Raw genomic sequence first — 72,089 nt, forward strand, 5'->3', positions numbered from 1 at the left:
CTCTGTGTGATGTTTTCCTGCCTCTTTCCTGCTATTTTCCCCAGGACGACTATGTGAGAGGAAAACAATCAACCAAGTAAACAAACGTAATTCATATTTAGCTTCAACGAAAATAAGCCACAGAAATGGATGAGAGATTATAAATCTGGTGATAGTCCGTCAGCACTTCCAACCTGACTTGATATTGGATAAATATTCACCCACAGGATAGACAGGGAAAATCACACTAAATTGACCATCAGAGACTCTCTACAAGTTTACACCTGTACTGTGAAGTCCAAAGACAACACACAGAGGGGAAGAGAATTTGGAGAGGATCACCGTGCGATTGAGGGAGGGACTAAACGTGTGCATAATATTCCTTCCTCTGTAGGACTCGCTGCGAGCAGGTACAGCATCTCTGCAGTCCACCGCTCAGCTGTCACACTCAGCTGCCCGCGCGTCCACTCCACAGGAAACTTCTCACACCGCAGTCGGTAAGTGCAAAGTTTTATATTACCGCAATTAACTGCACATGAGCTGATAGCTTACATCGGTGCTCGGAGCTCCTTTTCACGCATTAGGGTGAAAGTGTGTGGGGCTTTAAAGTTTCTGTTTCTCCCGATAGGAATTCTCTTGCACCGTGTCTTCTTAATTAAGATGCGCTCTTTAATCTCGGTTTATTATTGTGACGTCGCAGTAGCACTCAAAACGCAAAGTAAGTTGCATGAACATTTTTGTATGTTTTTAAAAACAACTTTTCGCCATTTTCCTCTTATTTCCTACACTTTGTGGGCTTTAACTGCATTCAAAAATCGCTCACAACATACACTGTATCTATTTATATAGCCTATACAAAAATGGAGATTGGGTTAATATGAATGCTTAACTCTTATTTAGCATTGGTTGTTATGTTTTTTTACATGCCAATTCAATGAAATGTAAGTAAAGCCTAAAGGTGGTGCATGCATTTGAATGACATAACTGATTTGCACATTATTCACTTTTTGTATGGGTACTTTTTTTTCTGAAACAAGCGCATCTGAGTCTTTTTGAGCTGATGAACATCTGCAAGCATTGAGCAGTGGCACATCTTGCCTCAGTCTGTCAGCAGCTGCCTCAAACTAAATATGCCAAATTGCTTAACATATGAATGTGAGGAGGATGGGACCTGCCACTGCCCATGTACACCATTCCTCCTCTAATGTAAGCCCTCAGCTCAGTTTCCAGTCTCTTTTGTTGATGCTGCTTCAAGTCAACAATGTTAAGTGATAAGCAAAGTGTGTGGGAGGGGAGGAAGGAGAGGAAGAGGAAGGAGAAGAGGAGGAGAGAGAGGAGGAGGAAGAGGTGAGGCAGATCAGGGGAGAAGAGAGTGATAGAGAAGAGATGGATTAAGTTAACAAGCCTCTGGAATGATGGATTTGTTTAAATGGAAATACCTTCTTTTCCCCATAAAAATGTGCAGTATTTGATTCTAAATAAATACATACAGTATGATACTCCTTAACCATTTAAACTAAATTAGATAAAGATTGGATGGGATGACTTGTTTTAAGAAAAAGCCCATAACCTTCCGAACTTTGGAACTGATGTTACAGACTTGAATCCCAGCTCAAATGTCTCACTCTTTCCTTTATTTCTTTTTTTGCCCCTCATTCCTCTCTCACACACCTCCATATACACACACACACACACACACACACACACACACACACACACACACACACACACACACACACACACACACACACACACACACACACACACACATAGTATATACCACACACACACACACACATAGTATATACCACACACAGACAAATCTTGCACACCAAGTGTAAACAGCTTGTGATAGATAGGAGGACTCCACACGGCCCCGTCTGTTTGCGTGTTGATCCCTTCAGCAGACCCTGCTTCTCCTGTCCGCAGCGTCCACCATGAGTTACTACATGGATCCAGTTTCTTCCTACCCGGCCCTTCACCCCTGTGACCGTCTGGGCGCAATGGTAAGACCCCCCCCTCATAAATTACCTCTGTGTTAAGGCTTCCTCAGCTACCTACCACGCAGCCGGCCGGGAGTGTGTGAGGGAATGAGCATTTGTGTGTGTTAGCTGGAATGTGTGCAGCAGCAGATGAGCACCGTTTGCAACTCTGGATTCCATCACCTCACAGGAACACAGTCTATCTGAGAATTGTTCCTGTTGAGTGGAGTCCAGCAGAGTTGCGCTAATAGTGCCTGTATGTGTACAGTACATGCTGTTCTTTATAATTTTTTCAAAAGTTAGGAAACAGAGCTGTTGAACAACACGAGGCTGTGAAATCACCCTTATGAACTCCTCTGTGTTGCACAACCACCCTGCGGCAAGATGCACTTCTTCTTTAGCAAGTAATATTGTAAATATTGAGACCTGTAGGCCTCCAACCTTGCCACTAACAAATCAAATTGGAGTCAGACCATCCCCAATGAATAACACTTTTCTCAGCCACCCGCACAGCGCTTTGCAGCAGTCTGTTTGCAAGAACACCAAGGCTGTTAACGCTTTCCAAATGAGAGAGCTGAAGACAGAGTCAGAGACGATGCTAGCCGGGAACATTGGGATTCCTGTCAGATGAGCATTTGAAGGGTGAAGGCCAAGGAGCGTCAAAATAAATGCCTCCATTTGTATGCAGAGCGCCGGCACATTAGGATAAGAGACTGAGGTTATATGCAAATGGCAACCCCACCCTGGCCTGATAGAGAGAAGGATACAGCTCCCCGGATCCTAATTGGCTCAGGTGGTGGGGCTTGCCTTTGAAATTGAGACTATGTATACCAGGGCAGACTTGGCTAAAAGGTGAACCAGGATCACCTCGGTAGCTCTATTTTGTTGAATTTACATGAATTATCAGCAAACAGCAGCAGGGCATGGTGTGTTTTATTTCTTATGTTTACACTTTAGTGATTTACTGTGTCTGATATGTTTCAAAAAGATTGTATGCAGAGAGCGGTAAAGGGAAAATAGGGCTTTCAAGCAGCCAGTTAAAATACTAGAAGCTGCTTGACTGTAAAGGATATATTTGAAATCATATAACACAGATTTAGGCTATAGAACATGTAAAATAAGCAGAACAGCTTCACGGCCCTACGGCAGTGTATACCAGACGCTAAGGAAGTAGTACATTAAGATTTCAGGCATTTATGAATCAGCATTGTTTTGCGTCATTACCGACCGCTGTTGCGTAAACGGTCAAGCAATCATAAAATGTGAAACGGGTACTTAAACAAATTTATGTTTTTTAAGTAATGACTCATAATGTCACACCAAACATATTGCAACGGGTTTACTAATATATACTAGATGATAAATAGGAAGGGATTTTCAGTCACAGCAGTAGCCTATTGGTTTTGTTATTTATTACACCTGTGTTTTTCGTTTTAACATGAAAGAGCATTAAATCACATCTGTCCAGTGACCGTGGACAGTGCAATTCCTTCTAAGAACCACTAGAGGTGCAGAGAAACCAAACACATGTTTCAAATAATTAATTATCCTAAATTAAATGTCATAATAGTTCCCATTCACATTCATAAACATGTTGTTTCTACTTTATTTTTATTTTTTTTAATGATTTATTTTCCCATATTGAAAAACTGTTCATACTTTTCTTCTTTATTTACTGTGTTTTCAGTTCTCAAATATCGTGTCTGTTTTATACGCTCCCATACTAATCATAGTATTTGTATGTAAAATTGCTTAAAGCCTAAGCTGAGTTAAGGACCATGCTGGTGTCTGTGCTTTGCCTTTTTCCCATACTACTGGTAGAAACAAATAAACAAATAACATTAAAAAAAGCGAGCCAATAAAATAAATACATAACAATGAGTGACAGATGAATAAAGGCGAGATATATGTCTTCAAAAATGTCAATGTTTATTTGTGGACTGGAACATATCAAAAAATAATGTTTATAGAATGTGTTAAGTATTATTTATACTTTGACGTATGTCAGAATGATCTCTGCATTTAAAGTTACTTGCACTTGCACTGATCAAAAAGTATTATTGTGTTGATGTTATCTTCACTCTTATCTGTATCAGTCTCTCTGTCAAATCCATAAATCTTCCATCTGGCTCCCTACACGCCTATCTAACTTTCCCCCCCTTGCTGACTGCACTGATAGGAGAAGGCTGCGTCCCACGCAAACATCTGAAGAGAACCTCATAAAACTGCCGCCCCCCCCCCCCCCCCCCCCCCCCCCCCCCCCCCCAACCCGATCATCTGCTCATGTTTGCCATCCATAAAGCTGGCCGACTACTGATAAATGCCACAGTGCTTAAACTGGGTCGCATATCTGATCGTCAGTCACTCTGTCAGACAGACTGTCAGTTCTACTTATGATGTATAGAATATGACAGTCAAACACCATCTTATTGTAGGCTATATTTGGCAAGGTGAACCATATATTTGACTGTCTTTTTTGCAAATAACAAATATACAATTATAACATTTTTTGTCTTTGAAACTCTTGTAATATGAATAAAAAAGCTGATGGTGAATGTGAAGAATATAACAAAGACTTTATATAAACCCTTAAAACATGGTTTAAAAAAGCTAGTTGACTCTTGTGAGAAAAATGTTAGTCCCCTGTTCTCATCAAACAGAAAGGTCCAACAATATCTATTGAGTTTTTTGTTTCTTGTCAAATAAGGGCTTTGATATGCTAAAAATGGCCAAGTGGCTATCTTCTACCCCACTATCTCTTGTATACACATAGAAGTTCATATCCCTTCTTGCTCCTGTGTCAAGTGCTGACTTTAGACTTCCCTTTTGGTGCAACCTCTTACGTGAACAGTTCTATGATAAGCATGATAAATCAACACGGCAAAAGATAAACTGAATGTGTCAAATTTAGCAGCGAGGGTTATCTGTACAGGAAAACAATGTTTTCAAAATCCAAGGTTACGCTGACGGTCAAAGCCACTGGGTAGTTTGATCAGTTGTTTTTAGCTTAATCTTTTTCTATACATCCCGCTGCCTTTTTTTCATTGGTTAAGAGATAAAAACTAAACATTTCTTTCGTAAAAACACAATGATTTTTTTTCAGCGCAGTAAAACACTGGTATGTTTCACAAGCCCATGCACTGTCAAGTATGATTGATGTGCTTGGAATTTAGATTCAACTTTATTTAACTTTATTTGAGCTTTTCATGCTATAGTTTATTTTATAGCTTGGATTCCATCCAAAGCTCAAATGTTTGATTTAAGTTGAACTGGATCCTTGTCATAACTAAAGTAAGAGTTAGGAAGACACCATCAGTTACTGTCAAAAGCACTTACTGAGCTCATATAACATATTCTGTAACTATACATGTACCCTGTGTTTGTTTTTATTGAGCTAAGAGATGTGCTTACTATAACTCTCATTCATTCATGGTATAAGAGTTTAAGCATTCAAACAAAAATAACAATATAACTTATTATGACTTTCATATGAGCTGTGGAGAATTGCCCTTCAGCTGCATGTTGATTTAAACAAACAAGCAGTATTATACATCTATTTTTGTTTATTAAAGGGGACCTATTATGCAAAATCCACTTTTTCATGTCTTTCATACATCAAAATGTGTCCAAAATTCTGAACATTTCAGGAAAAAAGATTTGCACACTTTTTGTCCTGATCCATTTATATAAAAACCTGTCTGAAAACGAGCTGATCAGATTTTGGCAACTTTATGATGTCATAACGATTTGTTGGCTTGTGTAACCATTAGCCAATAACCAACCAAGGTAACCCCCCCCCCCCCACACCTTATCACCTGAATCTCCTCCTAGAGCACCATTGTGTTCTTTTTAACCAAATATCTCTCAGAAGGGCGTGGGGAGTGACTCCTTATTTTCATCTAAAGTAACAGACAGAGAATCAGCACTTTTGAAACAGGGCTGAAACAGAGGGGTTTATGGGATGCTACAATGATCTGTTTGGTATTTCGAGCCAAACACTTCAGAGACATGTTTTGTATATATCTGAGACCTATAATATATTGATGAAAAATAGTATAATAGGAGACCTTTAAGGCTTATGCATACTTGGTGTTGTTTGTTGCAGAGGCACAGTGGTGGGATGGCAGTGGGCCTTCAGATCCACCCTCCAGGTGTGGTTCATCCCCAGCACCAGTACCACCCATCACAGCCCCTTTACATCCAGGATATCCCCCTGCAGGAGGTGCCCAACGGACACGATATGGGTCCTACAGGTAAGAGATGCACACCGACAGCCTGACCTCCACTATGGTAACATCTAACATTTAACATCTTTAAAAAATAACCTTTACTTTTACTCATAGTACACATTTGAATATATAATGATCAACAGTTAATTGTGAGTAAACATAATAAAATAACCTTTAAATGAACATTAACACATAGTCTCTTCTCAAACGACTTCATGTGGCTGCTATGTTGACACCCACATATCAACTTCAGCATTTAGTTTTAGAAGAGACACACACACAGTCTCAACTTGGCCTGCTGTTCTGCGTCTGCTGCGGGGGGGGGGATGTTGGTGATGCTGACCCTGAGGGCAATGCCTTTACCAGATACCCCCTCTCCCTTGTTTTCTCTCTGCCCCCCCCCTATCTTTTCTACCGAGGACAACTACATGCCGCGCATATTTCTTATTCAATCCTTTATTTTTTCTTTCATTTTTTTCATATGTGTTTTATTTTAAACTGGAACATTCCTTCTAGTGCATTGCCTGTGTTTGACTTTGGCCCCTTCTTGTCCTCAAAAGTGATTGATGCTAGCGGTCTGGGACGCACGCCACGGGAGTGGGGTGGGGGTGCTGGGGGGCACAAGCTTTCTTCCGTCACCTCCCTGAGCTGGACGCAGGGGGCAAGACAGGGGGCCAAAGGGCGGCCATCTTTTTCCCAAGCTTCTGGTTTGGTCTCTGGAGAGATGGAGGGGGCCTGAGTGTGCATGTGTGTGTGTGAGAGGGAGAGGGAGTCAGGATTTGATGAGATTTGCTGATGTTTGTTGCCAGAGACACACTCCTTTGGAGCCCTCTCTTCATTGCTCCCAGCGCTAAACCGTTGACATAAACATTGCTGAGTGGAAAAAAATGACCGAGCGCTGACCTTTTTTTTCTTCTTTCTCATCCTTTTCCTAAATCCTACACTATGCAGACAACAGGTCTAAGATCGTTTTAGCCACCTGGAGATGTTGTTAGAGTCATTTAATGTAGCTCTTGTTGGTAGTGTCACGAAGGTCTGTTCAGTTTTTTGTGTGGTATATGCCGTTATGAGTCTGAGCTAACGTTAAAAGCAGCCACATAACCTCTGACACAGTCCTCACACCCTGCAGCCGTTGCTTTGACTCATATCTCTCAAACTGAAACACGGCTTCAACTCAAATGTTCTGCACTTGCAATTTTTGCACAGCCATTCAATGTGTATATTATTAGAATATGGGGCTCCAACTATTTTAGCTTTTCTCCTGCTGTGAAAGTCATTGGGCCCGTCTGAAATGTCTACTTAGAAGTTACAAGTGTAAACCATTTATTAATTAACCAAAGAGGTTGTGCCGGTTTTTAATTATGAGTATTTGCTCATTAAGAGTGAGCAACTGCTTCATTTAAAAAAAAAAAAACTGGAAACATCTTAGCCAATCAACCTAAGATTTGCTATAATATATTAAAATGTATAACAAAATATCATTAATTTCAAACTTATCACATCGTATTCATTAAACCTGCTTACCTGATTTCTCTGGCCTGATTTGGGGCAGCATAACAGCACAAGATTGGCATATTGTCACCTGATGAATCTGCAAACTGTTGTTGACACATTTAGTAGTTATTTTTCAAATGGAGTCATTTGTGTGGCCACCTGATGAATGCAAGTCCAATATTTTCTCGATTTTGGTCTTTTTGAATGAAACCAGACTGAAATAAATATATTTTACTAGAACAAAAGTTCATTACATAAGTTCAGTAAAATGTATGAAAGATATTATAAACATAAAACCCATTATTTGTTGTATATAGCACCATACAGTATGTACATATTTAGTTGACATGTCTAACTTTCTCACACACTAAATCAACTGTCATCGGTATACGAGTTGATATATGTTATTTAACTTCTAAACTGGGTAGGTTACATAGGATTTTACAGCTCCAGTCACTTCTTGGAGAATGGATTGGGTGTTGTTAAAATGAAATGTGTTAGTGTGAGAAAGAAAGAGTACAGAGCAGATGTGAGGCGGGGATGTTGGATGTTAAAGGACCATCGCATGTTTGGCCCTGAGCCCAATGTCACACAGACTGCTTCCTGACAACAGCCATGCCACGGTGATGTTTACACTATCCCCGCTTACTCTTCACTATCCAACACTCACACTGTTGTAAACTCCCATTGTGGAAATCCATGTGTATATGTGTGGGAAAAAACGGTATTGGGGTGTATTTCTGTGCAATCTCATTGAAAACCAGGCGCAGGTAACACACATTCATACACACTCCACAAACATCCTGCAGTGATGCACACTCCACATATTCATTCATTAAATTCACACCCTGCACTCTGGTGTGTATTGTGTTACAGCATCCTCCCATTCAGAGTTAAGCAGGCACACACACACACAGAGAGAGACACACACATACACTCCCAGGCACTCATGAGTTCACTGTACATTTAAACATGCCCTCCCATTCAGTACACGCAGACACAGCTGTGATCTGGCACTCAGGGACCATTGGCCTGTGTTTTATTTGATGTGATTTGACAGCTGGACAGTTGGAAGAGGAGGGGAACGGGGTGGAAAGCAGCGAGGAGTGGGCGGAATACAGTTTGAGGAGAGAAGACGGATAAGTCACAGGACTGGGGTTGGTGGGAGGAGAGGAGGGGAGGGGAGGGAGGGAGGATCTGGGATGTGGAGCCTTGAGGGGTGGGAGACGGGGGGCTTCGCCTCTGATGAGGGGCACGTCCTCACGGGCGCAGGCCCATTTTTTATTTCTAAAAGTAAACAGGCAGCCTGCGGGGGTCTGGGGGGTTATGGGAAAGGAGGAAATAGTGATGCTAATCAGGCCGGCGCACACTTCCCCCTCCAACAATAAAACAAAACAAGAGGGAAACACGGAAAAGCGACAGACAACTATGGAGGAATGGGCTTCAACGCTGCCATGGTCCTAGATTTGAACTGCATAGTGTGATGACAGTTCTGTAGCAAGGGGTGTTAGTCAATAAACAGAGGAAAGAAGCAATCTGTTACTACTACCTCGTGCATTTGTTCATGTTGAAGTCATTTTAAACAGCTGAACTTTGAGTTTCCACATTAGACTTCTGAGAAGTGGTAGCTGTGAAATCGGCATTTACAGTTGAGTCACTCTGGCATTTCTACCCCAAAATGTTAATACTCCTGACCTTAAGACATATTTAAGTGTTTTCCTTTGCTAAAAGTTGTACCCTGCTTCAAGAAAGACGGCTCACTTTCATGCTGCCATGTTTAACGATCTAATACGATGCTCTGCTCCAAAGCATCATCCAAAATTTCCGACAGTTAAACTTCCCTTTCCCAGAGTTCAAGGAGTTTTATTTCGAGCAAGTGATAATGTGTGGTAAGTTCCTCTTGATAGCTTGGTGACTAATTACAAACCACTTCAGTTTGAGAACAAATCGTTCTAAAACACATGCAATCACTGACGGGTGATGATGCAACAGATGCCAGCTCATCAGGAAAGGTGGCGCTTTAATGAATCCTAAGAGAGGCCTCCCATTGTTTTAATGTTTATATCATGAGTATAGCAGTAGTCACAGACTGTTAGCTGTAATGAGTGTACACCGGTGATGGTAAGAGTGAATACCTCTGACTGTGTGTGAAGTGCGTTCATAGTTGAATTCATGAACATAGTTGAGTCCATCCTATTGTATGTAAAGGTCAATATCTCCCTAAAAGCACTCAAAATAATGGACATTTATTCACCAAAACACAACAAACTGCAGCTGTATAATCACATCTGTATCATTAATATTTTTCAGAGTGTACTGTTCTAATTATTATGATGTACAACCATTATATTCAATGACAAATTAATCTAAACTGCAGACAGATGTGTTTTCCCCTCAGTCTTAGTATTAGCTTTATCTGAGAGCGTGGTGGTAACAGAGAGGAGGGAGGGCAAGATGAGAGGAGGGAGGTCTGGGAGGCAGAGAGACTCGGAGGGGGGTGGGGATAATTGAATTATCTGCACAATGGAGTGATGGGGGGCACGTGGTGCCGCTAATGGAGGAAGAGATGTCCTTTTTAGCGGAGCTAATTGTTCAGAAAAGAGCTGAGCCTTTGTTCAGGGAGGCCCTGCTACTTTCCCAGTGCACTTACATGCACACAATTTAAAGAGCGTGCACACAAAGACACTTGCACTCACTGACACACACACACACGCACGCACGCACATACACACACACACACACGCACGCACGCATGCACGCACGCACGCACACACATACACACACACACATACACACACACACACGCTCTCAGAAGAGACTTTGGAATGTGAGGCAAAAGAGAAAGATGAACATGAGCACAGTACACACATGCATGAGCACACACATACTTAGTGATACTCCTGTCCCAGCTTACTCTCTGATCTCAGCAGGAGTGCATCCAGCCTGTGGCACCTTCAGGCTGCTTCCACCACAGATAGAGCTGACACTGAGCTACTAGACAGGGGCCACATTGGACCCCACTGTTTTACTGTTTTACTGTCTGCTCTCTCTGTCTCACTTTCAGTGTGTGTGCGTGTGTGAGCGTGTCAATCAGCCATCTGAGCGTCTACTAGTGTCTGTAAATGAGTGACTGAGAGATTACATGCTGAATTCACACATACCAAACCCACCATATCCACTTTCTGAGATGTTTTATAGTTTATGTCAGCTAGGTCATCATTTCAGATTTTAGGTTTGTAAATGAGAATGAAAGCATCAGGCTGAAATGGAAATACTCTTGTGACTTGCTGCGAGGGCACAGGCATCAAAGACCGATATCACTTGACAGCTGTATGGATTGCTCTAAATCGAATAACCTTTCAGTTAACTCTGTGAAAAGTAGCAGGTGCAACGGTTACATCTAGGGATTATAGACAGGCAGACAACACAGATGTGCCAGCGAGACACAGACAGCGAGCAGGAGAGAGAAAGCTGCTTTAGAAAAGGGTGCTATGTTGCAACACAAAATGAGTGAAGCCAGCTAACTGTCAAAACCATGGCAACAGCATTTGCCAGGTGAAGAAAAGACACATTGAAACCAAAAAGTGTTTGATCTGGGACATGTCTCAAGTGTACTTACAATGACTGCTACTGGTTGTATTATCAGTGTGAGATAATTAATAATCCCTTTGTGTAAATAGTATATTATTTATATTTTGTATTAAAAAAAAATTATGTGCAAAACTTTTACACAAATTCCAACACTTTTTATTGAGGTGATAAACTATTGATAACACATTTCTTTCCTCACAACAGTGTTGTGTTAATGAAAATGTGTTTGTATTCAAGGTCATTGTACACCAAGCTGTCTAGAAATGGTCATTGCTCTGAGAGACATTTAAGACACTGTTTTGATATACAAAAACACAAATATATTAAGAACCTTTCCTGCAACAGGAATTTTATCAACTTCGTTTATCCTCATACACCCCATTTACAATTGAAATGTTACTTCAATAGCTTAGTTTTGGTATGCATTCTGAGAATAATCAGTACAAAAAATGCTTTTCGTGTAATACTCAAATAGTCTGATGTAAAGTAGTGAAGACAGACAGAAGAAAACCCATACTCAAATGGGCTGCAGTGACGCCAGCCCAGATATTAGTCAGCAACGCCATTAAACCCCTAATGGCTGCCCCTAGGCACAAAAGGACCTGGGCTGTCCTTTTAAGAACAGATACGAGGGAGTTCATTAACAGAAAACAAAGAGGTCCAGTCAGAGAGGGTGAGAGACTGACTGAGATGAAGTGAGAGGTACTGTTCCTCCCTCCATTCTTATCCTCCATCACCCCTTCTACTTTGCCCCTGGTGAGGCAGCCCCTCTCACCACAGAACCCACCAGCACTCTTCCCAGACGAGGCTCCTATCAGGCCAATGAAACCTGATCCAGGGCTGCTAATGGAGCTGGCCAAGTACCACCGGTTGAAAAATCCATGTGTGATCAATATTCCTGGCTCCCCAGCCTCCATACATACATGCATACAGTTCATACAGATGTATCACATTGGCGTGCATCATAGGTTGTGCCATTTGACTTACTCTAACAGGATTGCTTATGATGTAGTTGGATTTACAGGAAAAGGGGGCTGAAGCTGTAGAGAAAACCATTTACATTTTCTTATTAATGAACAACAGACTATCACTGCAGTTATCATGCTGCTTTCAGAGGAATGTACGTGATTTTAACTATTATAATTTGTTATTATGGTTATCTGTTGCCAACGGAGGTGTTCCCTATTGGCAGTGGTTTGCTCAGAGTGGAGCCTTATTGTGGCTAAAGCACCCAGTATTTCTACTGTCTTTGTTCTTTTCCAGTGGCAGAACAAATTCATGATTCAATTTCCAGTAAGGCATGGTCATTGTCCCTGATTATTGAAGATAAGAAAGAACAAAAGTAAAAAGAAAAGCAAAGCAGACTGAGAATTAGGACAGACAGTTTGCCCTGTTCAAACTCCATTTGTATTGATTGCTTTAGTGACAGACCCACTTTGATTGATTTTAATAACAGTATGACTAACCTATTTTTAACCTGCCTAATTTTCATTTAACAATACTTGTGACATAACAATTGTAAAGATGTACTTTACTTAACTGATGCAGCTGCGTAAAGAAAAAATACATGTTTTTTATTGATCAGTACAAGGTGAACAGGAAATACTCCGAGGTGTTTATGAGGGTGAGTTACAAGTTATGAGGAAGCCTGGACCGGCAGAATCTAGGACACAGACAGGCCGGACTTTCCTTTTATCTCCTTTTTGTTAAAGGTTGTCCACGCATAAAAATCAGCTAAACTGTTTGGATGTAGCTATTTTAGGATCTAAAAACATCTCCAAATACATATTCCTTTAAACTCACCCTCATATATCACAATACTTTAAAAACACATTCATTTAGGCTATAATATTGCATTGTAGGCTACTCCATTCGCTTTTTTGATTGTACTATTCCAGTATCAGAATCACAATCAGGCATATTGCCAAGTAGGTTCACATACAAGGACATTTATTAAGTGTAAAATGGAACATACATAAATATAGTGAGAGGAATTAGGTTGGAAAAAAGGAGCAAACAAATAACTTTATAAAATAAACAGATAGATAAGTAAAGAAAAAAAAAAAGATATATATATATATATTTATATACATACAAAATATACAAACAAGTACAATAAGGAAAGAAAACGTGAAAAAAATCAAATGTGCAGTCTATCAGAACGTTAGGTGGATAATTAATTTAGGAATCTATGGTGTTATAATAATATTATATGTGTTAAAACTTGATTGTTTTCTTGTCATGTGAGGTGGTATGATGGAGTTTTTTTAATAAACCGTTTGCTGTTGTATTTGGGAAGAAATGTGGTTAAGCAATACTTCAGTTAGTTCCCATGATTCTGAGGAGACCTCACATCTCCAGGGTGTTTTCTCATCCCTGTAAAACGCGAGTAATTTGCGGGAACATGTAGACTCTTAACTGCGTGTGATGACGTGAAGGGGTCTTGGTACAAGAAGGTTCACAGACACACGGGGGAGGTGGTAATAATGTGTGTGTGCGCGTGTGCGTGTTTGAGGGAGGGGTGTGGGGGGCTTTGTAATTGAATTGTGAATCAACTGGCAAGTCAGCCCCAAACACCGCCCCCTTCAGCTGTCGTCGCTCTCTGGCTCTCAGCAATGCAACGCCCATAGAGATAGAGAGGAAGAAGTGAGTGAGTGTGTAAGAAAGAACGAGGAAAAGAGGGAGTGTGTGTACAAGTACCGGAGAGAGGGAAAGAGAAGTTAGGACTTAAAGAAACTGAATCGTTGTTTTTTTTTGTGTGAGAGAAAAGGTAAAACAACCAGCCAGTAGAATTGACCGGGGCGCCAAAGGAAGAGAAGATTTTTCCTTATATTGTGTTTTTTGGAGCTGTTAGAATAAAAAAGGGACGCGGCGTTATTAAATCACACTGAACTGATGGTCATGACGGCAGCTGTCGATATGAAACCGACGTTAACAATCATAAAGACTGAAAAAATGGACGGTGAGTACTACAACTCTTCTGTGAGAGCTTGACAGTTAACACGAGACTAACATTACTCCTGGATGTTTCCTTGTAACGTAGCCGGCTGCTGGAAGATTACGTTGATGTTGATAATTCTCGCTAATAGATGCGCTCAGAGGGACACAACGTCCTGGACGTATTTCATTGTGAAGACGATGTTGGTTGCTCAATATCGGACAATACGCAACACTTGAGAAATTGCAATCACGCCGGAGGCTCTACAGTCATGCACAAGGCTATACAACAAGCTTGTGTGTTTCTTATTGAATGAATCAGACTCTGACCGGCGTGCCTTTATAATTAAATCTGATGATGTGTGTGAAACGAGGGCTTTAATTTAGTACATGTGTGGACACATCACAAAAGTAGACTTAATGTTGTCTTGTAGGCTAAATGAATTGTCACACATTATAGTTCCAACAATGTTTAATTTAATTCTAAAACATTACTTATCCAATGTTTTTGCTTTCATGTAGCTGATACTTTCTAACACTCTTAATGTTTTAATTACGATTGGCTTATAAATGTTTTTTTTTTAATAAATTATATTGTATTCAGAACCTGTGTTGCTCAAATTGACGCTTTGTAGTTTTGATGTACTCTCTTCCTGCTTTGATCTCACTGGGGATTTGTCTCCATCTCCCTTTCTCCCATCTTAACACCTACAGTATCTCTGACACTATATTCAGTGCCATACTTGGAGAGCCAGGGCATTTTGCCCAGCCGGCATGGGAGACAGGCCGTCACTGCCCTCCCCACCATCCCCACTATCTCCTCTCCCTCCCTCCCTCCTTCTCCACCTCCTCCTCCTCCTCCTGCTCTGTGGTGGTTGAAACTGACTTTCCAGAGGGAAGGAGAGGCAGGCTGAGGTGATGAATCTGCAGGGCTGAGGCTTGCCTTTCTGACCCTGCTGCCTGGAAGACTTGGCTTGCTCCAGGGATAGTCCAGGGCACATACAGGGAAGCCCACAACTGTGAGCAGTGTTTGGGTTCAATCCATTGTGTGGTTTCACTTCTCTTTTCTTTTTTGCGAGTGATGTTACACATGGTGGCATGTTTGTGTGATTTGCATTTAGCAGCTTTTTTTACATTAACGAATCCCCTGTGTTTTTGCAGCTCAGGTGGCCTTAAGCCTTTCAGTAGGGCAGTAATCAGCATTGGTGCATCATGGAAATTTGACACTAATTGCTTGTGTTGACCCACTAAGGGGGCTGTGACTCACCACATTAACCATGATCTCTTTTCTGGCAATACCTGCAGAGAGTAGTCTTGCACATACACTTCTCACAAACTCACATAAAAAGTGCTGACAGCCGCAGTTAAGTTGCCAAAAGCGTAGTGCTATCTTGCAAAACCATTTCGCAATGCTCGCTCCATACTCTTACTTGGGTCAGGCTGAGGCTGCCAAGGAGCAGATCACAACTTCACACAAACACTTCTTCTCCCCACCTCTCTCTCACACACAGACACACGCTGTTCTGTTCACTCCTTGGTATTTCCATGCTCACTAGATAAGTGTTCTACCAATGTCCAAAGCTGTTCCTGATCTTAATAAGACAAAACAGGGATGTTCAGTGTTGCAGGGGACCATGACACGCTCTTTGCCTAAAACTTGCTGAGAGCGATAAGTGCTCCACAGAAGGCCAGAATGCATTTGTTGGATTTGTGATATTAGCATTGGACATGGCAGTTTGGCTTTTTACAAGAGCAGAGCTATGGCATTGTGGGAACTTCAAATGCTGTCTTTTTTCTCTCTAAACACCTGCAACCACATACTGTACATACACGCATACCCCACTAACAGGCTTAAGTATCTTAACCCACCTTACTATTTTGTTTGTTTTCTTTTGCGACGGAAGTGAAGTCAGTGTCAGCTTACCCAAGGCCTGTCCTCTCTTCATGCAGCGGAGGTAATTCCTTTTAAAGCGCTCACACTGTGCCAGGGTCATAGGTGCCCCCTAACAAGCCATCTTAAGTTCCACAAAGCTTTTATTCCTCTGTTCAGTTATAGCAGTCAATTCCTGACACAGCACACTTACTTCAATGTAACCCAGACCATGGTAGCTTTCTTTTTTTATTATTGAAAGCATCATGTAGCCATAACAAAACTGTCAGCTCTACAGAGACAAGGTTTACAGATAGGAGAGGGTATTACTTAACAGGGAAGGTGTTGGATTGTGAACAACGACTGACAGGAAAGTACAAGTGCTCTTGTATTGCTGAAGTTCTTATGAGTGTTAAAGTATACTCAAGTAACATTGTTCTGGCTTTAACCGAGAATAGATTTATTATTCAAGAGAGTTGTCAATCATTTACAATACAAGGAGTTGTCCGCTTTAAACTTGAGTGAGTCGTCCCTCTTTTACTTTCTTTCTCTGTTCGTCAGGCCTGAAGGTCGAGGTTCAGTGACTGACAGGAATGTTTGTGAGCATGCCCCGCTGGGTGGCATGCATGGAGGCATAGCAGGAGCTTGAGTGGGAGTCTCACTTTTATCTGATCAAAACGCTGATGTTTGTTATGGCATGCCTGATGCTTCTTCTGAGAGCCCTTATAAGGCATCTTGTTCCACGCCCGCCACATATGCACACAAGCACATACATGCCACACGAAAAACCCTCAGAAAAGGTTCACTGATTTTCTTTTCCAAGGTGCCTCCTATGTTTGGTATGGTTGTGGAGAGTGGTACGTAGCTTGTGCCAGAACAGAGGTTGTTACATAAGATCAGGTTTTTGCTTTGGTGTGTTTGTGTCAGCACTCCTTCAGTAGCGCTGTGTAATATATGCCAATGTTTGAGTGTGCGTGGCTGCCTGGCAGCTGTGCAAACACTGTTTGGGTGATCCAGGTTCCTCTTGATGTGGTCTGTCAATGAATCGGGCCAAACAGAGCAAAACCGGTCGGTTTCTCATCTAATGTGCACCATGTCAAAATGAGGACGATATGATTTGCCGGATCAAAACTCAATTAGTCAGCCCAATGTTCAGTACATCACCCAAATGACACTGGGTAGTGTTTGACCAGGCCATGAATATGCCTAGAGGGCAACTGATACCAGCTTCCTCAATGGGCCTCCCTGTGCTGGTCAGACTTGTCAACAGACTGGGTGAATAGAAGTAAAGGAGCTATCTGTGAGTTTCCACAATGACCCTGTCTTTTTTTCATCCCCATGTTGTTCAGTAAGCCACTGCGTTACATCAAATGGGTTATCCCTCCATTCAGTCGGTGTTTCATTCATTGGTCTGTCATACAGCCCGTCATTTTCCGTGTTGCCCATATAAACATAAAACCATTATACCGCGTGTGTCCTATCTCGATGCTTCCCTAGTGACTACACGCCTTAATATTTGCTTATAAAGCTTAGTCATAAAGCAAGGCGTGTTAGTACCAGATACAGCAGTCTGCTAAATAGTAAGCATATGGTGTGAGTGAGAGAGGGGGTTGGGTGTTTGAGGGATGGAGAAAGAAAGGCCTTCCAAGGTGTGGCCGATTTGATGGTAGTGAATAGTATAGTTAAAAAATAACAAGAGATCAAAACAATTTGTCGCTTAACAGCTTCTCTTTTTAGTCCCATTTCACAAAAAGCCAACAACAAAAACGTAGGAAAATATGTTCCTTGGCTGGGGAAATAAAGCATTAACAAGCTTTGTTGGTACCAGACAAGTCTTTTTCAATCATTCACCCACCCACTCACACAATTCCTTCTCAAGTGTTCCTCCCCCTCCTTTCCCTTTCTTCCTCTGTTCACAAAGTCTCTCTGTTGGCCACATGGGTTCCTCTAACTTCACCTTGATGTGGTGTATAGTGTAGTGAGTTCCTGGTGTCCAATCCCCAGTCATTCCTTGCTTGTAATCCCTGAGTCATCCACTAGACGCCTGCTGCACCACACGCCATTGGCCATCCGACTGTGTGTCTGCTTGGCCCGCTAACTAGCTATGATTCCTTATTTAGTACATGTGTTTCTTATACTGGTGTGGAAATCAGGCTAGTTTTGTTTAGTTAATGTTCAAGATTTTCTTCGTTTTCTACACACCACCTGTTTTTGGAGTCAGAACGTTGCTTTTGTAATCAAAAGTGTAAGCTTTGTAAGCATAAATGGGGGCATAGCAACTTACTTTATGTGTACCTCCAGCATCAGACTTGTATTGGTTGATTGGCCTACCAAATGAAGATGAAAAAGGATGCGTTTGTGTGGGTTGCTGGCTCTGCTGTGTAGGTGCGACACTGTGGCGCTCATGATGCGCTGGGCCTCAGTGACGCAGTCAAATGGGAGGTACATGTGTTCTGGCAGCCATGGAGGAGGTCGAGGAATGGGACTTGTGTACGATTTGAGACTGCCTCTGGAGTTTAGCTATGAGCGTAAAAAAAGCTGGATTCCATTGTCTGCCTAGCCTGACCTCCCTAGCCTAGTATCTGCATGTTTTACTTATTGAAATTAGTTGCCTTTACTCACTACTACGCTGTAGGCCTGAAAAGCCGAAACATTATAAGAACTTGACTTCGACATTATTTTTAGTTTCACTAAGGCCATTGTCTAAGCGGAAATGAAAATTCTGACTATTCACAATCACAAATGCATATTAGATATGCTCTGTTTGCTTCCTAAAACATGTGTTTGTTTTATGCATAGTTACAGTGTAACTGTGACACATTTTGAGTTTGAGTCATTGAGCAGGAACTTTACAAGATATGGTCAATGCTTTCATCATGACCAGTCACATTTCAGATGAAGCAGCACGGTATCCCTTGAAGTCCAGTCATTCTTTGATAGAATGAGTCACAGTCTGCCTGTGCATGCTTATGTTTATGAGTGTGTGTGTGGTGGTGTGTGTGGTGTGTGTTTGTGTTTGTTTGTGTGTGTGTGTGTGTGTGTGTGTGTGTGTGTGTGTGTGTCTGTGAAAGGCAGGAAAAGAGAAACAGAGATAGAAAGAGAGAGAGAGAGAGTTAGATGGATGACAAGGTGATCATGAGTTTCCACATCTGCAAAGAAATGCGCATGTTATTGCAAAACACTAAGTTGTAACTTTCCAGTTGTCAAATCGCAGTTTACATCTTTTCTCGGCAGCATAGTCAGCCAAAGCTTGGATGTTTCAAAGCGTCATAAATAAAAAAACACCCATATTTTTAAATAAGATAAGGTAAATGAGATATGGCCATACGCTTGATGTGTAATGCTCCTATTAGCCACGGAGCCTACACTAGGCTTAAAATAGAAGGACAATTTATCATCCTGAGCTGAAACCATTTTGCCACTTAGACCACAAGTCATTTTTGGTCGCATTAGAGGAAAACAAGAAAGCTGTGAGAAGCACATTAGCGATTGTAAAACAGAGGTGGAATGTAAGGCACGCAACATGAAAACACTTTGGTCTGGGGGGAATTTATTTATCAAGAATCCATCTGTCGCCCATAACTTGCCTTCAAACAAGTAACAAGCTCTTATATATGTGTGATGTATAATTAGAGCCAGCCACTGCAAGTCTTATATGCATATGTGTTGCCTGAAAGAATGGTTGAGTGGGGCGAACCATTCATCAATGTGTGAGAATGTGTGCCAGCATGTCGTCCCATATAATTTACACTTATATCAGGAACCTGGTTGTGGAATGTATCAGTTTGGACAAAAAAGGGACAGGCACCATGTTTTGTGGAAAAAATGCAACACAGAGTAAACTGTTTGTCAGATATGCTGTGTGTTTGGTTTAACGCCTAAACAGTTCCCCCAGAGCATCCCCTGTCTGTTTACACAGCGACGGAGCCTGGGAAGGCAGCTAGCATGGATACAGCTAGGCTAACACCACCTGCACTCTCCAGTATAACGCTCCTCTGTCAGATCCCCTTTCTCACTGCTATACCAAAAACCGATTGATAAAAAAGACAGTCAAATGATTTCTGATTAAGGTGCTTTCATTCTAAATATTGAACATATGAGGAGGTCATTGAAAACCATCAAGTTGTGTGAATTTGTCAGGTCTCAGTGTATGCCAGCTTTTAGCTTTTTCCCAATTGAGTTTGTCTTCTATAAGTAATAGAGAACTTGAAGGTTGTGCAATAAGCTGTTGAGAGAAGTACGGTACTGTTGCTCAATCAAATACTTGAGGCATTCCTTAAACATGCCTTTTGACACCATTAAAGATTACAGAAAAACAAAGCTTGTAGGCAAGAAGGAGCCTTAATCCTACTGAAAGCGCCTCTGAATGACTCGTTCTTCTGGAAAAAGGCTTTCCATCAAGCTTTTAGCAAAACATATTTAGCGTCTGTTGCCGATGGCGCTTACCATCTCAAACGTAGAGGTAATGTCATATCAAGCGCTGAGACTTTGGCATAAACAGTAGAGGTAATGCACTTTCAAATCATAAGCTAATATGATTTCAGAGATGGACAGAGTGGAAGAGAGAAAGACAGCAAAGCAGCTTCAGGGTATTAGTCTGGATTATTGTCTGCTTCAGTAGCCGGTATGTCTGTGGTGTTGATGATCCCGGACAACTCTAGTTTCATGGTCAAAGACAGATGTCAGCAGTAGTGGCCTCGCTGCGTACAGCTGTTTATCACCACCACAGGCTTGAGCCTTAAGAGTGCAGCCAGAAGCCAGCGGTGACCTAAGAATACAACTAGTGTTTCAGCAGGGTTTTCTGTCATAGTGGGTTGGTCCTGGGTTGTCTGTAGGATCCGTTCTGGTCAACATTGTCCTGTGCTTGAGCAGACTTGGGTTTAGGCTTGGATTGGTTTCTCAACGTTGGCTTGAGCCAGGCCTATATATCTATTCCTGGACCTTGGCATTGAGATGGAAATCAAAACAGCGGAGCGGCTGGCTGAACAAGTGGTCCTCTCAAAGTCAGACTGCCACCCCGTCCTCCTCCTCTTGCTCCACTGCAACCCTCAGCCACCACTTTATCACCCTGTAGCGCTGAATGGGACCCTTCATGTTGGTCGGGTTTATGACCCCGGGTTTTCAGATCAGGGGTCCAGATACAAATCTCCATCAAAGGCTCTCTCAGATACCAGTGCCACCTCTGGCCTGCTGTGGTCAGACTGGTCTGCCTTAAAGAGTCGTTTATGAACCCTTGGCAAGTATCCAAGACCTCCTCTCATTTTCCCTGCAGTGTGCTGAAATATACCTGCATGCATGTAGGGATATGACCCTCAACTGAACCCACAACTCACCTCACTTCCCACAGGAAGTGGCAACTTAGCCACAGGAAATGGACTTTTTTGCAGATTTAAATAAACCCCACCATTCACTACAGATGGGCATAGAAATAGAGGCATGAATTACCACATGCTTTGACACCATTATAAATAAATGACTATTTGACCTTAACATTCTCCATGACCCTAACATCTCTGAATGGCCTTTCAGATGTCCTCCTCATTGTAATGTGTTTCAATTTCTCTCACAGCCGACTCTCTTTCCTCACGCCAACACACTCCCACTCTTTGGATAAACTCTATAGGGCTATTTATAGCTCAATCGCATGACAGAAACCATATTGTCCCTTATTTGTTGGGTCTGGTAGCCTGCTCTGCTTGTATCGTTGCATCATTCTGAGTGGAGGCAGTAGTCCAGGCTTTATGAATGAACTGAGTCTCCGCCAGAGGCTGGGAGATGGCATTGATCCCACTGTGATGTCACTCCAGAAACAAGGAGAAGAGAGAGAGCATTATGAGACCTCCCATTCATTCTCCTGCCTCTCTCTCTCCCCACTGTGCCCACCCCCGGTTCTCTTGTCCTGTGATGGGCTCATATTACAGGCCGGTGAGTCATCCCTCCTTGCTCATTCACCCCTCACCCACCCGGGATGCTCCCTTGCTATCTTCCCCAGCCCGGCCCTACCCTGCCCTGCCCAGCCATGTCTGTTCCAGCCCCATAGACTTTGGCCCCAGTCGCAAAAATTCCCAATTTCACGCCCACGCTCTTGCGCACAGGCGAAGAAGGCTGCTAATTTGGTTTGTGTATGTGTGTATCAATGTGTGTCAGTTGAACAGCATATAGAGCCATACAGAACCTACGCTGGGCTTGAGTTAGGGCTTGGTCACAGAGGCACAGTATGTCATGGAGAATCCCTTGGAGAAGTATGGTTGTCGCACTGAGCAGCCTGAACATTACTGATATCATGGGAATATGGGAGTGGCTAATCAATATGTTTAACTGTGAATTCCAGACTCAACATCAGTCTCATTATATCAGCAATTATTAGAATAGATGTACTTATTATTATTCCCTCTATATCATTCAGAGAAATTGGTTTAATTTCATACTTTTCACTCAAGATGCTCTTTTTACTTTCGCTGTTAGTGAACCGCCATAATGTTCCCTGTGATTTACACCCACTCCTACATTTCGTGAGCTAAGTGGATGGGACTCATTTTGCGGACAGACCCACACCGTCTAATGTGGAAAGTGATGACTTGTGGATGCTCTAAGTCTCAGTACATACTGACCATTCTGCATCTAATGGGACTCACAGGCATTGAAATCCTATCAGGACTTCATCATTTACTAGAGATCGTCTAGATCCAAGCTCGCCTCTCTCGCTAATGGATGCACACTGTACATTAGCTCTGCCGCAGATAACTTTCATATGGATCACTCGCCATGGAGGCTGCTCTATTATCCTTGCACTTTTAGGTCTTTTGTTTGCCTCTCAGCCTTGTTGTGTACTCTGTATCTTGTTTTAGGGATAGACAACACAACAACAAAGCAATGCACATACATATAATGTACTATTCAAATGATTTAGTTGAAGGAGGAATGCGTCTTTAAGAGACTGTTGTAGTATCACCTAACTGTACAACCTAACAAAACATTTGTTGTGTTTTGAATATGTTCAAGATTTTAAACAAAAATCCCATATTATTAAAAATAATAACTAAAGAAATCACACAAATTGCAGTTCACATTTTGCTCTATAATCATGGTTCACATATTTCCCTTTGGAGGGTCTAATGGTAGTCCTCGTGCACGGTGGTGTTGAGTGTCTTCTATGGAGGATTTAGTGTTAAAGTGGACTCAAGTTTGTGTGGCCAAGCCCACTGGGGCTAGGGTGATAAAAGTGAGGAAGAGGGAGGGGGAAATCGGTTCGAAAGTGCAAACAAACTCCTCTGGATCCAGCTTAAATAAACTGCCACATTTCAGCCCTGCCTTCACATCAAAGCGCAGACTGTCTGAGCCCCAGTCCCATCTCAGTTTGCAGCCGTTAGCAGTGCCCTCCTTTTTACACTTCCAACACTACTTAAAAGAAAAATGAGCTCAGCAGAGGCCTAGACAACCTTCCTATGAGGGGCAACTTGTACACAAAGACTAGCTCTGGTCTTATTTTCATTGTGAAACTGCACGATTTATTTGGATGTGCAAACTGACAATAGTTTACAATGTGAGATTGTTGTTCTCAGCTTTTAGGCTTTGCTTTTACTTCTGACTTGAATGAATAACGTTCTGTGTTCATCAGTGTAACAGACAGCAGTATATTAAAACAAGCCCTAATTCAATTACATGAAATAGCAAAGAGCTCTTGTCTGTCTTCTGTCTCTGACCTCTTATGAGGCTTTGTTCTTTGGGGAGAGAAAATAGACAGAAAAAAGAAACTAGGAGTCTTTATTTTGCAAACAGCCAGACAGACATTGGTTACATGGGCGAAGCAGCTGCTGTGCATTCCAGACGAGGTCGAGACGTCAACGAGTGCTGAAAACAAGCATGAACTGTATGTTGCCCCAGTGTTCGACTGGCAGATAAAACCACCAGCCAGTGGCGATGCCAGAACATCTGGGTTCGAAGAGAGTAGTTGCACAACTCCTCCTCATCATGATTTTGCCTTCAGGCTAAGCCTTTTTGATCTGGTTTGTAATGATTTTAATTGATGCACAATGGAGACGGACAGAAAGGGATGAGCTAAGGAGAAAGACATGCTGCACAAATCAAAGCTTGCTGAACCCCTTCATTTTGCATGCACCTTAACCCTGCCGAAGATTTGCTTCACACGCTTTACTTTCACAAGTTGATTAGACAAGATAATTATATTATGTTCTGCAGACTTGATCACGATATATGTCTTTCTTTGTTGTGTAAATGAGGGTGGGTGCTTTGATAAAGACATGTCAGTTAATTAGAAATCTATAAGGCCTTTATTGTCTATTTACAAGTCACTCGTGGAGTCTTGGCCAGATTATTCTATTCTTGTGTTGGTGGCCCGGGGGTCTTTCCCCTTCTCCCCTTATCATCTCCCCTGCTTTGCCCCCTCATCCCACACTTCTGCAGCCTAGTCAATCTAATTAGATGAGTGCGAGTCATCAGGCACTGTTTAAAGCCATCAAAGGCAGCTCTGTTCCACAAAGGGTGCCCACTGGCTGTGATCAGAGAACAGTAACCCTAGTGTGTGTGACCAAGACCCTTGAGACAGCCCACCCCCAAACTCTATAAGCCACCCGCCAGCAGCCACGGTGACATCATCACCTCATCCCTCGACCTTTGAACTCTCAGAATGTTTGACCCCATGCTTGGTCGGGTGACAGTAGGCCCACTGTGTCAGGGCAACATGGTAGGAGGGCTAGCAGGGGTCAGGGTGTCACTTATGGGCACCACGCACTGCTCCCCCACCCAGAATGTGCGGCTGGGAGAGAGGTTAATGTTTGTAGTACTTGTAAATAAACGTGTGTGTTTATACTAATGCAGCATGCCAGGTGAGTGGGATTTGCCTCAGGAATCTGCCTGAAAAAGCAGAAACTGTAGACAAGAGTCAAAAAGAAAAGTGGTAGAAAGACTTCCTGTGAACTATCCAAAATGACCATGCACTTAAGTGTTTTTGTACTATTTAGCCTGCAAAACATGCACAAGTCTAACATTAAGAAAACAAATTGACACATGCAGTTTTACCTCCGTTTGTAGACAGCTCTTGTTTAAAATAGATTGGATCAGATATGTAGACAGTTTCTGTCTAGACGAAATGTAATTGTTGAGCCTTGCTGTTCATCACGGTCCGATACAACTGTGTCTATTTTGTGTTTGTGTGTGTGTGTGTGAACATGTAACTGAACTACATTCACAAGTCACTCTTTCCCGCCCTCTTCTCTGATTCAATTGTATTTTTCATTCAGGAAACCTATTGGCATGAAATACAATACAGGATGCATTCTCATATCTTGGGTTGTCAAGAATAATTAAAGCATATGTTAACATATTAGTAATTGCAATCTCAAATAAAGGAGATATAAAACTCGAAATAATATCATAATCAATTTTCTTTGTAAATTGCAGATCCGGAGTGTGGAGATGTTCCCCTTCTCACTCCAGGAAGTAAAGAGATGATGTCCCAGGCTCTGAAGGCCACCTTCAGCGGCTTTACAAAGGAACAGCAGCGGCTTGGTATTCCCAAAGGTAAGACTGTCAGCTTTTTTTATAATTGCCTCATAACATTTTCAAAGAATCTCAACATGTCACATGTCAGGCAATAAAGCCCGCTTTAGATAATTCTGTGAAGGCATCTCTTAGAAGGACTGAACATAAGGAGACACCCAGTTATTCTAGAAATGGCCGTACATTACATATATTTCAGTACAGGCAGACTGTCTGACTGCAGCTTCCAGAGAATCTTGAGACGGACATTACAATAATGACTTAGTTTCTTAAATGGAAGTCAACCACAGAGCCTCTTCAAGCTGTTTGGAAGCGGCAGGACTCTCAGCATGTAATCGTACTATATGTGCAAACTTTGGTTTTAGCTTGTCATTACCACTTCTGTTTACATCCACCCCTGCCTCCCTGTTTGTTTTTGATTGACTTGTCATGGTTAGATACATTGACCACAGAGGCGGTGTGAAAGTTGGTTGCATAATCTTTGATGGCATCAAGAATAAAACAGAATGGTCTGTAGTTCAGAGAGACTATGTGGTTTGCGCCATACTCTGTATGGACATGAGGATTAGGATTCAATGAATTGCACATGTACTTAAGGGCCTTTTCTAACTGTGTTATTATGTGTGCTCGTCTTCAGATCCCAGACAGTGGACAGACAACCATGTGGCTGAGTGGCTAACATGGACAGTGAACGAGTTCAGTCTGAAGAATGTCGACTTTGAAAAGTTCTGCATGAACGGAGCCAGCCTGTGTGCGATGGGGAAGGATCGCTTCCTAGACTTAGCGCCTGACTTTGTGGGTGACATCCTTTGGGAACATTTAGAAATGCTTCAGAAAGGTAATGCCACATTTATTTGTCTGATGCTAGGTCATAATGCTGTTCTTTTTTAATTGTCCACGCCACTTTTATTAGATAGTTTTAAGACAGCAACTTTATAAATTACATACAGTATGTGAGGAAACATATCCCAACGCAGGGTGATATCACTTCTCTCACCAATTTAGAGTAGGACAGTGTTGACATTTGCTATAGTAACAGGAGCCAAACGGGAAGACACAATTTAGCTCAGGTCATTAATGTTTGATAATGCTGGATGCAGTTACACAATACATGAAATCAATGGTGAGGTCACTGACGCTCTTTCTCTATCTATTTTTCATGAAGAGGATGCAAAGCATTATCCCATCAATGGACTGACCTCCAACTTCCAGGAATCCCGTTATACCTCAGACTACTTTGTCAGTAAGTACTAAAATCACTCTGCGTAATAGCACAAGACGTGAGCCTCCTTGAATAGAAAAAGAGGTGTGGTTTTGCGTAGTGAATAAAAGAGTTTGGGGATTTAGTGTTAGGAAGAAATTAACTTTTGGATTTAGATCCAAGTAAAAAGCCTGTTTAGGTGTTTGTTGATGACATATTATAGGAAGCAATATGGCATGAATGTAAGTTCTGCTAAAGATGGGTGCATGACAAATCAATAATCTTTCCTCAAATGGACAAGGCTCATCTTGTGCACTCAGGGCTGTTTCTGCGATGGGCTTTTCGAACACTAAGCAATTGGGCAGCAGTTGAGCACAATATAGATAATGACTCCACTCTATGATTGATCTTCCTCCTCTGCTCTGCTCCTTGCTCCCATCTCTGCTTTCTATCCACACTCATTTCCCTTTGTGTCTCCAGGCTACGGAATTGAACATGCCCAATGTGTCCCTCCTTCTGAATACTCAGAGCCCGGCTTCATCACAGAGTCCTACCAGACACTTCATCCCATCAGCTCGGAGGAATTGCTGACGCTCAAGTACGAGAGTGAATATCCTGCTGTCATCCTACGGGACACGCCCCTCAACCCGCTGCAGGGGGACTACTTCACTGTCAAACAGGAGGTGGTATCCCATGACAACATGTGTGTGGGACGACTCAGCCGAGGTGAGGGGTCACAAACCAGACACGTAGTATAGTTGAGATTTAAGCAGTGAAAATGTGCTGCATTTCAGCGTTTTCAACAGATGTGTATGTGATAAATATGTCCAACAAAAGTGCAGGTACATATTTTTGTGTGGGTTTGTGAGTGTGTGTGATTGTGCTGAGGCCACCAGAATCTTGTCATGCCACATCAGCTTGCAAGTATTAGAAGAGAAGAAAAGCAGGCCCTCTGTTTGGTTTGTGGTTCAAGCAAACCCGCCTCACACAATCTAGACTTGGTTGGGAGAAAAAAAGAAAACTCTATTGTTTCTGTCAGTGTGATACACGAACCAAAGCCACAACGTGTTCTCTTCTTGCCGCCCGTCCTTTATGTAAAACAGTTCAAGTGGTGTAACCTTCAAGAAATGTTTTCTTCTTTTCTTGTTTCTGTTGGCCTCCTTTCCTCGACTTCTGAGTAAGGAGGTAGAGGTGTCATCCTCAGCAAGCAAGCGTGGGGTTTTCTCATGCAACTGTTTGCTTTTTTCAATGCGCATGCTTGTTTTCTCTCCCAGTGATAGTTTACAGAAGAATTAGCAGCATGGTTTACATTTAAAGCCATAAACCTAGGATTTTTCTTTCTCACAAATCCCCAGCTGTATAAATGAATAGCATCAGATTTGTACACCATGCATGCAAGCCTCCTGCTAGTGCTCTAAGCATGTGCCTGCAAGGTATGTGGTCTGATCCTTACGCATCACACATTCAAAGCTTTTGAGCGTTGAATGGTGCTCTCCAAACGTGGGAAAGTATTTCGTAGCACAACTGATGTCCACATGTGGCTTCAATTTCAGCAGTAGAACATTTCACCATCAATCGAGTTGACTTGCATTATCTGTCATTTGGTAATAGCTCACCGTTCAAAGGCTCCTCTTATCTTTCCCAAGGCCAAAAATAGCAAGGCAATTTGTGTGATTGTCTTCAATTTAAAATCAAACCCAAATGGTGGTTGTAAAAGTGAAATGAGGTGTGAAATGGACAGAGATGTTGAACTGTACAGAATAATATACAAGTTACTTCTAAGGTGTTGACTTGAAAAGTAGAGTAGGAAAGCCATACATAATACAAATTCAGGTTTAATAAAATGTTATTATCATCTTTATAACACCTTTATTTCTCTCTCCCAGGTAAACTCGGAGGCCAGGACTCCTTTGAGAGCATCGAGAGCTTTGAGAGCTGCGACCGGTTGACCCAGTCATGGAGCAGCCAGTCCTCGTTCAGCAGCCTGCAGCGGGTACCTTCGTACGACAGCTTCGACTCAGAAGACTACCCCACTGCCCTGCATAGCCACAAGCCCAAGGGCACTTTCAAAGACTATGTGAGGGAGCGCTCGGACCTCAGCAAGGATAAACCCGTCATCCCCGCGGCAGCACTGGCAGGATACACAGGTAAGATGTCCAGAGGTCATAACCTTTAGATTTTTAGAAAGCCCTACCTTGAAAAGTGCTGCAGTTTTTCACAGAACCTTTTCACAGCAGAAATTTAATTTTTAATTCACAGGGTAACCGATAACATTAATCACAGAATCGGCTCCATTAAGTTGTGCTGCTACATTGCCCAGCATGCACAATCACAGGGCTGGCCCAAGTACACATAAAACAAAAGTAAAATGTATAATATGTATTTTCACATGATGGTATTCAAATTAACTTTATTCGGTTAGTTCAGATAATATTGCTGCTAATTTATGATAGTATCTGAATGCCATCTGAATTTCAAGTCCTACTCTCGTTACTCTAGCTTTAGAAGATCCTATTGTTGACATTCACATTTTAATGTTTTATTTATTGTACATAACCATGAAGATAAACAACATGTTATTTGCGTGAAATGTTCTCAGAAGTTGCAGAATGTTGTTACTTCCATCGATGATACGAGGAGGCTCTAAAAGATGTTGTGCAGCTGTAACACACTTTTTTTTGTTGCTCTGCAAAAGCCCCAGATGTGGGGGTGCCTAAATGCACCACTTTTAGACCAAAAGAGAAAAAAAACAACAACACCTTTTTAGCCTGGCAACCCGAGTCATGCACATTACAGGAAGCAAAATAGATTTTGCTACTACCTTCTTCTTCTTCTTCTTCTTTTTGTTCTCTCTCTCTCACTCTGTCTCACACTCTTTTGTTCTGTCTTCACTTCTCATCTACCTCCTTGTTATCTGCAGCCCGCATCTCAACCTATTTTTCCGAGGTCGTCCTGGCAACGCTGGTGAAACATAAAAATGATGCCTGCCCCTGCACATAGCACCAGAGTAACATTATCTCTTCATCACAAGAGGCATTTTCATACTCGTACATGCTCTAAGAGCAGGCATATATATGTTCTCCAACTTCAGTCAGATGTGAAGATAACTGCACACTGTTCAAGCAAATGCACTATTTTAGCATCTGTCAGGGTTTTTGGTCTCAAAAGGTGCAAAGAAAAAAAACACTGTTACTATATATTTGTAATGTAAAAAAAAAAGACTTTCCAAATCATATGGTGCACAAGAAAATGCATTTTGAACCTTTTAGGAGGGTCAAGTGAACCTTATTATGACATACACTGCTGTTTAAAAAATACATTTTGAGGATCATATCTTAGAGTCAAAGTGTTTGGGACTTTTTCAGACGGTTGAGTTTAAATTATAGTCACACGGCTGTCAGATTGCCAGCATTCAAAAAGGGGAAATCCGAGCACATTTTTCAACGACACTAACAATGCATACATCAGGTCTCAACTGACTGTCCTAAAGTTGGTATGCACAAGTTTCATCTGTATGGCTATTAGTTCAAAAGCTTCTTATAGAACAGTGAGTCATTCATTCATAATGATGTGGGAAAGATGTCGTAATGCACATATAATCAAATAATAAAGCTTTAGACACTGTCTAAAAGCCCCTCTAGTGACCATTAGGCTGAGTTGCTGCATGCACCCTATATGAACCAAGGAACTAAATATACATTTAGTTAAATCAGCTGAAACCGGATAAGCTTTTTGGAAGTTTCTTTTGTATTCAACAACCTATGACATCTGGCTTTATGAAATAAGCTTTGACAGAAATCTGTAATAGATCAGAATGTAAACCCTAGCATGTGGAAATATCTTCTTTCAAAACCTTTTTCAAATGTTCACCACAGCTTTCTCACTCCATTTACCGTTTTGGTTTTGACGTCTTACATGTATCAGTTGTTACGACAGGATAAATGTCTCCGAAGAGCACATGTGTGAAAGACTGGTGAGTGTTTCCAGCCTAATGCATAGTAGTGTACTCGGCTGAGGAGAAGGTGCTTCCTCTAAGCTTTTATACGAAGAAAAAATGGAAAGATGAAAAAAATCATTTGAATATACCCCAATTTTTCTGAAAGGGAAAAATGTGGAGCAGCCTGCAGTTCAAGCTGTTATTAAGAGCACTGAAGGGAGAGTGTAGTCCTTCAAAGATGGAAGAAGTATTTGTGTGTGTGTTAGTGTCTTTGTGTGTGTGTTTGCCCATGTGCAAATGTGTGGGTTGATGAAAAAGTATAATGATGAGCAAGAGAGAAACCTCAAATATATATTTTTTTTAAGATTCCAAATGGATGTTTATGACAGATTGCTGTGTTCGGCTTCCTGTCCCAGTCACAGGGTGACAGGTGACACTTTACAGGGAGTCCGATAAGCTTGAGCGAGATAAGTGAAGCTCTAGTTTTCATCTCAGTGGTTTCCTGTGACAATTTGCAATTTACACCTTTCTCTAAAGTCACATTGCACACGGTAAACTCTGAATCTGTTACATGATACTCGCCTTTTCAACCTGTCGGTTTAGTGAAGTGGAAAATATCGTAACTGTTATTATGTCTCATATTAAACAAGGATCAAGCATAAAAATACATTAATCTAAAAAAAGAAGAGATGGTTTATGCCAGATCAGCTATGTTCTATCTGCTGTCCCTGGGCATGTACACATATACCATTCAACATACACTTACTAACATGGCTGAGTCTCTATCCCATTAACACATATGAAGAAACATCAACGTACCTATCTATCAAACCTAAATACCAGCACATAATCATGACAACTATAATATTACAATTCATTTCAACTAAAAAGTCAAGTTAAAGTTCTCAAGAATAATTAAGTGTATTACATTTTTAAGTTAAGATTAAACATTGTTTTAGTTAAGATAAAACATTGAAATACATACAGGTTCTGCCTTTTTTAATTTGGAATCCATGATTTGTTTTTCTTTGAATTTTTACCTTTTTTCATTTTTCTACATTCAGTAAAAATGTGGCCTTAGTTGCAGCCCACTCCCCACCCAGCGTTCTTGCCGTAGCCATATACTCCAGACTCATTTAGCAAACCATGGGTCAGATACTTAACTCTGCTGTGAATTCAAGCCCCCACCCCACCTTCCCTTTTGCCACACTGTGAGGCCCATTGTGCATGGAGACTTGTAAAATATTTTTGGAAACTTTCTTTTTTTGTCAAAGGGTCGTCTAGTACATTCTGGCGTGAGAGCTCATAGGGCTGGTAAACGGGCACTGTATCACCCTTATGAGGGCTCGCTATTTTACAGTAGCAGACTTTTGGAATGTGAGTGAAAGCCCTCTGTCTGAAAGAGACCCAGTGTTTCACAGCCGCTCATTTTCCAAAGTCTCGGTGGCTGTTGTCATGCACCTTCTTCCAATCCTTGCAGGAGCTCACAAGCACAATTTCAAGTTTTCAACCCACACGTCTGTTTCCCTGAAAGCTCTTGTTTGTGTTACATAAAGGTACATTTGTTTTTTTTAGGCACTCGAGAGAGGTGACTTTTGCGTAGCTTCAGTTTTGCTGAGGCCGTGTGCTGCATAGGCAGGTGTGATTTCAGCATGCAAGCCTCAAAAGTAGGTAGGTGGGTGAGTGTATGTGCTGAAAAAAACCACAAGATCAAAATGCGCTGCAGTGAATCTAGTTCAGAGATCAGACCTTTTTGGTTATCTTCTTTCTGCTTTCCCTCCATTTTCCATGAGATGTACATGTAATAAGCAGTGTTTCTAGCGCTGTATTTACAGGTTACTATATTCTTTATCCATCATTACATTATAGATGACCTAGCAAACCCTTTCTTTCTCTCACGCACAGTCTGCATTAACGTCTAAATACACCCCTTCTTTTTTTAAACTAGTGATTTCATCAGTATGGAACTCATACAGACACAGACTCTATATTCACATACTGGATAGGGCAACTGCCAGACAAGGAGATACATGAAGAATGGGACTGTTGTATTTATGAAGACATTTGGTCCCTTTGCTGTACTTCAGTCTGACCCACATTAGAAGGTTTACTTTGTCCCTCTTCAGACATAAGTGAATAATCGGCATGCATATTTAACACGGTCATACATAGCACAGAAGTATAGGCTGTAGAGACAAAATAAATTCCTCCTTTTGATCTCGAGATGACTTCACTTTTCGAGGGGTTTTGTACTTATCCACGCTATGCATTAACAGGATATAGATTTTGCATAGTTTCATGCAATGTTTCTCTCTTTTGTAAACTCCAATACTGGATATTCTTTTTAAATGTGTTTTGCCACTTTTGAGTTCGGGTTAAGGGTAAGCATCAACATACTGTGTGTATATGTATATATATATATATATATATATATATATATATATGCAATATAATTAAAAGAAACAGTACTTCAAGCATTGTTAAAATAGGACTACAGAGTTTGAGATTATACCCTGAGTCTGGATCTTGATATCTTTCCCGAACCTCACACTTATCTAATTAAAACCACACACCAACGAGTGTCTACACAACCACAATATGCCTCCTCAGTGTATTTTTTTTTTTTTAAACAAACACCTTCTCTCTCCCTCTCTTATCTGTTGTGCAGGCAGCGGACCTATCCAGCTGTGGCAGTTTCTCCTGGAGCTGCTGACCGACAAGTCTTGCCAGTCCTTCATCAGCTGGACAGGCGACGGCTGGGAGTTCAAGCTTTCTGACCCAGATGAGGTGAGAGGCTGTGACCCTGCTGGCCACTGGCACACCTACTGGGAGGTCCTAAGCAGTTAGCCAGATGAACAAGATGTCTTCTGCCTTTGTGAAAATGTTTGCATGCCTTGTTGGGCTCCATCAATCTTTTTTTTGGACGGGTGTCTGGTTTTGCATCAGTAGTATTTCATTGCAACAAGACCACAAACAAAAAAACTGTTTATTTTTTTTAATGTAGATTATTACATTCTCAGAGCTAACCATATTTCAGAAAACAAACGATTGTGGCTTTCACTTGAAGTCATTTGGTATGACACATCTTGACACGCTTATTTTCTGCATTGTTTTAGGTTGCTCGGAGGTGGGGCAAGAGGAAAAACAAGCCCAAGATGAACTACGAGAAGCTGAGCCGTGGCCTGCGCTACTACTATGACAAGAACATCATCCACAAGACATCGGGGAAACGCTACGTCTACCGCTTTGTCTGTGACTTAAAAAGCTTGCTGGGATACACTCCTGAGGAGCTCCATGCAATGTTGGACGTAAAGCCCGATACGGACGAGTGAAAGCAAAGAAGAAACAGGAAGTGAAGACAAAAGTTCAGGAGACACAAGGACTGGGGCTCATAAAGTGGTCTTAACTTTTTTCATAGAGTTGGTAAACCGTTTTTTGGGGACCAAAAATGTTTTAAACGACTTACCATGGCTTTGTTAATTTCAACCTCCTGCCTCTCAGACCATGTTTTAAAAGAAGGCACAAGCCAAACGCCTGTATTCATACCCTGTTGCATTTGAGATGTGTGTGCGCATGTGTGTGTGAGCGTATGTGTAATTATGTACCGGAATTATTTAGCAGCTCAAGGCAGAGGGAGCGCTTTCGGGTATAGTTCAGGTTCCCTCCAGCCTAAGTAGCACAGTGTTGGAGACGAAAGTATAAAGAAAGAAAGTCAGAGAAGACCAAGAGAGGAAAAGCAGAATAATTAAATATTGGGGAAGAGCAGGCAGAAGGTTCCTGTTGCCAAAACATGAATACCAAACTACGAAAGGTATAATGACAGTTACATAAATGCCCAATGTTCTCTTTGACAAAGAGAGGATTTTCAGCTTGGACCAAAAAGTGTCGTTTCCAATTTGTGGTTTGAGGAGCGTATATGCTTGTGCCAGTATTATATTATTGATGTTGAGAACACCCAATGTAAACCAGGCATATATTGGAGAGTTGTTGTCATTTTTGTTGTCAATTAAGGTATTACAGTGGAACCAAACATTAGATGCCAAGTTTGTTTGTTTGTTCTCTAGGTGAGCCTTTAACTGAAATGTGCTGATTTGTTATCAGTCAACACTAGACACTGGCCCTGTGCTTTGTAGGGTTTGAGGACCCGATGAGATTACTCATAGCAAGAGTGTCTGACAGACAGACATATGAAAGTAGCCGTTGCTTTTGAAACTGACGCTTTCGCCTTTACATTCATGTTTGTCACCTCGTTGGAGACACATATTATGACTGAAACTTATGCATTTTTGCATACACCACCAGTATTAGCAAACTGTAGACAATCTATGTGGGGAAATTCAGGAGTCTTTAGTAAAAAGAGTTGTTTAATGTGCAGATTAGATGCATACTTTGTCGGTTCACTGTCCATGTTAGTGTTGCTTTTGAAGTGTTTAAATAGTCTTCTGACTGTCTATAAAATGAAATCACAAGTGAAATATTTGAGTGATTTTTCAAATCCTAAGTATGTCAGATTCTTTTTTTTTTTTCTTTTGTTATGCAATACATTGTGTCCATTAGGAAGCGGCTGCAGTATGTGAAGGTAAAGTGTAGGAAAAAGGGATAGGCAATAGAAACATGGCGACCAGAAAGGTTCTGAAGTTGTGCAGGATAGATGAAGGTGTTTGAAAGGAAACTGTGGATACTGCAGTTGATGATCACTTGTAAGATCTGATAGAGAAAGACTGACAGAAATGACGCAAGTTGGTGGATGCTTGGAAGTTGGCATTACATTGGTAGAGTACTTACTTTCCACTGTCATTGAGGTTGGATGCATGAATGCAGCTTGAACTTCATTGCAAATAGAGCTAGGGTTAGGGTTACAGCTAATGACTAGTGGCAGACATTTGCATTTAATTTGTAGATCTGTGCCTACTTATGTATGAGCAAAACAATATATAATACATACTGAATATTTACTGGTTATATTTGAGCAAAAAGGCAGTCGTTTCCTACCAACAGTGGGAACAGTGGCTGTACACTGGCCTTGTGGGAAATGCCAAAGTGGAATATCATCTTAGAATACAATGTTATTGTTTACAGTGGCTGAATGTTACCCATATGGATGAAAATATCTTTTGAGATGTCTATTTGTACAGATTGTATTTCATAATGCTTTATTGAGACCCAGATTACACAAATAAGCAAGATACAAAGCAGGGAAAATAACCAAAACCCTTGTGAGGTCTTTGGTCACGGTGCTTCGGGTATCCTCCACAATGTCAGAAGACAGGGACCAGAATTCTCTCACACTTTTGGAAAGTGTTGACTTTTGTTTTATCTTTTGTTAATATGATGGAAAGCACACAAGCTTTAGGACAAAGATAAATGCCTTTGCTGATATGGGTTTCCCACTGAGTGTAGAACACAGATGCTGGATACGTGCTGATGTTTAATCGGTAACACGCTTGTCCGCCATTATCAAGCACTGACTCGTAAAACTCTCACCCATGCACATCATCTGACATGAGTAATTCAACAATTAGTAACAAGCTGCACTGCGCTTTCATTGTTCTCTGCATGTTGATGTCACGGTTTCAAAAGACTGTTTTGTTCAGAATAGTTTTCCAATGTCAGTGTTTTATGTCTGAAAGCTCTACACATTTTCAAACATAATTGTACTGTTTGTCAGTGCCCTTGAAATAGCTCCTCTTTTTCCCCACTAAAGGTCATAATATCAGTTTGGTCGGCTTCACAAAATACTGTGCTTAAAGAACTCCTTCCGTTACCTTAAATGTTAGTATTTTAAAGAATAATTTTGTCGGGAAATATACAATTGTTAAATGTCACAGATTACAATCTACTGCAGGTCTTATGTATTAATGAACCTTTGTTGTGCAAGTGAATACACACCATTAGTTTGTGGCATATGCATATCTCAGAATGGATTCAGAAGGAACATTTTTTTTTGTTGGATGTTATTGTTTTTTGTATATTTTATAGTGTCTTTGTATTTTTGTTATGAGATCATTTTTATTGTATTTAGTTCACAAACATTTGAATATTTTTCAATAATTTATATTTTATAAAAGACAAGAGATGCAGACAGCTGGTGCTTTCATGGGAATTTAAAGGTAGCGCAGGACAAAATAATGTAGCGTTTTCTTTTGTTTTTCTTTTTTATTATTTTTTTATATATAGAAAACAGACCTGTCTGCTAGAGAAAAAAAGGCTGATGCTGGCCCATCAATGATTTCTGCTGGAAAGGTTTTATAAACTGTAGCTTCTATTTCTAAAATGTACTTAATGTACTTCAAAATGTTATAAAATATATGTGAACAAAGATTTCCTACTTGTGTGTGTGGTGTTACTGTTTCGACTCCTGAATGCACATTATTACTATACTATGCTATTTAACATTACCACATATCTGAGGTCCTTAGCATATACAATACTATAAATACAGTATTATGAACATTTAACAATGACTTAAATGTTACAGTTATGTAACATTGTGCTACTGTATACTTTCTGCAGAAAATCATGTTGCATGACATGTGATTTGACTCTTCAAACTTAGCGTTCTAGAAAGCATTTGCTGTTTGATGCAGTTCAACATTGTCAAGTTCAGAATTGTCAAGAGTACAAGAATATCTCTGGGCAGATGCAAAACATATATTGATAATAGCGATACATGGTTAAAATGAACAGGGGATTCTGGAATGTTCCTTACCTAAAAGAGGCACAAACAAATCTGTCTATTGTTCAAATCACCACACTGGCCCTTCAAAGGGGGCCAAGTTCTCTTTGAAATACATGCTAGCCATGGAGTGTCCCAGTTTTAACGAGTGCGCACTGATGAGGTGACGTCAAAACAGCCAACACACTGGGGCCCATTCATGTGCTTGTAACCCTGGGCTCATATAAATTCCACTGTAGATAGAAAACATACAGGGCCGTGGCCTGCTGCCCCGAACAGCACAGCTGTTTGGCCCCGCTGCAGCAGCCTAGCAATAAGGCCAAGAGACAGGTCCAATAGGCTGTGTTTCAGTTATACAGTATCTGAATGAAGCAAATCAAAATAATGTTCAAGATAATATCTTGAACCATATCGGCTGTGGCTCAGGAGATCGAGCGTTGGCCACAAATCGGAAGATTGGTGGTTCGATCTCCGGCGCCATAAATTCAGTTTTCAGTAGTGTCCTTTTGCAAGATGCTGAACCACAAATGGCTCCTAATAGGATGTGAATACATGTGAATGTTAGTCTGAACTGATTAGCAGGTGGCAGCCTCAGGAGACAATGTTTGCATATGTTCATGACTGGTTAAATGCTGTCGATGTAAAAGCTTGCCAAAACTCGGAAAGTGCTTATAAATGCAATCCATTTGCACTTTTAGAAATGTGCATTTTATTTGGGATTCATACATTTCCATGAATGACACATTTGCAATATCCAAAGCAATGTAGAAATGACAATCATGCTGATAAAATAAGATACACATACTACATGAATTGCATGGAACAGTATGTACATACACGACTGACTTTTTTACATACAAACCCAAAGCAAACAGGATAGATCCCTCCCTCCCTGTCTAAATCAGACCCATATTCTCCTGTTGGACCTGTGGGTGGTGTTCTTGGCAGAGGGCAGGCGAAGGTTACACAGGTGGTTCTTCTCCTGTTCCACCTCCCTTTGCTCCGACTGGGCTGATGATCCAGACCAGACTTGATCGCTAGGCAGGTTTTTAAATACTTGCCAGGACGGTGCATGTTACAACAGACCTGGAACAAAATCCAAACCATTATGATACCACTCATGCCGAATCCCAGACACAAAGCTCCTGCAGACACACTTTACCCCCTTTTTATTCCTCTGTGCCTCCTTCAAAGACAGCTTCCACTGATTTAAAGAGGTGTTTAAAAGTAAAAGACAGCAGCGAGAGACATAAAGAGAAGAGGAAGTCTATGCAGAAAGAGAACTGTCACACCTGGCAGTCGCAAGAGATATGTCAGACGATTTCTGCCTCTCCTGAAAAAAAGTATCACCAGCAGCTTACAGCTCTCTTGACACTGGAATGCAGCCCGTTTGTCAGATTTCAAATCTAAATATTTATCTAAGGGGTCTTACCAAGCTACATCTGTCTCCTGCATGTAGTCTTAACATGACGGAGAAAGATGAAGTACTAAATGATACTTGTGTAGCAATGAAGATTTGAAATACTGGCTGTATCGCTATAATAAAAACATTTGGAGTGAATTTATTAGGTGAAATCGACAAGTCATCATAACTGCCCTCTGGATTCAACATATCAGTCTATTGCATTGGAGGATGTGTGTTGCCTGGCACTTCATGTGTTCAAATAAATGCTACTGGCGTTGTAAGATTCTCCACGCTGGCAAACAACCCATTTTTGGCAGTAGTGATAATTACACTTCATGCAAGTAATTTACTGTAGAGCATTAACTTTTCCACACCTACTTCTCTGTTGCAACTCTAAAGAACCCACTCTCAAAGTGATAAGACAGAATCAAAGTAGTTCTGATTCATCACATACTATGAGTCCAACATACAAAAAGGGATGAAAACACCAGTAATTAGATATTTTTTTGTTAAATAACTTATTTTGTATCAAGCCGAGAGCAGTCTCTGAAACTATCTTAATTATTTCAGTTGCGCTCCACTGCTTTCAGACAGGCACTTTACCTTGGATCAAGTCTTAATTCGCAGCCTTACATTTAAAGATACAACAGACACTGACGCTATGTAAAAATACAGAATCAGTCTTAAAAAAATGTAAATACTTCATTAAAAAACAAGGTACACAGCTAGCAGCACAATGTTTTGTAGTACATTGTGTGGTAACCATCTCCAGAGAAAGTTATCTGATTTCGAATGTAACAGAACATTGAAGTTAATTGTGTAGATTAACACAACAGACCTGGTATTTTAGCGACAATGATTAAAGCCTGATCTCCCTCTAGCTCCAAAGGAAATGTTGTATTAAACTGTCGATTTGAAGGACATTTAAATATACCATTCTATTATGCAGTATAGAGACTATTACAGAAACATTATGATCAGCTCTAGCTGTATTTTTAGCCATAATAACAGTCAACATTATTCAGATTTAAGACCTAGTGGACCTTCTGCTATGAATAGGAACAACTATATCTATTCTCATTGCCCTGAATAAACGTCTTCTCAAAGAGAATCCCTGTGACGCACAAGAGACCAACTCAGTGGTTCCATTACGCAGAGAAGTTGTAAAATATGACCAATGTGTCCCCAAAGGCCTTGGTGGGCCGACTTAAGACCCAGTTGTCTTGGGATGTATTTGTGTCTTACTGTCCTTCATGGTCGGGCTGATCAGGATTGTCCAGGGACGAACATAAACAGAGTTATATCTACCGTGTCCGCTCAAACATGACCCTTCTCATGGATTTCGGGGACAGAGAAACAAACAGATAAGCAGAGAGTTTATAGTTGATAGAGGTCTTCTGCTGCTTTGGTCTATTTTCATAACTCTGGGGACATTAATGCATTGGGCTTAAAGGGGGCCTATTATGCTTTTGGGGGGTTTCCCTTTCCTTTACTGTGTTGTATAGGTAAGTGCATGTAAATGGTCTGTAAAGGCTAAAATCCCTGAGGTCACACTAGAGGGAGTTTCTCTCCCACACCCTCCCACCTGCATGACACGCCTCGATTGGACTCCTTTGTTTACTTACTTAACATAATGACATCACTATGTAACACTCACGCTTTTATTGGCTAGCGCTCCAAAACATTGAATGTGAAATGTCAGGGGTGGGACATTTCAAATCTGTTGACCGATCACAACAGAGCCGGCCAGCTAACCAATCACAGCAGACTGGGTTCTGGTTTCAGACAGAGGGTGAAAAGAGGTGCTGCAGCACAGGCAGTATGAGAAAAATAAAGAGCTTTTTGTACACATGGCACGAAATTCAAATATTAACCTGAAAATTAGATAAATATTAATATTAACATTTCATGACTGAAATTACTACTGTGACATGAGGGTTGGCTCACTCAAAGAAATTGTAGGATTTAACTGTATGGATGTAAAATAGATTACAGTGTGGTTGTATTCCAGTTTTTTTTTTAATCAGAAATGTGGATTGTGTGCATGTCTAGCTTACACCCTCAAGCAAAGGACCTCGTAGGTTGAAATGATGCATCAGTTTATTTGTTAGGAGTAGTATCATCATAGTCACATCCAAATACTGTTAAAGTAACTTGACTGAGATCATACCTTCTTTCAGAGCCTTTTTTGTTGACTGTGAAACAAATTCAACGCTTAAAAAAAACGGTGTAAAAATCATTAAAAGCTGCTAATGTTTTCAGTAATGTTTGTTTTATAACATCAGTGGCTTTATACAGGCTGTATAGGCTGTAGTTTGTCCTTGGCTTTTGCTTCATAACACTTTTTTTCTGCTTGTTTGTTATCAAGAAACACCAGCACGACTCAGAAGCTCTACAATGGTTTTACACTTCAAATACTGGTGCACGCTTCTGCGTTGGTTTGAGAATTCTGCTTCAGGGAAATGACAGCATATATTAACTTCCTTATTAAATAGAATGCAAATTAAACAGGCTATTTGATTAACCAATAATGGCTGTCACAGATCAAATGGAACCCCCCTTAGCAACTATGGTTTCAATGTCACTCACTCAGTACCCCTCCTGTTCCTCCCTCCTTTCATTCATTGTATTGTTGTGTCTGAGATGTGTTGAACCGCATGTCTTGGCAGGTGTGGTGACTGTATTATCTCGGCTTATGAAGGGCAGATCCAGGCCATCCCCTGCTTTGGCTTGTAATTTGCATTTTTATTGCCGTTGTCGCATCCTCAGTTAATACACCATTGACTTCCAGAGCCACCCCTGGACCCCACGGCATCACCCTGCTATCCCACCTGAAATGAGAGTGCCTCCTGGCCCTCGGTTCTGCATTGGCTGAAGCTCAGGTACCAGTCGACCTGGCATTCTGGGACGGAAATGGAGTGTCCTCTCATGTTAATGTGGACTTTCCATTAGGAAAGATGATTGATTTGTGCTGTGCTGTTGCTGTGAATAGGCAATAGACCTGCACAATAAAAGAGTGAGATGGGGCTTTGTGTGCAGGTGAGGCCTTGTGTGAACTAGAGTGTGACTGAATCATGGTGCTGATGATGGGGGGAGAGGAGAGGTGAGAGGAGAGAAGAGGGGGGTTAACGGATGGAGATGAAGATATATAAGAAAGGGAATGGAAGCTTGAAAAAAGGGAGGGTGAAGGTTAGGAGGAGTGGAGTTTCTTGAGGTACAAAGGCATGGGGAGATGAGTGGTGGGAGACGGCAAAGGTGTGGAAACTCTCAACTGCATTTATTTCAAACATCGCCTCTAAACCAAACAAAAGAAAATAACAGAAAAGAAAGAGGTCTTTGAGTCAGCTTTCTATTATAACGAAAGATTATGCTTAGTTTTTCTTTTGTGAGGTAATTGAATAACTGATCATTTGAAAGCGGATTCATTTGAAATGTGTAGGTCTAAATGCATATCTGTGGCATACTGAGACATTGTAATAGTGTTTGTTCAAGCACCACAAGAGAGAAAGAGAGGGAGAGAGAGTTCAGCTGGACTGAAACAGGTTTTGGTCGCCGTCCAGTTGAACAAGCAAATGTTTTCCCTTTTCTTTTACTGTGAGCCGACTGGGATTCAGCAACTTTCCCAGGACATCTGCTCCCAACGCCCACGTTTCAATCCGCATCCAATAGGAGTGCTTTTTTCACCCCTAAGACCAGCGGTTACTGCACAGTGATTGGCTGCCCGGGCCAGGGCCCAGAAAGAGAAGGCTGAGCCCTGAGAATTTTCCGAAACATTTTTCTCCTCTGTCTTCGCTTTAGCCAACATCTGCTTCCAATCAACGCTAGTGAAAAGGCCGCTTCTCTTTCTCCCTGCTGTCTGGGTGACACACACACACACACACACACACACACACACACACACACACACACACACACACACACACACACACACACACACACACACACACACACACACACACACACACACACACACACACACACACACTAGCCACTTTTTTGTGTCAGGGATATCTTTAAGCACCATGTATTATGTGTGTTATTTTACAGAAATAAGTTACATTTTAAATTGTTTAAATTATTAAATTGTTTTACGATGTGCGGTCTTTACAGCATATATTTATTTCTGTCTAATATAAACACCTTTAGAAACATTTAACTGGAAATCATGATGAATGTATTCATGAATAATGGCATGACTCAGATCTGACAGAACTGATTAGGAGCAAAAGAGCAAACATTGGCAAAGAGAAAAACTATGTTCATAGGCACTTAGTCAAACACACACTGAACACCCTTTTAACGGCTGCCCACAGCACTCCATCCCACCCTTTTCCTGAGAAAATAGCAGTAAGGGTCAACTGACCACAAGAGTCAGCTTCTGCTGTTCTTTCTTTCATTCACAGCTCTCCCCTCCTGTGTGGTCATTACTGTTACCCGTATTGCGTGACTTTCAACTACAACATGTCAACAAACTGCTCAAAACCTTGCTTATTATAGCAGGTACTTTCCACAGATATTCAGAAATAAGCGCGGTGATTCAGTGTAGCCAAAGAGAAACACACGATGTAAGCAGCTCCAGCTTTTAGCAATAGCTCGCTAGTATCAGTAAGGCTGACTGTGTTGTTTCTGCCTGTGAACTGCTTAATAGGCTTTGGCCCTCATGGCTAAACAATAATAAGAGACAAAACTTGGGGCTATGGGGTAGGTCAAGTGAAATTTAGAAGTTATTACTTACAGTTCTGTTGGGGCTATTCCTCGACAAATCTACACATATCTAACCAGACAGCAAAAGGAAAAGTAATGGCTACATACCATCGTTACCTATACAACCAAAATACTTAACCATACTGAGCTTCCTGGATCTTTTAAAATGCACAAAACCCATAAGAGCTATTACACTTTCATTTAAAACTACTCATCAGTAAAGTGTAAAGCCAAACCGTTAACCTGTTGCTTATGAAAAAAACTGCAGGGTCCAGAGTAGATGAAGATATCACCAGTAGCTTCCTGATTTTAAACTTCCTTCCCATTCAACTTTGACCCTTATCACCGTGGGTTTAGTGGTCCTGCTCCCGCTGGGCAGGGCCTGATTTACAGCTCAGTAATGCTGACTGGTCTTCAAGAGTAATCCTGGGTCAGACCGTGCTCATAACTCTGCAGTGTGCCACTCCAGGAGAGGCTCAAACTGCTGCGGTTATGGGTTCCTGAAATGAGGTTTTGTATCTCTTTCATTCTTTTTGTTTATTTATTTTTTTATATAGTTTTGGCAAAACGTTTTTTACTTGCATTTTCTGCTTTTAAAGTGTTTGTTGTGCTTAACAACCACCCTCTTTTGACATTCAACATGTTGTATAAAATATAACAAAGTCCAAGATGTATTTGATGTTTAGCAGAAATATGTATTAGATAATTGTCAATCAAAGCCAATCCAACCTTGTGACACTGCCTTGGCACTGATTTCTTTCTCATTCCAGCTGAGTGCTTGCTTTATAGAATAGCATATAATCACACCAATTACACATCATATTTCACCCAGCCTTTCTATAACTCTGTCACTCTTTCTGTGCATTCCAAATACGCACTTGCAATTACATTTTGATTGTGCCAGGCTTTTTCTAAATGACCTCAAAGATCAAAAGGATTGATGATGGAGGATAAATGGATAAAAAAGTAATATTGGCTTTTACTGTTTAAGTTTCTCACTTCTGATTTTACAATGTTGAGCCTAAGTCAAGTTTCTGATGCCACTGTTATGGATATTTTAGTTGTATACTCACCTGACATGGCACATGGTTTGCAACACAGAACCATGTACGTTTATTTTATTGGAAACTGTTTAGAAAAGGGCGGGCCCTTTTAATAAAACACTTGTCAGATGAACAGATAAACTATCTGTCAATCAACGTCTTTAACAGACTGACTCTATCAAATCAGATCAACGACCCATCAATGCAATCCAATTTTTGGCAAAGTTAGTCGGGAGAAGAGCGAAAGCATGATGTCCACCTTAACCACGCTTGTAGCTGCCAAAAGCTCCTATCAAGAACATGATTGATCCTAACCACTGGCCCGAAAATATGGACTTTTGTGTAATCTCACGATGCTGCGATTCTCTCGTGATATGGCGAGAATCCAGCTGCTGCGCAAGGTTTTTCAACCCTGGCACTGCCTGCTTGTGCCCTTTTTTTGCTGCAGGCTGGCTACTCACTGGCACTCGGGTTAACTCTCTGTTTTACTTGCTTATTCTGAAAAAACTTAAAACACGTTCAGGGCAAATATGGTTCACTGAGAGGCACAAGGAGGCTGTGAAAAGCCAAATCTCCACACCTGCTCTCCCACTGTTTGCAGTGAGTCATGAGAACTGGCTGATGATGTGCTTCTTGACATGTTGCATGCTCTCTTTTGGCTTACCTTTGGGTGATGAATTGCCTTCTACAGATGAGCTGAGACGATGATTTTTCAAAATAAATTTGGAAATGATGGAATAATAGTTTGGATTTTAACCAAAATTCCTTGTTCATTGAGTGATTTGGTAAACTTCCAGTTAAATTCTTTCTGATTAGAATGACTTGAGAATGACTAAATATCTTGTCCCCATGAGGAATTTACGCACGGCCCCTTCTGCAAAGACCACAGTGAGTGGAGTAAGCTGTTTCGACCTTCACTTCAGAGGTTAAAGTTTTGTGGGAAAGGACAGAAACACCCAGGGTTTGTGTGAAGGCATATGTATACAACATGAATGAACTATTTGTGTAGCAATAACACAGTAAGTACATTTGCTCGATTTTGAACTATGAGCTACGAGTAGAGGAGGGGACAGAGGAGTGAGGAGGCCAGCTCCCTTCTCCCAGGGAGGAGGCCTCTGAGACCGGAGGAGTCACCAGAGGTATGGGACGGTCAGGAGAGGTTAACTTGACAGAATAATGACTGACAGAACATGTAGGGGCGGCAGTGGTGGCGAAGTCGATAGGGACTTGGCTTGGTAACTGGAAGGTCACCAGTTCAAGTCCCGGCAAGACCAAGTGCTACCGAGGTGTCCCTGAGCAAGGCACTGTTCCCTACACGGCAGCACACTGCTCCTAACACTAGGATGGGTCAAATGCAGAGGAACAATTTCGTTACATAGTACCTGTACTGTGAAATGACAATAAGAGCAATTTAATTTAATTTAATTTTAATGTAAAATGGATATTACAGTGACTCCTAGTTATTAAACAATAGTTAAATACATTCAAGCAACTCAAAAAACGACTTGGGTGCTTCTGTCTGCTGCTCGATCTCCTAACTTTGGTACACACTGAAATACTTTAATAAGGTAAAATATTATGTAAAAATGCTGTGAAGTATTTGCATTACAGATTGGTGAAAAGTGCAAAAAAGTACACGGTGAAAAGTCAAACAACCCTAACCCTGACCCTAAATCAAAAACAATTAAAAAATCAGGTTAACATTAACTATTGGATGTTTAGCCATACCTTTTTCTTCCTTTATGCTAAGTAATTAGCATATGTTGACAAGCATGTTGAACTGGTGAATATGGCAAACAATTAACGTGTTCAATATCCTTCCATATTCCTCACGTTACCATTGTAAGCATGTTAGCATGCTGATGTTAGCATTTAGCTATACTGTGCAAAACAGCCTCAGGGAATGGCTTGCATGGACTTAGACCCTCAGTATTTGATCTTAATGTTTATTGGTTGAGCTTTTCATAGATAGTCATATTTGCAATAATAAGGAGATTAAATCATTCAGATCCTGTTAAAAGAATAAATAAAAAACTTTCCCAAGCTGATAATATCTCTGTTAAATTGTATATATAATTGTCTCTTTGTTAAACATTAAGCTGTCTTTGGCTCTTTTCTGCTGTAACAAATGTAAATGTCCCCTCTGTGGGATTAATAAAGGTATTCTGATTCTGATTCTGATTCTGTATTATCCAGAATCAGTCTGATCCTGTTCCAGTGGACGATATCCTACGTTTATTTAAAAAAAACAATAATCTTCACTCACAAACTTAATTTATAGGCTTAGTTTTGTGTCACCAAGGCGTTGGAGGTGGGATAGAGTCTGCAGGTGTGTCCTAGAGGTGACCTGTGTAGCACCATGGTCAGCCCCATACAGGTCAGTGAACCTTTGTCTGCAGTGGTACAGTTGCTTCTAGATATGTGTTTCTGCTGGGCAGCCGAACGGGACAGAAAGAGCTGGAGGATATAGGAACTCAGAGGAGTCTTGGTTATGAGATATTTTTTAATTGAGTTTGAACTTTTCTTGGAAAAGCCAGAGTTGAGTTAGTTTGTTTGTTGAATCTGTGACTTTGTGTCTTTGCTTTTAAATTTCTGTCAACAATTATCAGCCTCAAGATTTAATTGCATATATTGTTTCAGCTTATGACATGATATATTGTTTAAAAATGTGATTACACACCAATTGTGGGGTAAAACAGTTGTTTCCACATAAAAGCCTTTCAATGTCTTAACATAACTTTCCCTAAAGTAGTCCTACTTTTGTACCCTTAGTAGTTGGATGGAGTTCTAATTATTATATAATTGAGATATAATTCCCTTTTATTTTAAAGCAATCTTTGATATTCACCTGCATGCCTGTTTTAAAAGATGTTACAAAGTTTAAAGCAGATATGGAGCATGCACCGGAAAGGGTCTTTGTGTTTTGTCTTATTTCTTGAATAATACATTTGAACGTTTTTAAAATAAAAATCCATCTAAGATTCTAAATGTACAACTGTCGTGGGACACTTTGTTTGTTTTCCGGGTGTACCATAAGCAGTATCAGCAGAATACGTTTTGCACAATCATGACCACGAGACAACATCATCACTATATTTTTAAATGAAAAGTACATATCCTATATATGGAAGGGTATAAAAGCATCTCAAATATTTTAAAATCAACTGGCTCAGAACTTTCTGTGGTGACTATGTAAACACGTGTTTGCTATGACTCTGCAACTGTAATCTTTTTCTGCAATGAAACACTCCATGAGTTTGTATTCCCTTTTGTCTGACCGTGAGAGACTATAAAGTATTATTATAATGCGCCAAGAAGCTCTTGCTCACAAAACCACAAACTATTCCTCTATGCCCCACCCCACATCCACTCTGACGGTGATGAAACGTTGAGGCCGATAAAAGAGGACAAAGAAAATAAGACATATTTAGTAAATATATAAATAAGTTATATCTTGGCTACCTTTTCGAGTGTCCTTGTTTGCAAAGGCAAAAATCTCCTCGGGACTTAAAGCTAACGTTACACCGCTTCACAGAGACAATAAAACCCCAAAACGTCAAGAGATACAAAATAAAGCCATGTTTAGCAAGAGGTGGTGGAGGGTTGGAAGGTGGGGGCGTGGGGAAAAAGGAGGGAGGATAGTGGCTGTTCACACGCTGCGGAGGAGATGACTGCTCCTCAGGTCAGAGAGTTTCCCATACAAAGATCTGCTCCCTCACTTATGGACGCTGAATCAGTATAAAACTCTCCACTTAGAGAGGGGTGTGCATGTGAACATATGACAGTCATGATTTATGCCTTTTTGTGTATTTTGTGAAGAGAAAAAAAAACACTGGACATTCCGAGCAGTTTTGCTTTTCTTGAGCTTCTCTTTTCATATAAAAAGCATTGTGATGATGGTGGTGGAACAATGCACATTCTCATGGTAGGAACTGATGCTGGAGACATGCAAGGATCCTAGAATGATGATGCTCTCTAAGCCTAGATGAAGGTCAATGATCTCTCTTTATTCCTCTCTTTCTTCATGTTTTGGCACTCTTATCCTCTGCAAAGTAGTTTTATCTGCGCATGTGTGTGCGCGAGCGTGTGTTTGGCTTGTTATAGGATTTGACACTGCACAGATCCCCCTGCTCTTTATCAGTTTGACACACGAGGACCAGCCAGAGATTACTCACCAAGCCATCATGCAGTCCCTTTCGCTCAGCATTGACGTTGTGTAATTCTCAGATTCTACCAACGCAGCTGGATACATTCATAACACTTTTATTTTTTTTCTAATATAGTTGTTTCAACACTTGCTTATTGAAAAAAGCAGTTAAAATAAAAAAAATACAGTGACAAGTTTGAAAAAGCATGAAAGCCAAGATTCAAGCTGGCACTGTCAAAGCTATGTCAATCAAGAGCCCTCTCGTGACTGTTCCAGGCAAGCCAAACAGATGTTGACATTGATCTTTTTAAGTGGTAACAAGAAGTCACGACTCACTGGCGCATTTCACCCTCTCCGATCCCCACTGCAACTTGTGTGGCACTTTCTGTTTGGTCTGAGGCAAGGTGAAACAACAACGTTAAAGAAAACAACTCACGAAGCAAGGCGACTTTAACAAGCTCGGCCTGGGCCTGAATGCCGCTGCGACCGAGAGGGCCGCAGTGATAGGTTTGGAGCCTGGGACGAGCGCCTGAGCGTGCTCAGTGGGACACCCTCCCAGGCTTTTCCCACCACACTGGGGGCCGGGGGGCCAGGGGCTGAGGCAAGAGGTGGGCTCTTCGCTCCACAGCAATCTTCTGGGCTGTGGCTGGGAAAGGCTACGGCCCACTGTTCTCACCATCTCCCCCTGTAGTCAGTAACCCAGCAGAGAGAGGGAGAGAGAGAAAGATAGATACACAAGGACATTCTGTAGTAGGGAAATCAGCTCGTAGTAATGAGTGTGTTGTGACAAGGGACTAGCTGTCAGGTGATAACTTATTGCAACAAAGCAGAGCAGAAAGTTGGCAAAAGTGACACCGCTCTTTGGGCTCTTTGAGATTTGGGCTCTTTGTTTTGATCTTGGATGGATAGTAATACAATTAGATTAACATCAATGTTTTCCTGCCGTAGAAGTTGTGTTTATGTCTGTTCCCATATCCAGAGCTAAACTGTAGTCATCCTTTTCCAATGACTCATCGGACAACTGCATAACATTAACAACTCCGAGTGCCTACGCAACATGTGGACCTCATGCTTACATTTCTGCACGCATTCGTAGAGAAGTGATTTTCTTTTCACAGAACTTCATTTCGTTTAGCACTTATTAATCTCAAGTCATTGGCTGTGAGAGCATGTGACGACTGAAGTATAAATAGATGTAATCAATTCATTACTTGAAGGTTGAAACTGATTATGGGGCAATTGACTGAATACAACGTAATTGTTTCTTTTTGATGAAAAAGTGAGTTACTTAAATCAACTTATAAGTGTATTTCTAAAAATATGACTGGTCTGGTACATGTCTTTATATACTGTAGTATGTGTGCCTTAGCTCAGCAATCTTTCCTTAGTTTACCATTGCAAAACAATACTGTGGCAACTTTTGCAACTGGTGGAGTTAAGTAAACCAATGTTGTATATAAGTTGCCCTAATTTTGACTTTAGTCAAAGTGAAGGCAGATGTGCATTAAGGTCACACATCTGTAGAAAGAGCGACTGCATTTGGTCTCAAATAGACATTGCCAATGTTCAAGAATAGATTTATTTGAGCAGTTTCCTGTGATGATCAAAAGGCCAACAGAATGTCTCGAGTAAATCTTGATGGTGTAGCGTGATTCAATGCTAAAAATACTCAAGCTAAAGTAGTAAATACTTCTGAAAATTCACAAGGAGAACACATTTACTATTTCAAATCTTGAAGTGAAGCTCATTGGGTGTGCAAAGTAACTAAAGCAGCTACAGCACAGTTTACCCTCCCTGTCAGCAGATGAGAATGGGGGGGCGGGGGTTGCAGCAGAGATAAGGCCTCATGAGCAGGAGGAGAGAGGGGTGAGGGGGCTGGTGAGGGTCAGTGGCCAAGCAACCATTAGTAACTTGCTTTACAGTTGTTAACAGTGCATTTGAAGTGCAGCAGTCACACATGCATATCAACAAGCATATGTCCCTCCATTCACACACACACACACACACACACACACACACACACACACACACACACACACACACACACACACACACACACACACACACACACACACACACACACACACCACATGACAAATTGCTGATTTGACAATCTTCTACTGCTTGTCCCAAAATGAGTCTTGCTGTCTTTCTAACATGAACTCGCACAAACACACATACACAAACATACTCCCTCGCTCACAGAAGCAAATTCAGGAAACCACCTTTATCAGTAACTCCACCCAAGAAGATGTTTTTAGTTGCACCCGCAAAGCCGAATGCATTCAACTCGCTTGAACTACAATGTCAGCAGTTTCCGCAGAAAAGAAATAGAAACCACAATCCAAGACCTGTTTTGTTTTGATTTAACCTATTTGACTGATCAAAACTCACCATAAGTCACCCTATGATGGCTTAGTGATGGTGATTATTTACTGACTTGTCCTTTTCTCATGATATGGTTGCAAAGAGTTGGGAACATAACAATTTAAAGAGCTGCATATTCATGAGTAACTTTAACAGCATTGTAGACAGTCTAGCTGCCAAACATCTATTACGAAAGCTGCAGCCATTAATCAAGCTGATTCTTCAAAATAACTCTGACATAACCATTTTGTTTTTAATTGTAATCTCTTTCAGTACTTGTTAGCAGCAGTGACAGTGTCAGTGGTATTTTTTCACCTTGTGAGTTTGTATATGTCATCTTGGCAACATGTATATAGACTTGCAGCGGGAACAACCACAGGGGCATTTTTGAGTACTTGGCGTACTGCTTGGTGTTTATATGTCTGTCTGCGTGGTGGGTAGTGTGACATCAACGCAGCATGGTCTTCAATTAGTGAGTAAAAACAATCATATTACTGAAAACTCTGGCTTTTTTACATTACATGTTACTTGTTAGATGCTTTATCCAAAGCGACTTACATACTCAATACTGTGGGCAATCCCCACAGTAGCAATTTGGGGTGAAGTGTCTTGCCCAGGGACACAACAACATGCTGACTGCAGTGGGGTTTGAACCTGTGACCCCCTGATCCAAACACCAACGCACTAGCCCACTGCGCCACAGCCTCCCTGGCTTCTTGTTTTATTGTCTTGCATGTACTGTATATACAGAATACATATAGTTCCCAAGATTTGTGCAAATATGTGTATTTGTGTTTGAGTAAAAGGGTGAAGTGAGAGATAGATATAAAGAATGAACATTCCAGGGTAAAAAGATAGAGCAGGTGTTGGAGATAAAAAACATTGATTGAAAAAACACAATTTCTCACTTTGTTGCATATGTTTTTAGAATGTTAAAAATAATTAAAAAGCACATAGAGAAAAAAAATATGCATGAAATGCATTCAAACCTTGTTTTATAATTTTCTAATCATGAATCTAATCGATAGATTTATGATCGATAGATTTATGATTAGAAAATTATAAAAGATGGGTAAACATGTGGAGATTATCCGACTAAACAAAACGTGATCCGTCTCTTAAATGTGTATCAACCACAGACCTTATTTCAAGCTATTTTCCAAAATCCTATGGAGAAATTGCATTGCGTTTTTGTCGAAGGAACCGGAAAAAGTTTACTTCCGGGTTTTAGGACGCGTCACTGCGGTTCTCTATGGTCTTTGCTGGCATTAGCATTATTAGCATTAGCATTAGCCCCGCGCACCAACGGAGAGAGAATAACTTATGGCAACACAAAAAAAACCATGGGAGCGGTGGAGATGAGAAGGTGTCGGCGTTCTGGCGATTTACTCGGAAGGCTTCAGTAGAAGCTGCTGGGAGTCCCAGCAGCTTCGACTGAAGCCAGTCCCCAACTCCGGGGACTTCCGGCCGGGGACTTCCGGTCGGGGACTTCGGGTGGCAGTATACGCCGTGAAGTGGTTTGCGGCCTGCCAGTAAACCCAAAGCAGAAGAAGAAGAAGTGACGTCAGCGGCTTCATTTGCGTAATCTTCCCTCAGGGAACTTATTCCGGTGTGAACGCGATCTGTACTTAGTTCCATGGAGGTACTAAGTGCTGGGCACTAAGTGCTGGACACTAAGTACGGCAAAGTACTTGGTGTGAAAGCGGCTATAGAATCAGCACTTTTGAAACAGGGCTGAAACAGAGGGGTTTATGGGATGCTACAATGCACGATTTGTTTGGTATTTAGAGCCAAACACTTCAGAGACATGTTTGTATACAGGTATATCTGAGACCTATAATATATCTATGAAAAATAGTATAATAGGGGACCTTTAATACTTGTTGATACTTGATTGAAGGGAAATAACTTGAATGTAAAAAAAACATTGTCAAAAACACTGATTCTGATTCTACGTAAGTTAAAACACATGCAAATATATTTTTACACAACTTTTTTGTTAAGGTCTGAAGGGATCTCTGTATTGCCATATGCTTGTGGCCATGTACCTTACTATTCATATACATCCATGTTAAAATGAGATGATTCTCTTAAAGCACACAATCCCTCTTGATGCAACTAGAGACACATGCATAAGACAGCAGCTGAGATAAGAGCCATCCCTGGGGTTTGCATGTAAAAGCAGTTTATAAATTACAACATTGAGGCCAGGAAGACATTAATGCAGAGCATCTGTGTCAGGGGGCAGATATGTCTTTCTGAGCACGACCATGCTTTTTTATTTACCTGTGGATGAATAAAGAGATGATTTATCAATTCACCTCTTGTGTTCCCCGCTCTCTTTCACCACCTCCTCCCCCCTCATTTCATCTGGGGAATTAATCAGTTGTCTGACACATGCACCAAGGCAGACAGGGAGGCAGACAGGGGGAGGGAGATAGGAAGAAAGATGATGGTGGGGGGAGGCTGGGAAGGATAAGGTTGGCACGAGCCAAATTGGAAACATATCCTTTCAACATGTCCTATCTTAGCATTTTATCTGTGAAAAGAGGCACAAGGGGGATGACCCCCACGGTTCAAGGGCCTAACTCAATTCTGTGATGAAACTGTGGCTAACTCCTCAACAGCCGAACGGACTGAAACGTCGGCTGAGAAATGGGAGTGTGGTGCGGGGTCCCCTCCCAACACCTGCAACCCATTGAAAGGACGGAGATGAAGTGTGAGAAAACCAAGAGGGAGACATTTAGAAGGTATTTTACAGCCTCACTACAACATTAGTTTTTTTATTTGAGCGTTTATGTAAGATAACACTAACTTGATTATTTAAAAAGGATGAGAACATTGTGAGTCAGCATCTAGAACAAAAATGGATCCACACTGCACTCTTTCCCCTAACACCTTTGAAGAAAAAGGAGTGGTATGCCAATGGCCCATCACCCAGCCTCTATTTTTATCTGGGCCCAGGTGGGATTGGATCCAGATGGGGCACCTGATCGCCTCTCTTTCCCTCTTTCTCTCTGCTCTTGGCTGGAGTTTCCTTGCGCTCCGATCTAACCCTTTCATTGCTGGTCACACTTTATTCCCTAGAGACTGAGTGAAGAGCTGGGAATTGAATTAGGGGGTGAAGAAGTGTCTGCATGTGTGCACCTGACTGAGTGTGATTCCTACAATTGTATGGAAATTAAATAATGTTTGACATGTTTTTATTATTATTTACCATGCAAACAAGACATAATCTGATACAGCTCTGAATAAGAAATTCTAATCATGGCATTACATGTGCTTGCGGTTTGGTGGTTTATGTTTCAATAAAAAGCACAGCACAAAAATAAATTACAAACAAATATTCAGTGGTGACTTTGCAGCTTGACTGCATTATGGGCCCATTCATTTTTAAGTGTTAGGGCAAGAGGGGGTCATGTCTCATGATCCAATGGCAGGCCAGAATACCCCAGACCCAATGGGTTAACCTAACAGGAAACCTGGAGGATACACCCTATTAGGCCTGTACTTCCTGCTACTTTGAGGCATGTACAATTTATGAGCCCAGAGGTACGGTGCACCACTGCAGATCTGATGGATTTCCTCTTTCGTTCTCCAAAAAACACTGAGCCAGAGCATTTTATGAAAGAAAATGAGAAAAAAAAGGCAGATAAGGTGAATAAAAGAACCATCTGCAGGGCACTCTAAGCTCTGTGCCAAACGGTCTGGAAAGAATCACACATTCTGGCAGTACATCCTATAAATATGCTCTGATCCTTATAATTCAAATGAAACGTAGGAGGATATTAAATAGATCCCATTGCCTGAAAGCGAGTTGATATCAGTGCCAGTGGTGTGAGTACAGTTCTTCACCAGGAATAGATGCCTACTAGAAATATCCCAAAATTGATAACAGATTTACATAGAGAGCTTCAGACAGGCTACAATTTCCCTTTCTAAATCCATACTGTAGTGGATCTCACATCTTTGTCGCATTAAATCGACAGACACAGTACATACAGGATACTTGTCTGTTTGTTAAATGTGCTGTATTTGTCAGTACATTTCCAGGTGGTTGACCTTTGTTGTTGAAGTCTCTGTTCTCTGGAAATAGCTTCAAATGAACAAGCGGGAACAATGACATAACTGACGCTTCACAGTGACGCAGGAATGAAAAACCACAAAGCCATTTACAGCAACAAAGTGTGAAACCCTATTGGATTATAACACTATTTAAAACATTTGAGTAAAACATTTTGTGCCAAGATGGTCACCTGCCAATGTTGATTCACTAGAAAACAGTATGTAGTCTTCTACTTCTTCTCATGACAATCATTCATTCCCAAAAGTGTTTATGATCTGCAACAGCAAAGAGAAACATCACCATGAACCGCCGTGTCTCTGAGGTGATGTTGGGTTTTCGGTATGTTTGTATGTGTGGGTGAAAAGAAGTGGCGCTTACGTATTTGCCAAACCATCAAACAATGTCTCTCTGATCTGTCCGCAGGCTTCAGACACGCATTTCATGATGTAATATGCACTACAGCTTCTCGTCTTCAGACTATGTCTCGCTTGCAGCGCTGCAGCCGAGCGTGACAGACACCTTGTTCCCTGCATTTCAGCAGATGTTATTTTCTGAACATAGAACAAGTTGTATAGTTTTGTTGTGTTTTACATTAAAAAATTGCATGGGTGTAGGAATTCAAGAGAATGTCCTTGTACGTGTTGGTTTTTTGGGGCAACACAAATCACATGTAATTCAAAGCTAATAAAACATGTATCATTTGTAATTAGCTACAAACATTTTATTTCATTTATGTGCACAATATAATGTTATAAACTATGTAACATTTCCAACTTAATTATAGCTTTTTTCCTATCGCTACACTTGTATGGCTACATGTTGGTTCAGGCAGCAGTAGGACGAGGAAAGATAGAGAAAAGAGGGGTAACAGGAAGTAGGAAGTACAGGAGGAATGGGGTTGGGGGGATAAAGATAAAGGGTGGTTTAGCAAGTAGGACTAGGAATTTGTAGAAGAAGGATGTCAGGAAGAAAAGGATGAGACAAAAGATAGGCAAGCAGTCTCCACTGCTGTCAAAGATGATAGAGTAACTCAGCATCTTTTAAGACACTGTCTCCAACAATTATCATGCTGCAGTAAAACACTGATCCCTGGATTGCTCAGAAACAGACCAAGTGGATCTGAGCGTCTCCGCTGAAGCAGAAGATCAAAGACCCTACATGAGATACAAAAACGTCATGAACATCTCCCTAACACAGGGCATGCAATAATCGTAATGAATATAAATGTATTGTCGGACTACCAACTGATCCACCAATAAATCTACTATATAGGCTTTCCTCATTGGTAAAAGATACATTTAGTTTTGCTTTTATCCCAAGGGCAATTTCCACCATGCACACGTACTTGTCTGGGGTCTCAAACATGACAATGCGAAAACCTGAACATCTAATTTACAGTCTCGACCATGTTATTTTCTCACTGCCCTTAAAGCTCCTTACACACCAAACTGACACCAAAGAACACCAAAGGACACGTCCCGACGGAACGTCGCCTCACGTCGCCCTCGTCGCCTCACGTCGCCTCACGTCGCCTCACGTCGCCTCACGTCGCCTCACGTCGCCTCACGTCTCCTGCGTCTTGGCCATGTTTCGCAGTGGAACACACCGCAAAGACTTCAGCCGACGGCCAAGTTGCACGTACGAACTGCGCATGCGTGAGTGGCAATAACTCTCCTTACCAGCAGGTGGCTGGTAAGGAGTGTGTTTTCGTCATTCAAAAGAGGCAACAACCGGAAGACAGACTGCGTGATGCACCGAGAGAAGAAGAACAGACTGCGTGATATAAACAAACAACAAATAGCGTGTGCGTTCCATTTTCACTTTACAACGAGAAGCTCGCGGGGCTTTCCCGAACCTGTGTCGAGAGCTGGAGTTAAATGAAATCTCAGATTTGCCTTCTTAATAGTTTGTTTGGGTCCCTCACTTCCGTTTCGCTTCTCATGCACTGATTCGCTAAGCTGAACAGCCAATCAGAGTGACTTATTTGGCCGACGGCCTTTGGCCGACAGCCTACCGATTCAACATGTCGAATCGGCGGCGGAAGTTGTCGGCACGGCCGAAAAGACACGACGGTGCAGTACACACCAATCTGAGTAGGGCGACACAACGCTCATTGACGGCCCGACATCTATCGACATCTATCGACGCCGAAAATCGGCTCGGTGTGTAAGGACCTTAAGGTGTGGAAATTATCTCATTCTAAAAAAGAAACGCTCAAGACATTATTCTATATTGGCTCATGCTTCGATGCTGTGTATGTGTCTAGAATCCTGAATGTTAATCAAATATTACAGCAGATATTAAGGTAACGATAAAGTGATTGTTCAACTTTCACTCTGGAAATGTAATTAGCGGAAAGGTGACCTTGGCTGTCATCCAAACAGTCTTTTGAACAAAACAAAGTGAGTTATTAGGTACTGAATTGAGCAGTCAATAGAGGCACGTAGGCCTGAATGACTTAAACGCAGTTGGCCGATTGTCACATTTGATTGACTAAATTAGCATTGCCTTTGCTTGGCAGATGGAAAGAGTACAGTTACATAATGTCCTTTGGATAAGAAAGAATTCCTCCCATTTTGTGGCTCTTGAAGGCCAAAGCACTTGCACTGTATCAAAAATAACTTGCCTCTCCCACATATGATGACATTTGGAATATGATTTAGCCTTGTCGCCAAGTTACTATCAATGTGGGGCCTAAGATAAACACATTTGATGGGACCCAAAGGTCTAGCACCAACACTGGGCTGGGAGGACAGGCAAGTGCGCAGGCCCTTGGCCCCGCAAAAAATCAGCAGAAGCCAAGCAGGAAACATCTGGAAGACCCAGTGCAAACAGATGTCGGAATGAGATAAGGGCCTATGAGTTGGAGTTCAGCCTCCCATCTCTGTATGATGAGACTTTGTAACATCCAGGTGGGCTGTAGCCTTGGCTCCAACAGCTCAAAGGTCCAAATAATCAAACTACAGGTTTTTTTTTTCTCACACTCGCATCTGGTCGAGGCTGTGAATGTTGTCAGTAACTTGTGTTCCATTGTTCCTCGTCTCATTTTGATCCATTGTCAGCCAGACTCTCATGAGACTCCCGTTATACAATGTTTTTGCCTCTCCAGGTCACCATTTACATCATTTCCTGCCATAGTTTCAACTTCGGCTGGGCAACAAATGGAGTATGCATCAATGGTAGGCCATTCACTCGTATTGCCAACGATTCAGCTCATTGTTGTACTGGAAATTGTTTGATATTGAATTGCAGCGTCAACTGTATTTTTTATTTTCAATTGCTCATCGAAACACTTGAGGCCATAGTCACTGAAAAGCAAAAGACCGGCACAAAACTGGTAAAACTGTGTATGCATGTGATTGTAATTTGGAATTTAAACTGTTAAGTATCATTGTGTCCTAGTTTTAACCCTTTGTCTCTCCAGTGCCACAGAGAAACATACTCAGTTTTCCCTCATGACTGCTGATTACTTTGCGTGAGGAACATAAAACAGAGGAGAAAATAACAGAGATAAATTCTGAAGAAAACTATGTCATTCGCACAGATGAGTAGAAGCCACATGGGAGGGTTGGCTCCTGTTAAACTATAAAAAGGTCTCTCTTGGGACATGAGATCTGAAGTGGAACTCACAGATTGTTCTGCAATCAGAGGCGACTGCACACCACCAGCCTGGATCTTCATAAATTGATAAATAATGGGTCCTTGGTGGCAGGGAAAAGTTCGAGAAAAGTTGGTTGGAGTGAGAATGGAAATATAATTGTATATGGAGAATTTAAGCAGATGCCAGTACTTGTGGTTAATCCTTGTCTACATAACAACAACGGAAATGTTAAAAAAAAGGACTTCACAATTCTCAATTTGCCATTTTAAGTTTGGGAGGGTTGATTGGAAAAGTAGATTGCAGTAAATGCTGGTGAATTTGTTATTGTTCTAAATAGCGCAAATTACATTTCAATTAAAGAAGTTATGCATTTGGTTAGAGTTGGGGTTAGGGTTAGGGTAAGGGATAGTGTATGTCAATTGTAGATTTAACCCTTTTACCCATTGAGTTGTGAGGATTTCATATTATTTTTAGTAAATAATGTTACATTTCTTAAGTTAGACAAAAAAGAATGGATGGATTAATTTCACATTTAATTAAATGTAATGTACCGACACTACATTTGGTCCAACAGGATATTGTGACCATATTTGGACGCATCTTGCAGACATGACTCGGATTTCCCCCACTTTATGCTGCCTTAACCACACCCTTTCAAGTAGTAATTACAAAGATTTACCAAAGTACCCTTGGGATGACCAAGAGTCCGCCGCACAAACAGGAAGTTGAGAAGAGGTCAGAGAATGAGAGGAGGAAGTGCTGGCAAACAGCAACAATACAACAGGAGGAAACCCCCCCATTATAAATAGGAACAGACCCCTGCAGTGGGGTGTTCGGGGTCACGATTGCAGGGATGGAAGACAATAGGGGAGCAAGGCCGCTGGCTGACCAGCGTAGGTGTGATGTGTCTGCGTGACCAAGATAGTAGATTATCAAGGGTCATGGGAGACATAAGCAAACAGTCGCAAAACAAGACTGAAGTGCAAAACAACTGTCAACTGTTGTGTCATGATTTTTTTATTTTTTATATGCTTTACTCAATTAATTGTCTCCTTAATCTGCATGTGTGCACCCGCCTGTATGTGTGTGTATGAGGGAAGATGGTCATTCTGCCCTTCACCTAAAGCAGCCTGTTAAACTGTAGAGCGATGGACCTTCACCCAGTTTCAAATGAGCATCATAAAAACTTCAGCCAGACACTTCCCAAAAGGAAATCCTCAGCAAGGCTAGACAAAACAGTACAATCACTATCACAATGTGCCATCTGCCAATGCTGTTTTGCACAAGTTGAGTCAGATTCCGTGAATGTTTAAAAACCCAAAAAGATATAGAAAAAAGCTGTTTTTTGTGACACAAATAAGTGATTTTGGTAGGATTTGCTACATTATGGTAGAACTGCGAACATTGCTCTTGCAAATGCATTCTCTGCTGACAAGCAAATATTACAGTGATTGTTTCAACACAATCAATTGCGGATAATGATTGTTGATTTTAAGATCCTCTGTGTTTGTATCAGAGTCCATTTCTAATTACTGAAATCTCCATAGATGTATTAATAGATTCATATATATATATAACTTAGATAGGATACATGAAGCACTTAACTTTAGATATTTTTCCAAAAACAGTTTTCCCGTGCAAATCTTTTAGAGTAATAATATTAACTGAGAGAAGGGGTGATGAGTCAAATGGAACTAACAAAGTAGACAAATCACACATGTGGGAAAAGAACAACTGTTATCTCGAGACGGATGTCCTCAGATAGGAAATGACAAGTGTAATTTTGACAAAAAGAGCAGAGGGTCTCCAGGTTTGCGTCGGATCACACATCAATTACCACGTTTGGATTGATTTCGACAGGTCTAAATAAGGTACACAAGCAGATAATGGAAAATGTCTCTGTGCTGACACTGTCAAAAAGATAAATTGTCAGGTCAAGAAAAGGGCTGAAACAAAAGCTGAATATTTAGTTGACAAGCATGCATATATTTGAATCATTAGAAGTTCACTTTCTCGGCTGCAATCCATCATTCTGTGAAGGGGAAACAATATCAATGGCGGTTGGGTGACTTCCATGGCATGTCAGAATCAAGTTAACACTGCTGATGACTCCCTTTAGACGTCGGGTCAGTGTTAATTATCCGTAACATAAAGATATTAAATTGCATTTCCTACCAGCATTTGAAAAATGAATCGTTCCAATTATATGTTGACATAAAAAGCAACAGTTCATGCCAGTTTTACAAAGAAGCATAATATCAAGCCATGGTTGACAAAAACTGGGAGTAAACGCCAACAAGGAACCCCAAGGAGTAGGCTGAAGTCTCAGAGGAGTTTGCTAAGCCACGGGAGTAAATGACATGGAGGGCTTAGGGCAGCGTCCGAGGCCTTTCACCTTGGAGCTGTTAACAGTCAGGCCTGTGATCCCCAGGTCCCCTTTAAAGACCCCCTTGGGTTTAGGACTGTAACCAGAGAGTTGAAATAACAGAGGAGGAGAGCACCATGCAGTGGGGCCTCATGTGGCGTGGATGGCTCAACCCCACTCCCTGCTCAGGGCCTGGAGAGAGGTCACAGGGTAAGAGAACTTTTTCCCTCCTCCCTTCTCTTTCTCTCAAACATAGATCAGGCAGGCAGGAGGAGGTCAGAGGGAGGTGGACTCCCTGGGGCCTGTGGTGGGTGGACACAGTGGCTAAGGTCAAAAGAGCCCCCTGGTTGCAAGACATTTATCGCTAAATGCCTCTGTAGTGAAGCTCAACTGGCAAGAGTGAGGTAAATGTGTGAGCGCACATGCGATTGCCAGTATGCATCTATAAGTGTGTGTTTCAGATTTGACTGCCAAGGCAAGAGTACGCCCAAAGCAGCTCTCTGTATGTTGGAAATCACAGCATGGGCCTCTCTGCTACCTCTGTGTCTTGACTTTGATGCTTTAACCAGAAGGTGAAATGCTGTGTAATGGTTAAGAATGTGGTATGACCGGGCTTATATCAGAATATTTTTGTAAGCTTTAAGCACTTTAAGGATGTCTTTTTTGTGGATATACTTTCTAAATGCTGTCATACTTCAATAGTGTTGAGCTGTAGAAAACCCATTAGCCCCTCTTCCAAACAACTATTAGGACCACTGCCCATGTACATCTGAGAAAATGTTTGTCCTTTTCAGACTTAACTGGCGGGATTGACGGTCCCTTTACAATGTTTTTGCAGTCCATGTCTTCACCCTATTTACTATTTTGAATAGTATTTTGTGTGGAACACAAACTTGGCATGCTCAATCATGTCTATCAGTTCATCAGAAGCCAAGCAGACCTAGTTGGGACTTAATGGAGGAAGTGGAGTGCAGATATGTCAAACTTCACATGAAGGACACAACTAAAAAGTGATTTGAGGTAATATGAACAACAATAAGAAGTGAGATCCCCAGCAACATTGTTTCCGAATGTACAACACTGTGCCATTAAATACTAAAGAAAAAATAGTCAGTTGAGTTTGCTTTACTTTCATTCTGTCCTCAGGATATAATTACTGTTTGGATAAGTGGACCCCCTAAAAAACAAAAAAATATAAAAACTCCCACAATCAGTTATTGCAATGCAAATCCATTATTATTTCTGCTAAACATTAACATAATACCTTTTCTTGGTGACTGAAATGTGTGCAACTCTTTACGTATATGCAATGACAAACATTCAGTATATAGTTTGTAGATCTTTTAAATGTCAAATTATTAGCTATATTTCACAATATGTTGATCATAGATTTTGAAAAGGCTGCAGAGTCTTTGTCTCAAGATGGGTTGTCTTAACATCTGTCATTTAAATAAATGGTAAGCATGGCCTGCTCTCGGTTTCATATCACAGATAAAAGCTGGCTGTTCGTGAGGTTGAATCAGACTGTCTATCTACTTAGCATACCTGTCAAACCCTTATGCATCAGCTAAGTAAAACAGAGGAATGGAAAAATTAAAAGGTCAAGTTGAGTGGCGGTTGATTCAGAGCACACAACTACTTTGGTAACCTGATTTTTCCCCTCGTGCCTGATTTGCCTGTGTGAACCGTACAGAGGTTTAAATAACGTCTTTTTTTTTTAAAAATCTCACGCCTTCAAGGGGGGTAGGTAAACAAATGCTATGTATCCCATGGGTGAGGAGCTCGGCGAACCGCAGAGCCTTATTTGCTCCTGCCTCAGCTTGCGGCTGTGTATTTCTGTCCCTCTGAAGATGCAAAGGTAGCATGCAAGGACACACATCAGCAAACATACTCATGCACACACACACACACACACACACACACACACACACACACACACACACACACACACACACACACACACACACACACACACCTACACACACACACACACACACACACACACACACACACACACACACACATACACACACACACACACACACACACACACACACACACACACACACACACACACACACACACACACACACGCACACACACACACACACACACAAAACTAGGAGGTACTTAAACACACAGCACCGTGCAACAAAGCAACCAAAAATAACAGGCACCTGTTGCTCAAACCACAATGTCTACAATGAAGCCAAATTAGAGCGTTTCCTTGGCAACAGTAATTTCAATCACAAGCCGCAGCAACGGCCTAGAAAACAACAACACTTAAACAATGCTTCTAAGCGAGTCACGGGTAAACAATGGACTCACATGTGTTCGTGCACATGCTCATATTCTCCCAATGTATTAAAGTTAATGTTCCATCTCATATTGAAAGATGGCCAATGGAAGACCTCCAAGACTTTTGAGCTGTTTGAGGGCAAGAGGAAACCACAATAAGCAATAGTGGTCGGAAGATAATTGCAAAGTTGATTGCAAGGATTTCACTAAAGTGTGACAAGTAAAAAGCCCTCTGTTATAGACCTCTTCACCAGCAAGTAGTACTGTTTGTCACTGAGTGTGGTGTTCACGTGTCGTAGGGGCTCCTCTAGTGGGCACAGCCAGAACTACAGATGGTGGATTTCTTATAGTGTGACTCTCAATGGGATGCAATACAGTAACAGCTCCCATGAGGCAAACAATAACTGAAATGTACACATAACAGCTAATTACTGGGGACATATTGAATAAAATAATATTTGCAGTATCTTAAGGCTATTTGATGTGATCCGAGGACGAATGGTGGATGTTAGAAATAAAGACTTTTTCTGCATTTACTTTTGAATGTATCTCCATCAAGTAAATCCACAATCAGAAACCCATCTTTACTGATTCATTTGACCCATTACACCTACATCCTCTTCAAACATTGAATGGGAGGGAGGCTATAAAACGGACATTTAAGCAGCAACTTGACTGACGACATGAGCTTGCATTGTGCCAAAGTGTGTAACTCAATATTAAGAGGGTGCTCCTAATGTTTTGTATACATATGTGTTCATGTGAACCAAAGTGGGGGTGTGTGAATACAAGAAGGAGGCAGTGGTCTGAGGAGCCTCACTTCTTCACAAAAGAAAGCCTAATTGGAAGCACATGTGTTGTACTTTGCAGCAGTTAAGGATGGTCGGGGGGTGTAGGTTGCTATTGTGAATGAGGGTGTTACTGATGGGAGAAAGAAAGAGAGAAGGGGGAGAAAAAAAACTGTTTGTCGGGGGTGGGAGCTGGGGGTCTGTTGGTTTGGGAGGGCATGAGAATGTAAACCTCGACTTAAGTGAGGCGATTTACTCGAGCCTGGGAATACAAAGTGGGGAGAGGGAGGGGGAGATTGTGTGAGTGGACTCAATTTAAACCATATTGTCGGACAAACAAAGTGCCGTCATAAATAAAGACATGTCTTCTTTTTGTGTCTTCCTCTGCCATGTCACCGTGACCACAGTGAAGTGCAGTGATCTAGTGTTTTACTCTCAAAGCAGTCTGACATTACACAGATGGCTCACCAAAATACTTTTAGACCAGCCATGATTTTGTGTTTTTTTAAATTAAGTATTAATTCACTATGGTTTTCCATTTGTGTACATGGAGCTCTCTTCATGTGGGTCCACAGCATTGAGGAATATAAATCAGAGATGACGGGATAACATGGATTAATGTTGTAATTATGTTCCATAATCATAATAATCTTGCAGCTCCCATTATTCTCCTTGACAAATCGACCGCTAAGACTCAGACACGCATGAAGTCTATTCTTGTTTAGATGACACATTAAGCTACTGTACCATTGGCTCTTCATTTGTACCGTTTATTTCAGCCCCTAAACCCCCCTGGCACTGCAATAAGACACCAACATGGGAACAAAAGGCCATGGGACTGAGCATATTATATACCTCCCGTATGTGGTTCGCTCAGATTTATACACTTTCATAAAAATGGGTCCAAAATGTCTGGCTCGGGGCCCGAAATCCCATCCTCGTGTTTGGATCACAGCCAGGAAAGTAATGTCGGACCAGAAAAAAAAGACACTTTCTACTTTATTTATTACTGTAAATTACAAAGGGCAGGCAGGTGAAAGAGGAAGAGCGGAAAGGCAGTGAAAGAATCAAGTGATGTGAATATGAGGGGGGGGGGGGGGGGGGGGGGGGGGGGGAGGGTGTGGAGTGGAAGCAGAAAGAAGATGAGAATAACAAGAAGGACTAGGAGGATGGGATTGGGAGAAGACATTTCTGAAGGGACAAAGGTCTTGGGGTTACAGATGGACACCTTATAAGGCCAGAAAAAGAAGGTTACACATTTTTTTTCACCTCCGCTTTACCTACAGACTAACGCTTCCCTCCCTCCCCCCCCCCCCCCCCCCCCCCCCCCCCCCTCGCTCTGCACCTGAATTATGTGTCTCATCAGAGCTACCTGCCGAGGATTAACCAGAACCTGTTACCCCTCAGTGTCAGATGACTGGGCGCTCTCCCCTCTTTCTCTTTCCCTCTTTCTCCGACACACACACCCACAGCAACACACACACACACACACACACACACACACACACACACACACACACACACACACACACACACACACACACACACACACACACACACACACACACACACACACACACACACGCACACACGCGCACACACACACACACATACACACGGTGAGAATCTTTAATAGGAACCAGCTGGGCTCTCAAGGCCATGCAGCAGGCCAGACAGGCCCATTCATAACCCTCTAGTGAGTTTTAATGAAGGTGGGTTCTGGGGCAGAGGCAGTGTGGAGGGAGCGGGGAAATGATGAAAGAGGGGGAGACGGTTGACTCCTTCTTCCTCACTCTCTCCTTACCTACCAAGCAATGAATGTACTGTATCCAAGGCGAGAAGTTCACCATTAATCCTATTTTTTATAGTTAGCTTCTGTACTGTTGTGTGGTTTCCTCAGCCTGCTGCCCTTTGCAAAGAGTGGATACCAGTATGTACTCCATCGCATTGAGATGAGAAAGATGTGGGGCTATTTACTTCTTAACGTGAGAAAAGCAGTATCTTATTATTATTATCCCCCTCACATAGGTTTCTATTTCTTTACCTTACTTATGATGCTAATGGACATGAAAGGAGGCTAAAAGAATGACAGTAATGTGTAGTTCCTGTGCTTCAATAGCTTGTGTGGATCTTTTGTAAAGCACAGCAGACAAGGAAGGTGTTTTGGTGAAGTTCAGAAACCAGACCCATAAATACTGAGTAATATAGGTGTCAGGAACTTTCACAGTCCTTCAAGGGCAAACTATGTCCATTATTGTGCTGAAAGCCCACACCACAGTATCTCTCTCTAACAACTGCAGTTTTGGGGACTGTATACATCGCAAGGACGTGCACGTCATACCCTTTATTATAGTGTCAGGTATCCCTCTGTCAAAGCTAATATGAGATGATTACGCGTTTTTTCATGTTGTGGTTACAGGGCAGGGGTCAAATGTGAGCTGACAAGGTCAGTTCTAGATATCACTTTCTAAGGTCACCACTATATAACTACTACTACTTAAAAAGGTCGCTTGACTACTTATGTCTTCATGTGTGTGTATGTATTTGAAATGAGGGATATGTGTCTTGAGTGACAAGTGTATTTCTGGCTTATTTGCCCATACATAATAATCCTTAATTAAGGCCAAATGCCATATGGTGTTGTGGAGATGTGATGCATTCACATGTGAGAGCGCAGGACTGTTTTAGGCAATGGTCTCCTCCGTTTTGCTTTCTCTAAGGGTGAATGGGTGTAATCTGAGCTGGTGAAGTAACGGTAAAGCAACAGCCCTTTACACCCTGAGGTCAGGCTGATGTGAACACCAATAAACCAGGCACTGGCAAACATTCCTTTCCTCAAAAACACAGAGATGCACATAAAAATAATGTGAAAAGTCACGAAAGGTTGTACGGATTTGACTTAACTTCGACCTAGTTTGACTTAACAATTTCATGATTTTGTTTATTTCTATTGTGCATTTTCAACATTTCAGAAACTCTTTACCTGAGACCAATTTCATATGGACTAACTAAGGATTTCTCCCAGAGGGAGTTCGGCTGAAGGTGTGATGATGCTTTATTGCAATGAGGTGAAAGTCAGCTGACAAACAGCCAAACAACCTCATTAGACGGCACATAGCTCCCCTCTCCTAGCCCCTCAGAAAAGCTCACAAGCTGCACCCAAACACACACAAATACAGTCCATGCATGTTTCTCGGTGGGCAGATGGAGAGAAATCGGGGTATGTCACAAACCTCCCACGCTTTCCACTTCAGCCCCGGTGGCCGCACAGGCTTTGATATTTCCCACATAATAACAGTGTGGTTTTTCAGTTAACCTCAGGAATGTTCATATGAAACAAATAGTACAACACATGACTACATTATGCAGTGTCTACCCGGCGTACGTAATGATCGTGGAGATATTTCAGTCATGTAACTTGATTTAATCTAGCTTTCACCTCACCATTGTGGAATCTCACCATTGTGGGAATCAAACCATAGTTTGTGCAAGCATTAGTCTTCCTTATTATGAGATATTCTAAAATAGGCTCGACTGATATCTACAGAGTAATGGATGTAAGCATGAATGGAACTGATGGACTGCATGTATTTCCATTCATTTAAGCCATGATTAAATATCATGTAAAACAAGAATTCCGAATGGTTATGATAATATCAATATGGCCTATATTTAGTTTGTAAATATGATGTGTGCTACAACCATATCTATTATAGTATAAAAGTGGGCCTACAGCACCCAACTGAGTTTGCAAGCTTGTTAGTTGTGATGATACCATTCGGTTCAAATGGGGCTTATGGCACTCATAGAAACCACCTTATCATTCATGAATATCATTGCATCCACACAACTTCTGGTGTGAATTGGCATAATCTTCATAATACCTAACGCTGGCTATTATAAATGATTAGGGGGAAAAACTAAACCATCTCGCAATTTCAGAGGCGTTATTGTGAAAGTGTTTTTACGCTGTGGACCAACGCAGCTCTACTACTACTGAGTGCCCAACTTTGCTCGGTGTGGCTAAACTATTCATGTCACACAGCGCTGTGTGTGCTGAGATTTCAGTGGGGAAGAGTTCATCCGGAGTTGAAATAAAGATGGCTCCCTTGTTCTGTTGGGCTTTCCTCTTTCTGATCGCCGTCTGCACAGTGCTGAATCACTGTCCAGTGTTCAGTGTCCGGCTTAGGGCCAAGAATGCCGGAGCTGCTGGGTGGCGTGCTGGGTGATTTCCTGTCTGAGGGGTCTTCTCGTTGCCGTAACGTGATCCACCATCAGTCCAAAAATAACCAGTGTCGCTGCAGGAGATGGCATTTGCAAAGCTTGTGGGGCACTGCTGCAGCCTGCCCTGCTTCCTTCCTCAGAGGATGCTGGGAGGATGGAGCTGATAGCGGCTCAAAGGTAGTTGTACTGTCAGCAGGGCACAGACAAGGCCATTTGATTTGTGTAAAACAGGTGATACTTCTCAAAGGCCCCAGTCATGTTCCAGTTACACTAAAAAGCCAAACTAAAACCACCATTTATTTTCCTGAAATGTTGCGTTCGTGACTTATACCCATGAGTGTTCTGTAGTTGAGTTTCTAAAAGGAAAAGGAGTGGAAATCAAAATCAACACAATCTCTCTAGACTTTAAATTAAACTGACGTACCTCCATGTTTATTTTCACTAGAAAGGCAGATTTGGGCGCTGTGGTTTCACAGTTGCTATGCTCTGTGACCTCAATGTGCAACAGCAGCGTTAAGTCAGAATGATAACAAATCAACACTTCTATCTTTGCAAAAAGGAAAAAATGGAGAGAGAATTAGTGAGGGATGGATTTTATCATAGCCGCAGGGGGACGGGGCATGGGAATTGTTTCAAAGTGAGGGTAAAGAGGGAAAACAGATAGCACACTTTGAAATATCTGACCCTAACAGGCCGATTATTTCCATGAGAGCTTAGCCTCTCCATAAACAAAGCAGCATATTTGTGCAGGTTTGCCTGTGTTGTTTCAGAGAGCCCATGATCTCCTGGTAGGGGACATTTCTCTGGGTCATTATTCAGAAATGTAGGTGGCTGGGCCAGCGTTTTTCACAGCACCTCAAACCGCAGCACAAGAGATAGCAAAGAGGTGGAGACACAAAACCAATACCCCTTTGAAGAGGATCCAACAGGGAAACATGGCCCTTTGCTCCACAAGGGGCCAAAAGGAGAGAGTTAAATTGCTGTAAGTGAAAAAAGTCAAAGGGAAAAAAGCTAAGCAGATCCTAAAAATGAGCCACCCAATAATGAAATAAATCTGCCCACAGCTTTTTTGGTAATGAATGTGGAGCTGATTTATTTTCCGTATGGCTCGGCAGATTTGTCTGGGCGCAGAACAGAGCGTGCTCTGTTCAGTGCCACGCTCAGCAACCAGGTGTGGGACAGACGGGCTGAAACAGTTAAAAGTAAACTGCCGTGGAAATGGATCTGCTTCAAAATGTTGTGGCATTTTCATCTTTTATTTTACAAGTTTGCCACGCGAAATAGACTTGCTGCTTTAATCACAAACAGTCTGCTTTCTGTCCCTATATTCACTCGTGTTTTTGTCGAATACCTGAAATGCTGTCAAACAGGCCACCCATCAACTTTATGTACAGACGTTCAGTCTTTATATTTGAAATATGTCCTAATGTTGAAACATAAACATTTCAAAGAGCAATGAAAAACATCTTGAAGATAATTAATTTAGAAACAGATCATGCAGGATAATGTGCTGACAGTAAAGAAAGATAAAAAGAGAGGATGAGAGAGGGCTATAGAGAAGAACTAACAAACAGTGAGGGGGGGGAAATATCATAAACAGATCTCCTGAGACTATCAAGCAATGTAAATATGAAAAAAATCAAAGTTCAAGTGCATAAACCCTTGCAGGAATGAACCCCCCGTTGCACCCGAGCAACCTCTGTTTATGAAGACAAGAGATCGGGCTCTTGACAGGGCCTCGGGGACGCCAACGAGTACAGTCAGTTCTCTATTAGTTCAGTGTTTCAATGACCTGCCCTCCCTCTGTCCAGTGGTCATGCACTCAGAATGAAATACAGATAGATATCAGCATTTTGACAACATTCAAGAAGACAAAGTCCCACTTTCTTTTGTGACTGTGATCAGAACACTTAATTTCACTACAACTTAATTCAGATTTCAGAAAAACTGACAAGAACAAACACCCATACATGATAGTATCCGTTTGAGTTCAGTTGCAGTTCATGCACGCACCCTGTCATACTTGTCTCTTTTTCCAGTAAAAATTAAACAGCTCTTCAAGTTTGAGTGACAAGGTTTCAACTGACAGCAGAACAAGTATTTTGAATCTACGTCCCACATGACACAAACTTCAGCTCAAGCTGTGATCAGAAATCTGTGTGAAGGAGGACACCTAAACCTACTTAATTTATTTACATCATGTCTTATAGAATATTACATTTCACATATTGCGTCAATTGAGTAATGTAAACTTTTAAAGGGGACAAATAAGGGCGGTTAGATTCATTTTAATGGAAGGCTGCATTTTTATTAAGGTCTCGAGAGGCCAACTCAACAATCCTAAAGATTTGAGAAAAAAATGCAACCAAAGTGTCTTTTCACTCCCTTTGTCATCTACTTTGTCGCACGCAATCAAGATGGTTTAACCAGCATATCTGCTTGTTGCTATAATGAAGCCATGTTCCAAACTGACATATTGTTTCAATGCAGCAAAGTGCATGCAACCCCAAATATGACTGGCAGACTTTCAAAAATGTTTTGGAGATGGAGCGAATGGTGGTTTGGCTGTTCTCAGAGAGACAATATTTAACCAATGAATCAAACAAGCTTAATTTGGACAAATTAGGCAGAGTGTGATCGACTTGAGTTCATGGCTTGTCTTTGGCATGCGGCCTTGATCTGAAACCAAAACGGGTGTGCTTGTTTTTGAATGGCTTACTGCTGCCCTCTGTCAAAAAATGATGGTAACTGCAGTGAGTCATGAAAAACAGACACAGTAGCAGAGCTTCCAAACTATTCAAAAAGATATACAACTAAAACAATTATATGTCCGTCAAATAATTCCCAGAATATCACTTGTGCCGTGACAGTCATCCCCTCTTTGTCAGCCCGTGGGTCTGTTTCCAAGAATCCAACTGCAGACGCAGCACTTCTGTGTCTCAATGTGTGTTTCATTTGGGCTCTCCGTCTCAAACACACATGTGGCTCAAATATGTGGCCCAGCGCTCCAACAGAAACACACTGTGATCCAGTGAGGTTCCTAATGTGCACCTCACTGGAACGTGCCACAACTGACACACAACGAAGTCAGACAGGGCCACGTGTTACTTAATTTACCACACATTCTTCAGAAGCTCAGTCACAGCACTCTGCAGATGAGTCTACACTGAATCAGACGAAAAACTGTCTAATTAACCAAAAGGAAATGTTGACGACTTATGATGACTGCACATATTTTAATCCAACAATAAAATACAAACACACCCAAACCATTTACCGCAACTTGTCACATTGAACTACTTGTAGACCATTAAAAAACATTAAAAAAACATTATAAAACACTGTTTGATCAAGATCGTTTGAACAGGTTGAATCAAACAATAAATCATAAAACCTAAAAAGAAACACAAATAAATATGATTAAAAACACACAAGTGGTCAATCATGAATTAAGGTGCAAAGAAAATGTAATTGATTTTCCAACAAGTTATTTATTCTAAAAGCAATTGCATTATTTCTGATAACCTCTTACATGACTTCATATTGTATATACACAGTGTTTATACTCTACATGACTAGTTTTCACCTAGTTTTCAACATCAGATTGTTTATCTGTTATGTTTCGTTGTCTGACGCACACTCAGGTCATCTGTAATGGCTTCTTCC

General features: G+C 41.4%; 1 protein-coding gene across 4 annotated transcripts; it reads left to right on the forward strand.

The window, feature by feature from the left end:
• The first annotated feature begins 399 nt into the window (after positions 1–399).
• On the forward strand, positions 400–37,063 carry ets1 (v-ets avian erythroblastosis virus E26 oncogene homolog 1). 4 transcript variants are annotated; one of them, XM_034114724.1, is made up of 10 exons: positions 401–476; positions 1,753–1,985; positions 6,067–6,214; positions 25,503–25,622; positions 26,239–26,439; positions 26,767–26,844; positions 27,331–27,528; positions 28,689–28,949; positions 33,408–33,526; positions 33,856–37,063. In XM_034114724.1, exons 2-10 carry the CDS (start codon positions 1,917–1,919, stop codon positions 34,069–34,071), a joined length of 1,410 nt encoding a protein of 469 aa, XP_033970615.1. In that variant the 5' UTR covers positions 401–476; positions 1,753–1,916; the 3' UTR covers positions 34,072–37,063. The 4 variants fall into 4 exon arrangements, with proteins under 4 accessions (XP_033970616.1, XP_033970615.1, XP_033970614.1 ...); XM_034114723.1 differs by having other exon boundaries at positions 403–476; positions 27,283–27,528; XM_034114725.1 differs by lacking the exon at positions 26,767–26,844 and having other exon boundaries at positions 400–476; positions 27,283–27,528.
• Positions 37,064–72,089: the final 35,026 nt, after the last annotated feature.

Source organism: Trematomus bernacchii, unplaced genomic scaffold (genome assembly GCF_902827165.1).
Source record: "Trematomus bernacchii unplaced genomic scaffold, fTreBer1.1, whole genome shotgun sequence".
NCBI classification, from domain to species: domain Eukaryota; kingdom Metazoa; phylum Chordata; class Actinopteri; order Perciformes; family Nototheniidae; genus Trematomus; species Trematomus bernacchii.

Bases quoted from the DNA above. Each gene is read 5' to 3' on its own strand.
- ets1 (XM_034114723.1), top strand. From the start codon at position 1,917: ATGAGTTACTACATGGATCCAGTTTCTTCCTACCCGGCCCTTCACCCC. The intron at 1,986-6,066 runs GTAAGACCCCCC...TGTTTGTTGCAG, and splicing joins GTGACCGTCTGGGCGCAATG to AGGCACAGTGGTGGGATGGC. The intron at 25,623-26,238 runs GTAAGACTGTCA...GCTCGTCTTCAG, and splicing joins GCGGCTTGGTATTCCCAAAG to ATCCCAGACAGTGGACAGAC.